Source organism: Oreochromis niloticus, linkage group LG8, assembly GCF_001858045.2.
Source record: "Oreochromis niloticus isolate F11D_XX linkage group LG8, O_niloticus_UMD_NMBU, whole genome shotgun sequence".
NCBI classification, from domain to species: Eukaryota; Metazoa; Chordata; class Actinopteri; order Cichliformes; family Cichlidae; genus Oreochromis; species Oreochromis niloticus.
The window spans coordinates 9,596,437-9,660,424 of record NC_031973.2 but is presented as its reverse complement, the minus strand read 5'-3'; the positions used below and the strand labels follow the sequence as shown (position 1 = coordinate 9,660,424).

The 63,988-nt window shown below is 39.4% G+C and overlaps 3 protein-coding genes across 3 annotated transcripts; all 3 read right to left on the bottom strand.

Annotated features, from left to right (window-relative positions):
- Positions 1–4,925: 4,925 nt before the first annotated feature.
- LOC100691443 (alpha-N-acetylgalactosaminide alpha-2,6-sialyltransferase 1-like) lies at positions 4,926–12,639 on the bottom strand. Its single transcript, XM_025909958.1, has 6 exons — positions 12,455–12,639; positions 8,499–8,637; positions 8,306–8,409; positions 7,795–7,878; positions 7,305–7,404; positions 4,926–5,144 (listed from the first exon to the last, which is right to left on the bottom strand). Exons 1-6 carry the CDS (start codon positions 12,637–12,639, stop codon positions 4,941–4,943), a joined length of 816 nt encoding a protein of 271 aa, XP_025765743.1. The 3' UTR covers positions 4,926–4,940.
- A 6,408-nt stretch (positions 12,640–19,047) lies between these two features.
- On the bottom strand, positions 19,048–29,862 carry LOC106097985 (alpha-N-acetylgalactosaminide alpha-2,6-sialyltransferase 1-like). Its single transcript, XM_019362205.1, has 9 exons — positions 29,858–29,862; positions 28,883–29,108; positions 28,432–28,594; positions 27,278–27,440; positions 22,622–22,760; positions 22,429–22,532; positions 21,917–22,000; positions 21,427–21,526; positions 19,048–19,266 (listed from the first exon to the last, which is right to left on the bottom strand). The coding sequence occupies exons 1-9, from the start codon at positions 29,860–29,862 to the stop codon at positions 19,063–19,065; spliced, it is 1,188 nt and encodes a 395-aa protein (XP_019217750.1). The 3' UTR covers positions 19,048–19,062.
- Positions 29,863–31,690: 1,828 nt separating this feature from the next.
- Positions 31,691–54,830, bottom strand: LOC100708495 (alpha-N-acetylgalactosaminide alpha-2,6-sialyltransferase 1-like). Its single transcript, XM_019362173.2, has 9 exons — positions 54,723–54,830; positions 54,405–54,624; positions 53,933–54,095; positions 51,618–51,780; positions 35,882–36,020; positions 35,689–35,792; positions 35,303–35,386; positions 33,722–33,821; positions 31,691–32,940 (listed from the first exon to the last, which is right to left on the bottom strand). Exons 1-9 carry the CDS (start codon positions 54,815–54,817, stop codon positions 32,737–32,739), a joined length of 1,272 nt encoding a protein of 423 aa, XP_019217718.1. The 5' UTR covers positions 54,818–54,830; the 3' UTR covers positions 31,691–32,736.
- Between the last annotated feature and the right edge of the window lie 9,158 nt (positions 54,831–63,988).

Here is a 63,988-nt window from a genome sequence, read left to right as displayed (position 1 = left end):
GACCTGAAGTGAAGCCAATACAGCAGAAACTTCGACGCTTACCCCTGTCAGTCTGCGATGCTGTTTCTGCAGAACTCAAGAACCTTGAGGAACATGGAATCATAGAGAAAATTGATGCATCTGAATGGGTCTCCCTGATTGTAGTCACTAGAAGGAAGACTGGTGGCATATGCATGTGCGTTGATTGAGGACATGCTGTCTGAGCTGCGTGGGGCTGTCATGTTCTCCACCCTAGATCCTATATCCGCCTACCATCAGCTGAAACTACATGAAGAGAGTAGAGGGCTCACTGCTTTCATTACACATGAAGGACTGTACCAGTACTGCAGAGTCCCCTACGGGTTGAGTTCGGTGCCTGCAGTGTTCCAAAATATGATGACACAAATCCTACATGGCCAAAAAGGGGTTCAATGCTATGTTGATGACTCATCATATATGGAACTTCAGAAGCAGAACATGAGGCCAACCTGCGTGCTGTGTTACACAGAATCAACAACGTAGGACTGAAACTGAAAGTTGACAAATGTCAACTCCGTCAAACTACTCTGAGCTTTCTGGGTCAAAAGATCGGTCCAGGGCTGTTGCCAGATGATTCTCATGTCTGCTATCCTGCATGGTCCCCCCTACTGATCCTGCAACCCTGTGCTCATTTCTTGGCTTGAGTGCATCGTACAGCAATTTTGTGCCAAATTACGCGACTGTTGTTGAACCTATGAGAGCTCTTCTGCGTAAAGACTGTCCATTCCACTAGAACAAAGCAGCTCAAGCAGCGTTTGATCAAGTCAAGTGGTTAATTGTGTACAGCCCTGCTCTGGTGATGTTCGACCCCAGTAAGCCAACCATAGTCTCGACAGATGCCTCAGACTACAGCGTAGGTGCTGTTTTGACCCAACTTGACAGTAATGATGCAGAACAGACTGTTACATTTGCATCTCGCAGCCTGTCTAATGCAGAGAAGAAATACTCAAGGAAGGAAGCCGTAGCTTGCGTCTGGGCTGCTAAAAAAATGGCGCACATGGCTCTGGGGCAGAAAATTCCTCCTACGAACAGATCACCAAGCGCTTAGAACACTGCTGACTACTAAGGGCAATAACAGAGCTGGTCTACGCATAGCCAGATGGTCAGCTCGCCTGTTGGAGTTTGACTATGAAGTGGAATATAGAACTGGGTCATTGAACCATGTTGCTGACGTCTATCTAGGCTCCCACTTCCCGAGACAGACATGGCATTTGCAGAGGATGTGGAGTCATCCTCACTGATCTGAGTGCTGTGTCTGAGGATAACTTCCGGTCAGAGTGCAAAGCCTGTCCAGTGTTTACAAAGCTTCGTGTACAGATACAGAAAGGCTGGCCTGCAAGGAAGATGTCACTGGAACCTGACTTACAGCCGTACTTCCCAATCCACCATGAACTTGCGCTCATGAATGAGTGCATCGTCAGAGGTACACATCGATTGCTAGTGCCTGAGTCGTTGCAGAAAAAACTCAATGATATAGCTCATGAAACTCATCAAGGCATTGTACGTACCAAACAATGCCTGAGGGAATTGTACTGGTGGCCCAAAATGGATTGTCAGATAGAGACAATGATAAAGAACTGTGCAACATGCAGACAGAATGACAAGTCCACTGTCACCCATGATGCTCCACTTTAACCCATTCCTCTATCAGCTGCTGCTTGGGAAAAGGTGTCTGTGAATATCATAAGCCCTTTTGAAATAGCCCCTTCTGACTGTAGATTTGCCATCACATTGGTAGACTACTTTAGTAAGTGGCCTGAAGTTCCTTTCTGTAGTTTTCTCTCGTGAAGGGAATCCAAAGACATTGATAAGTGACAATGGCTCTCAATTTCTCTCTGCTAAGTTTGCTGACTTTCTCAAAAGCAGGGGGATCCAACATCTGAGATCCTCAGTGTATTACCCAAGAGCTAATGTGGAAGTTGAGAGATTCAATAGATGCATTAAAGACTGCCTACAGACTGCATCGATTCAAGGACAACCCTGGAAATTGTTCCTGAGAACTGATGGACTACAGAGCAACCCCTCATTCAACAACTGGAGTTTGCCCTTCAGAACTGCTCCATGGAGGACAAATGAGAACAAAGTTACAGGTTACAAGTTACAGGATATGCCTGTTCCCCAGACAGAGAGGCATACCATAACCATGAAAGAGTTAAGAATAAGCAACTGAAAATGAAAGAATACACTGATGCTTGCAGACACGCCAAACCGTCCAACTTTCAGCCTGGTGACAAGGTACGGGTTAGGAAGCCATGGAAGATAAAGAAACGCGAGTTGAAGTTTTCTAAACCAAGGACTGTCATGACAAGGAAAGGACCAAACACTTATTTGCTGGACGATGGAAGGACCTGGAACGCCTCACATTTATCGGCTCTGTCAGAGCTGAACACAGGTACTGATTCTCACACAACAATGGACTGTCATAAACAAGAGATCTAGCATCTAGCATGTGATCGAGCATCTAACTCTGAGTCTGATAATAGGCTTAGGCCCACCAGGATGAGGAATCCACCTTGCTGGACCCAGGACTTTGTCATGGGAAAGTGAATTTTACTGAGTTATGTAAAATATGTTAAAACATGTATTAGGTGACATACATCAGAATGATGAAGTCAGGTTCACATAAAAAATCCTTGTTCAAAGGGGGAAGATGTTGTCCGCATACTATTGCATTTGTTCTGTAGATGCATTTACCAGAAGCGCTAGAGGGCGCTAGTGAGTATGTTGTTGTGGTGGTATTTGGGGAGAAGAAAAAATAATAAAAACGGAGTTATCTTCGGTGATCCTCTGTTCCTACCTTTGTGTGTGTGTGTAATGCCTGCTGAAACCACACCACACAACATAGCTGTAAAAGTGTAGCTTTTAATTATTGTCATATGATTCACTGCAACTAAGAAATAACATCAACTGTACCAATTTGATTAAAACTTGTTTCAATATCTATAATCAAACAATATTAAATATATACATAACGTGTATGTATGAGATATATAGCAAGATCATGGCGGGTCGCCTGGAGCAAAAATGCCAGGGGTGATTTTTTTTGTCTCAGTCTAACCCTCTTCTTGGTTTTAAACAGGCTCCTTTTCAAAGAGAGGAAACCTGTAACAGAAATTCATTTTTTCTTGAGTCACTATAATGTCATTAGCTGAAATCTCTTCTTCAATGTGCTTAGTCATTTTGAAATCAGTTCCATAAATAAAATGAATATTTAGGAAGAACGCTACACATTAGCATGAGTAAAAGAGTAGAAGAAGTTGAAAGCAAAGAAAATTGTCGCAACATCTCTCTCTGAGAGGAATCTGTGAGCTCCTGTACTAACAGATCATTGAAATGTTGATAAAGACCAACACAATCATACAGTCATGCCATGATAAAAAAAAAATAATCAGTGGGTGGACAACAAGCTGAAATCACACTAAGAGTGATAGCACAGTTCATAAGAATGAAAATGGTGAGCATAAACTAGGTTTAAGTGATTCCATGGTTAAGCTCATACACTCGAGGGATGGAGCGTCAATCTAAAGATATTTCCTCATTTGGTGTTTTCATTATGTTTTCCAAATCTCCATTCAAATGGTGTTTAGATGAGTTGAGATCAGATGACTCTGAAGGCAGTAGCATTTCATTAGGATCATATTATAATAAGCATCAACTCATTCAGTGACCACTCTTTCGTTTTGGATAGAGGCACTGATATCTGGAAAAGACCATTCCAATCAGGATGAAATTTCTCTTCTCTTCCAAGGGGATAATCAAAGGTTGTTAAGGGATAAATATGATTAAGAAGTTACAAATATATTTTCATTACATGATATTTAAATTTGCGATGGGTGTTGCCTAAATGTGGGTGTGGTAAGTGCACTGACATTAAGGCAATATCCTGGTTCATGTATTTAAGTGTTTAAGACTATGTTATCATTTTCACAGGTTAAGTATGAACTTTTAACCTGTAAGAATCCTCTTTGTTAGTTATGTGTCCAATGACTTGTATGATCTGCAAACTTAACAGTGAGGTTCATGTAATGGAAAAATTGATAGTTGTGTGTACAGAGCATACAAAAGGGGGTATTGACTCGACAATGGAGAATGTTTACTTGCCCAGTCTGATAGGTTGAGGGCAGTCGGTAAGAAACTTAAGTACCCAGTAACATATCTCAGTCAGTGCATGAAGTTTGTCCACCAGTTTATTTCAAATGATGGTGTTACGTGGAGCTGAAGTCCACGTAGAGCATCCGGACCTGTTGCGTTTGTCTAGGGGACTAAGGGCTGTATCAAGAACCACAAAGCTAATCTGTCAGAATCAGAATCAGATTTTTTTAACAAAGTTATATGGTGTCCCATTCAAAGAAAACAATCTAACCATTCATGAGAAAAAAAAACCCTAAAAAAATAAATAATATATGAATTATTCCCAAGTAATGAAGACTTAATTCTAAAGGCCTGACTGTCCAAACTAATTCTAGTAACAGGGTTTACTGTTGTACTACTGGTGATAAATGTCTTCCATCTATCCATCCTCTTCCACTTATCAAAGTCAGGGTCGCCTATCCCAGCTGTGTTAGGGCAAGAGGTAGGGTACACCCTGGACACGTTGCCAGTCTGTCACAGGGCTAACAGAGAGTCCTACGACAGAGCTCACACAGAACAGCAGTCAACCATTTATACCCACACCTATTGGTCATTTAAAATACCAAATTAATCTAACCCTACTAATTGCATGTTTTTGGATTTAGTACCCGGAGAGAACCCACGCAGACACAGGGAGAACATGCAAACTCCACAAAGAAAGGCTCCAGTTATACAGTGGATGTGAACACAGGACCTTCTTGCAGTGCCAACCACTGCATTACCGTGCTGCCTGACATGGCTCTTGAATATCATCAGTGGTGTAGGTTTTATCCTTACGGGTGGACTCAGTGTTACTTTGGCTTGTCAGTCCCTGATTCTGGCTCCGTTCTTTGATACAGCTTTATTATTTTTCTGTTGTGAAGGTCTTTCCATGTATTCTTCTCCAAATTGTAGTCATGGTTGGAATAGAAAATTACTTTAGTTTTAATGTACTTCTGAACATAGTAGTTGGAGTATTTCATATAGTCATCAGTCATGAACCCATATGCATCCACCTGAGGATACAGAAAGAGAGAAAAAACTTTCTTTTAGTATAGCACTTTTTAAGAGATAGTTTGCAGAATACATTAAGTCAAGTCAAGTCAAGCCAAAGTGCTGAACAGAGGGATGAAAAAGATGAAAAACATTATAAAAACACTGTAAGACATCCATATATATGTTTGTAAAAATATATATAATTACATGCAAAATGCACATACATATACAAAAGTATACACATTCACACACAAGCACACATACGTGAACATAAAATGTGTGTATACGTATGCACATGCATACAACAACCAATGAGATAAAAGACCAGATTAGCTAAAACAGAATAAAAGTGGTGTAAAAGAGATCTGAAGGCCTTGGAAAATAGGTAGATCTTCAAATTTGATTTGAAGATTTCCAAGGAGGAAGAGGATTTTATAAAAGAGAGAAGATTGTTCCAGAGTCTCGGGGTGGCAATGGAGAAAGCACCGTCACCTCTGGATTTTAACTGGGAGCGTGGAACCAGTAAAAGCATCTGACTGGAGGAGCACAGAGTTTGACTGGGTAGGTGCAGGATAAGGAGATATGAAATGTAACCGGGGGCCAGACCATGGAGAGCTTTAAAAACAAATAATAAAACCTTGAAATCAATTCTATATTTAACTGGCAGCCAATGTAAAGATACGAGTATCGGCATAATACTTTCTCTCTTTCTGGTACCCGTCATTTTGAACAAGTTGCAGGCGGGACAGGCTTGAGTGACAGATGCCTAAATAGAAACAGAGTTACAGTACTCAAGACCTGATGATATGAAGGCATGGATAACTGTTTCCAGATCTTTAGATGACAGGATATTTTTGAGTTTAGAAATGATCCAGAGCTGGAAAAAAATGCCACAAACAGCTGAATGTATTTGTTTGTCCAGCTTGAGGGTAGAATCGAAAATGAAACCAAGATTTTTTATATGGGGGTGTACATTAGCTGATAGTGGGCCCAAGTCATTTCTTATGAGACTAACAGAGTCTTGCTTACCAAAAATTATAATGTCGGTTTTAATACAGTTCCAACAACAACAACAACAACAATAGGTCATAATAATAATTAATAAAATAATAATTAATAAAAGTTATTGATAGCACTGATGGTTGCTTCTTCTCTCTAAAAAGAACATAGCAGCACAGTTTAATTTACAATTGCAAATGAACAACCCACAAGACTTCAGAAACACTGTACTTTTGGGCAGAAAAGCCAAGAGTGGAGATTTTTAATCATTTAGTTGAACACGAATTCCACTGTATAGCAAAGTAATTAACGGTCAAATGTGATGTCATCTGTCCAACACTTAAAGCTTGGCTGTATTTTGATCAGCAACAGGATAATAGCAGCAAATGTACAACAGAATGGCTTAAAATTCAAGGTGTTGCAATGGGCCGGTCAACGTCCAGACCTGAACCTGATTGAAGTACTGTGATGAGATCTCAAGAGAGCTGTGCATAAAGAAATGCTCGCAAAAGATGAGTGGGACAAAATTTCTCAACAACAATTTGAGAAACTTTAAGTTACTGCTGCTAAAGATGATTCTACAATGTAATTGTAAGATCTTACACAGTCCAAATAATTTTCTGTTGTATCTTCATATGTTAAAACTTCATATCATGATAGTGTCATTAATTTTATGGACACAATTTCTAGAGTCCCCTATGGGGCGAAGAATGTTGAATTCAGGATGCAATTTTCAATTTGATCCTACATATCATTGATGATTTACTGATGTTGTGCCATATGTGCAATTCTCTTGCTCTGTGAATGCCTGTATAGTAAGAAATATTTGATAAAAACATGGACATTAATTATATTAATAATTTTAAAATGATCTGTTAAAGAGCTTTTGTTAAGATTTACTTTACAGACATTGGTGTATTAGACTGTAAAGCAAAGTGAACAATGCAAAGCTTTCTACAACGCAAACAGAGTAGCATTTGTACAGAAATATTTCCAGACTGTAACATTCATATTTTATCCAGTTTGCAGAAAAGGTGTGTTGAATAGTTTCTTTTCATGAGAGAGCTGCTTTGAGGTTTTCTTCTGTTTACACAGTCAGTCTCTGTATTATGTGTTTTTTAATGTGTATGTTTGGAAACCAAGACCTCTCACACAGAAATGTAAAGGTAATATTAACTCACTGTGTCACAAGTATGCAAAGCCAGGAAGAGAGTGAATGCTCCATTGGTTGGTCTGACCATTGCCCAGAATTTATTATTCAGATTAGGTGACTTTAGGAACCTGTGGATGAAAAAACAAAGCTTTAAAAGAAAACAAACCAAACCAAAACAGATTAAAATAATGTATCTAAAACCTGAACATTGACCATTTAGCTAAAACAGCTTCATGAAAGGCTGGGGGGGCATATGGGAGCCACTAAAAATTTTGGGGTGGCACACCGAATACAGAATTTTATGCTGTCATCAGATATTGGATACTTGAAAAAGATGGCAAAAAAGAGAGAAGAATTGTGAATTATACCTAGTTAATTTCCTGCTATTAAAGTTGATATCACTGAAAATAGGCAGACATAAAAACAAATTAAGACTATTTAATTCTGTTTTGTAATGCACTGTGTTAAATGATTTTAAACCACAAATAGTCTGAACAGGATGGTCACAGGAGTCTGACCTGTTCCTCACATATCGGAGGAAGTCCTGGTGTAGAACGTAGAATCGGCTCTCATTGTACTGCCCTGAATAGTAGTCCCTTGGCCTGGTGAGGTTAAAACACAAAAGACAGGAGGGATAATTTATAGTTTTTAAATTAAAGCCAATACAATTGGCCATTAAATTGTAAAAGGAAAAGTGGATAGCAAATCAAATGGTTTTAGGTGTTTTCAGAGTGTATTTGTAGTTTGCATCTGCTAACAACGAGGCACCTGTGTGTTCTCACTTGTGGGTGCACTCAGAAGTGACATGTAGGAGCCATGAGGAAGGCTATGGATTTTAGACAGTTAGACAAAACCACAGCTGGAAATTTTTTTCTAGTTCTTCTCCACTCTCACCTCTGAGCTGAGAAGGCTGCTCTTAAAAAGTTGTCTAATGACACTACAGACTAATTACAAAAGTTGAGATTTGTCAAAGCAGGAGAAAAATATAGCTATTACATAACTACTCATTTAAATGCAGTTGATAATCACCATTTCTTGTTGTATTGACCACCAGAGACCTGCTGTCCTTTAAGGAGACCCTCGAGCCATTGGAAATCTCTCATGCCCTCAGGAATCATCACATATTTTATTCCCTGCCAAGAGAAAAATTATGGAGCAAAATAATCTTTAGTTTGTGGACAACATAAACAACATCACAGTGTAGTCTTCTAAGTTTTACTACCTCATCATGAGGGGCAGATTTGTATCCATACTTCCCCCAAAAATAAGGTGATGCGGTGATGGAGTGCGCTGTGTGAACATACACCGATGTTCTATTTCCTACATCTTCCTCAAAACCTTTGGTAACGGCACCGTTCATCCTGCCAAACAAACACAATTCAGACAGTTGATCTCTTCAAAAATTAGTCACTAGTTCAAGCAACAGCATTCAAATTGAAGGCAGTGTGATATACCTTTCTTCTTATCGTGCTTTTCCTTAGTTTCTGTCATATAGCAGCCTTTGTGCAAGTATTTCCTTTATTGTGCAATAAAAAAAACCTAATGTCCAGCTGCAGATTGCACCACTATTTTGCTGTTCTGACACACAAACTAAAATGAGCTGATTTTAGTTCTTAACAATTCCAAGGAATTACACTACTGGAAACCCGCTCTCTACATGAACTTGAGTAGGCTTGAGTTATTTTCTCAGCATCTCGAGTTAGTAAGTCTCAGACCAACACTAACATTAACACTGACCCCTAAATATAACATTCATTTTATGTTAGTGAATCAAAATGTACCTACTTAGCTGAAAAATTTAAGATAGTAATACATTTGCCATAGATGGCACTTTTTTCCCTTTTCTCAGTGGCTGAAACAAACTTCCATCATTATTAAACTCTTGGCTCAGTATTTTAAATTGTGGTTCTAGACTTGTTATTTGTTGCTTTGAAAGTATAAGATGATTTACATTCTAGTTATTGAATATGTTAATCTGTAGTGCCCTGGAGTTTGTTATTTATAGTACTTGATTTGTTTATCCATGTCTCCCCTCATGTCCAGTCTGTCTCTGTCTCATCAGTTTATCCCAATCCTTCTTTATTACTGTTTTTATTTTTATTTTTATTCACTGTTTTGCAAGCATTAATGAAGCCGTATCTTGTGGTTAGTCAATTTAATGACAATCACAATCACAAGTAGCATTTCATAATATATGGAGAGGATCATTCCTATCAGCATGAAATTTCTCTTCTCTTCTCTTCTCTTCTCTTCTCTTCTCTTCTCTTCTCTTCTCTTCTCTTCTCTTCCAAGGTGATAATTAAAGGTAAACATGACTACGACATTACTTTTATATTTTTAATACATGATATTAAAATTTACGAGTTGGGTGTCGCCTAAATGTGGGTGCGGTGCACTGACATTTAGGCAATATCCTGGTTCATCCTGGTTCACGTATTTAAGTGTTTCCTCTTCCTCTTTTCCTCTTTGTCAGTCATGCATCCAGTGACTTGTATGAACTGCAACCTTACAGTGGTGTTCATCTTATGGAAAGATGGACAGCTGTGTGTACCGAGCATACAGAAGGGGATATTGACTCTACAATGGATGATGTTTTTCTTGCCCAGTAATGTATGTTAGTCAGTGCATGAAGTATGCATATATATATATATATATGTATATATATATATATAGATATATATATATATATATATACACACACACACACACACACACACACACACACATATATACACACATATGGTGTGTGTATATATATGTGTGTGTGTATAGATATATATATATATATATATACACACACACACACACACACACACACACACACACACACACACACATATATAACACATATATATATACACACATATGGTGTGTGTATATATATATATATATGTGTATATATACACACACATATATATACACACATATGCTGTGTGTGTGTGATTGAGTCATTATTCATTGCACAGATTGGATATCGCCAAAGTTATTGAATAGGGGACATACAAGTGTTAATTTAGTATTGCAACAGCCCTGAGGTATACATTGCTTTTCAGAGTGGAAAACTCAAAACTCAGAAAAAACTCAGAGTTTCTGATTTTCTAACTTTTTATCTGCTTTAGTGCTCAGCTCAGATAAAATATAAAAGACCCACCCACCACTTTAATCACACTTGTGTGAGTGTCATATGTCGTCTGACATATGGCATAAAAACTGAACATCCCTTGTTGCCGGGTTTCAAAAATAGCGGATTTAATTTTTATGAACGAGGCGCTCTTTTGACTCATCGAGGGATGCTACTGACCAGCCAAACGATTGCATGCAGTCTGACGACTTAGTGCATGCTTGGATCACTTGGAACCCCAGGCAAACAGGTACAAAACAAGTACCTGGTACCAGGAACTATGTACTAATGGAAAATTTTGGAAACTGTAGCAAATCGATGTGAGTAGGTACTAATGGAAAAGGGTGTAAAAATTCATTTTTTTTGACCCCATCCTACAAGACTGCTCAAAGAAGTCCTACCATTAATAATGCTTCAATCTTAAATATGATCAACCTCTCTCTATTAATGGACTATGAACCACATGCCTTCAAGCTGGTGGTAATTAATAATTAAACCATGACTTAAAAAGTCACTTGACCGAGCTGTCTTAGCTAATTATTGGCCAATCCCTAAACTCCATTTTTTTGTTGTCAAACAGCTAAGAGATCATCTGCAGAGGAATGGCTTATTTGAAGAGTTTCAGTCAGGTTTCAGAGCTCATCACAACACAGAAACAGCTTTAGTGAAGGTTACTAATGTTATCTTTATGGCCTCTGACAGTGGACTGTGCTTGACCTGCTAGACCGCAGTGCAGCATTTGACACTCTATTTTAATACAGAGATTAGAGCATGCTGTAGATATTAAAGGTACTGTGCTGCAGCGGTTTGAATCATATCTACATAATAGTTCCACAGCGTTCTGTGCTATAACCAGGAGACTAGAATTGGTCTTACATTATACATGCTTCCCTTAGGGAGTATTATGAGAGTGCATAGTATACATTTTCACTGCCTAACAGATAATACCAAATTTTATCTATCCATGAAGCCAGATAACAGACAAAGGTTAGTTAAACTGCAGGAATATTTTAAACATATAAAGATCTGGATGACCTCTAATTTTCTGCTTCTAATTTCAGATGAAACTGAGGTTATTGTACTCAGCCATAAAAATCTTAGAAATATGGTATCTAACCAGATGCTTACTCTGGATGGGATTACCTTGGCTTCCAGTAACACTGTGAGGAATTGAGGACTTGTTTTCACCAGAATATCTCCTTCGTATTAAACAAATATGTAGGACTAGTACATGCATTTTTTATTTCTGGACTAGACTGGAATTCATTATGATCAAAATGGCATCCAGAAACTCTTAAAGGAGCATGACCAGCCAAAAGTTTGTGCCCTGAAACTCAAGCACTTGGGTTATGCAGCAAGTCCACCCATGAATAACTAAAAAAACAGGTTTGTTGAGTTGCCTAGACAGAATCTGGACTGCTTTGACATGACCTTAAACAACCTTGAAGGGTGAAAACTCTCCAGTGTGACTGAATTAAAACAATTCTGCAAAGGAGAGTGGGGCAAAATTCCTGTTGCCACAAACATGTGATTGCAATTCTTGCTGTCAAGAGTTACTTGAGGGGGCAGTTACTTTTTCAGATTGAGTCAGGTTTAGATATTGTATATTTTTCCAGTGTGAATTTCAAATAAGAAATCCTAAATGTTTTTTCAGATCACTATAGATCTGTTAAAACTGGATGAGCTCAACCCTGCCACCAATTATCCCAGCATACACACGCCTTGACATCTCGACAGATGTGTTTTTAGGTTTAATTAGTTATAACCACACAGGAAACAAAGTCCCTGGAGAGTGTATGTTATGCTGATCCAAAGTAGAAAAACACACTCTGTGTGATACTTTCAACAACTTTATTTAACTTGATCCTAAAGGTGTATTATTTATTTATGTGGTATTTTTAAATGTTAGATATCCCTAGAGATTACATCAAACAAGTGATTGCTGTGCTCTGCATCAAACAGCAATGAGATAAGAATATTTGATCATTGAAACACCCTTCAGTTCAGAGAACATTAACAATCATTAACAACAGGTAAGTTTTGTAGCTCTTACGTACCGAAAAACGTAATCATGAGCATCGATCTCTGCACCCACTTTTGAGCCATTCAGAATTCCTGCAGTACCCATCACAGCACAGTGAACACAGCCATCACCACCTGGTTTCGGGAGGAGCAGTGGCTCTTTTGGCTTTGGAATCAGCTTCACTGAAGCCATCACATCTGCAAATGAATAGAAACACATGAGTACATATACTTGAGCTGGTGAATCTGCATTTATTTACAATTAGGAGTCTAACTGAGCTGATGAAACTGATAAATCCTGAACAACTGTTAGTTTGAGAAGGCAAATGGGACTTTTCACCATTTGGCAATGTTTTTACAATGTTGTCCAGTTTTGTTAAGTCTGTGTGATTTATAGCCTCAGTTTCCCTTTCTTAGCAGACTGGAGCGGCACAGTATCGTCTCCCAGTGCTTCAACTTCAAGTTTCAATGTCTGATGCCTTCAAAGATGCACTTATAGATACTTTTTTACATTTTTGTATTTTTTATTTTTATTTTGCAATTTATTTATTTTTCCATCTGTAACACAAAGTATTGGGTAATTTTCTTAAAATTTTGATTTTGATGGGTTGATCTGAGGCTTACTAAATTATACACACGCACGCACGCACACACACATTTAAGTTAATAACACAATCTTTCACTTATTGATGGCAAAATTTCATTTACAGAAGAAAATGATTATTTTAACATGTGCACAAGTCTTAATGCATTGAGTTGTAACCTGTGAGTGAATTACTAGATATTTGCATTAAAGAGCAGTTGAAGAGGTGTGCCTAATGAAGTGACAAGTGAGTAATTTAGTGCTGTATGAATAATGTCATGTCTCTCATTACAAGTTCAAACTTTCACTTTCTTTAACTCAATATTTAATTACTAATTTGTGAGCTTTGACCTACTTCAACTTTTGCCTCTGTGGTACTTCGATTAGTGTATTTTTACGACGGAAAACTGCGTATGATGCAGAAAACACTGCTTAAAGGTGCCATAAAACATTTTCACCACTAAAAAAATTTGGTTGTGTGTCTTTCTCTTTTTTTCGTGATACTGGGAGTGAGAAATTGGAAGAAATTTTTTTATTATTTTTTGCTGATCAGCCTCACACTTATACTGATATTTAATCTGGATTCAGTTTCACAAACACCTACCATCATATTTGAACTCCATAAACCCAAAAGGATTGTTAAAATGTGAAAGGCGATTCCACTCGCTCATGTTAATGTTGTCCTTGTGCAGAAACAAACGTATGTTGGGAAGAAAAGCCTTCTTGAAGTTCTCATCCTGAGAGTTTCGCAGTGATTGGGCACATGTCTGATAATCACAGAAATATTAAATCATGAAATCGGTTAAAATGATTTCGTGAAAGCTTTATACACCGAGGAAAAAACAAACACAACACTCACAGAAATTTGAAGAATAATTTAATTAAAGGAATGAAACCATTAAGAAAGCCAGTGAAAGTGAAAATACAGGACAGTTACAGCAGAGGCAACAGACTGACTGCATGGCTGAGCACACTTCAGTGTTACCAGCCCACAGCCATCAGCTTAATTACTACATTTGTACTGTCTCTGTCATATTGTGTCTTAGCATGCTTACTGTTGGTCTAGGTGGGGCATCCTGGTTATAGACATCATCAAAATCCCACTGAGGAAGCTTTGTGAAATTTCCTCTGTAGAGGAGAGGTATTGGAGTCTCAGCCACAGCTGTGGTAGACACAGACGGTGGCACAGCTGTTTTTTCTTTCTGTCCCCAGAGGTTAATATGAAACGAAAAGTTTTCCAATCTGAGTTCATGTTTTCCAGAGAAAATTGTCCAACTGAATCTGAAATTAGTCAGAAAAGCATCAATGGCAACGGGACATAAGGGAGGAAAAAGAAAAGTTCAGAATTAGCAAATTAATACATAATTCCTTTTTTAATGTCTGTTGTTATGAATAAATAAAAAATTACCATTTTGATAAAGATTCCTGGGATAGAATGAAAACCACCAAACTAACTGTCATTACAAGGAGCAATAAAAATATCCTGGAGATTTGGGATGCCATTGCTGTCGAGTGAAGGCTTGTTGTTCAATTAAACACACATGTATGTATGCACTTCCTTCTAAATCTGACACGTTCTCACTGATGTGAATGGGCTGGGCTACACCACAGTTTGCAGACAGATAAGCAATCAAATGTATTCCGACACACAAAGCCACACACACAGATATTAACAGCAATGTGTTTTATTACACAACCAACTTCAGAAACAAACATAACTCAGGGTTTATATCACTTATATCGGCAATATATTTTAAAACTAAAATAAAAAGCATTTCTTTAATTTGTTTTAGGATTCATTCATATTGTGGCGACCGCAGATTAGTAGAGGTGAACTTGCTAAACTGCTCACTAGCTAAAAAGGCTAGCGGGCCGCTAGCAGCTATCGCTGATCTTCCGCCACAAACGGAGAGCGCTCGTGTCCCATACACCGCACAACCCCAAGTGTCTCAACAGCAGGCTTATAATCTCCAAATGATCCAGCGGGAGGCAGTACTGGTTCACACCAGTCATTTATTTATCATTTTTTCTTTTTTTAACAACCACTGTAATGCGGCTGACACTGAACCCCTATCTCGCTCCCACCACATAGAGTCGCGGTGTCAGACAACCATGCCAATTCAACCCGCTCCACAGAATACACATCAACTCCACTGTGGCTTACATTACATAACACTAACACAACATGCGAATCAACACATAGGAACTAGCAGGACGATAGAAAACTCAGACAACACAATACCCAGAATGCACCTGGCTAACAACCCCAGCCAGGTCATTACAATATATTAACCTGCTCAGTGTGAGAATTGATCCAGTCTAGTTTGGTTTTCCCTTCATGTGGATGACAGGTGGTCAGAACAACAAAAACAAAGCAGTAAAACACAATAAATCAGAAAATTGGGAGAGCACTGTCCAGCCACGTTGAATACTGCAAAAAAGTTCCTTTGGTGTACTGGAGAAGTTTTTTAGTCGTTTTTAAAAATAAACGGTCATAGTGAGCATCTATGACACAACAGGGGTCTCAGATGGAGTAGAGTTGGAGCTGCTCCTCTATGTCTCCCTCTGACACCTCCCCAAAAGTCTCCTTGTTCTCTTTCTGTAGCTGGAAGATTGCAGCCAGTTGCTCATGTTGCACCCTGGGAAGAAAAGAACAAAAGAAATACTGAGAGGTGAAAGATACAAACAATCCTGGACACGTTGGATTACTTTCAAAGACTTTATTTACACAATTTAGTTCAATAATATACTCAAATAACTAAAACACACAACACTCAAAACAGGAATGGTTTTACAGGTGGAGGCCACTGACGATTGACTCTTTGAGAGCTGGACAGGGCCGTAGAAAGTTATTAACCCATCAGTAGGACCTGTATCTGCTCCAGTCTGTAAGCGGAAACAGTATAAGCACACTCAGAGCCCTACAAAATGAATGCCAGTAGGCCACTGGTGTGACTGTCTTTGACCAAACAATCAGAAACATGCTTTATGAGGGTGGCTTGAGGGACCGACATCCTCTCGTGGGCCCAATCCCCACTTCCGGCACTGTGGAGTCCAACTGGCATTTGCCATAGAATACCCGAATCCACCACTGCTGCCCTTTGCTTTTCACAAATGAAGGGAGGTTCACGCTGTGACAGATGTGATAGGGTCTGGAGAAGCTTAAGAGAACAACATACTGCCTGTAACATCATTCACCACGAGTGGTTTGGGGATGGGTCATACCCTGACTGGGATGAACTCCTTGGACACATTATCAGATCCCTACACTGATGCAGTGGATCTGGGGTTCCTGCTCGACCACAACAATGCTAGGCCTCATGTGGCAATGGTATGCAGGTAGTTCATGGAAATGAATTAGCCCCTTTTTCATTATTACCCACTCAGTCCGACTTGCCACAATTTTAAGGGTTTTTCATTACATCATAGCACCTGGCACAAGCTACTAAAATAGTACCTGCTCGGCCGGGGTTGCAAGTGATCTGACCAGGTACCAAAATGTGAAGTCATCAGACTGCATGCCACCGATTGGCTGGTCAGTGGTGTCACTTCATGAGCCATGAGAGTGAAAATCAAAACCAGCATTTTTGAAACCCAGGAACAAAGGAAATGGCTAATAAAAAATGACGTATGTGCAGAATACACAAATAGTCAGTGCAGGCTAGCAATAGTTGTCAAATGAATGTAAATTCTCCATTTTATCCACTAGGCCAGAACATGGCACTTTCTTCCTGTTTTCTTTTGTTGTTGCTCCCATCCTAGACATATGTAGGTAGAATGAACATCCTCACATGGTTTGCAGTCATGAATTTTGGCTTTGCAGAAATTTGTTTAGAGAGAAAAGAAACCACAATAGAAACCTATAAGGCTACAAACTCATCAACTGATTTGGACCAGCATATGTGAGCTATAGGCATCAACATTTTTACTGCAAATCTTATACTGCTGCTACAACTAAGAGAAAGGAGGGAACAGCAGGAATAATTGTGAACTTCTAAAAGGCAAAAGTTATAAACACAAAGACATTGAATGTCATATCTTTTAGAAAATTGTTTCAATAAAAACTACATTACCAGCATCAATGTGACTTTGTTTCAGTTCAGACTGTCTAATATTTAATGACTTATAATAGATTCCTGAATAGTTTATGAGATGACTGGGGTTGCCAGGGGTGATTTTTTTTGTCTCAGTCTAACCCTCTTCTTGGTTTTAAACAGGCTCCTTTTCAAAGAGAGGAAACCTGTAACAGAAATTCATTTTTTCTTGAGTCACTATAATGTCATTAGCTGAAATCTCTTCTTCAATGTGCTTAGTCATTTTGAAATCAGTTCCATAAATAAAATGAATATTTAGGAAGAACGCTACACATTAGCATGAGTAAAAGAGTAGAAGAAGTTGAAAGCAAAGAAAATTGTCGCAACATCTCTCTCTGAGAGGAATCTGTGAGCTCCTGTACTAACAGATCATTGAAATGTTGATAAAGACCAACACAATCATACAGTCATGCCATGATAAAAAAAAAATAATCAGTGGGTGGACAACAAGCTGAAATCACACTAAGAGTGATAGCACAGTTCATAAGAATGAAAATGGTGAGCATAAACTAGGTTTAAGTGATTCCATGGTTAAGCTCATACACTCGAGGGATGGAGCGTCAATCTAAAGATATTTCCTCATTTGGTGTTTTCATTATGTTTTCCAAATCTCCATTCAAATGGTGTTTAGATGAGTTGAGATCAGATGACTCTGAAGGCAGTAGCATTTCATTAGGATCATATTATAATAAGCATCAACTCATTCAGTGACCACTCTTTCGTTTTGGATAGAGGCACTGATATCTGGAAAAGACCATTCCAATCAGGATGAAATTTCTCTTCTCTTCCAAGGGGATAATCAAAGGTTGTTAAGGGATAAATATGATTAAGAAGTTACAAATATATTTTCATTACATGATATTTAAATTTGCGATGGGTGTTGCCTAAATGTGGGTGTGGTAAGTGCACTGACATTAAGGCAATATCCTGGTTCATGTATTTAAGTGTTTAAGACTATGTTATCATTTTCACAGGTTAAGTATGAACTTTTAACCTGTAAGAATCCTCTTTGTTAGTTATGTGTCCAATGACTTGTATGATCTGCAAACTTAACAGTGAGGTTCATGTAATGGAAAAATTGATAGTTGTGTGTACAGAGCATACAAAAGGGGGTATTGACTCGACAATGGAGAATGTTTACTTGCCCAGTCTGATAGGTTGAGGGCAGTCGGTAAGAAACTTAAGTACCCAGTAACATATCTCAGTCAGTGCATGAAGTTTGTCCACCAGTTTATTTCAAATGATGGTGTTACGTGGAGCTGAAGTCCACGTAGAGCATCCGGACCTGTTGCGTTTGTCTAGGGGACTAAGGGCTGTATCAAGAACCACAAAGCTAATCTGTCAGAATCAGAATCAGATTTTTTTAACAAAGTTATATGGTGTCCCATTCAAAGAAAACAATCTAACCATTCATGAGAAAAAAAAACCCTAAAAAAATAAATAATATATGAATTATTCCCAAGTAATGAAGACTTAATTCTAAAGGCCTGACTGTCCAAACTAATTCTAGTAACAGGGTTTACTGTTGTACTACTGGTGATAAATGTCTTCCATCTATCCATCCTCTTCCACTTATCAAAGTCAGGGTCGCCTATCCCAGCTGTGTTAGGGCAAGAGGTAGGGTACACCCTGGACACGTTGCCAGTCTGTCACAGGGCTAACAGAGAGTCCTACGACAGAGCTCACACAGAACAGCAGTCAACCATTTATACCCACACCTATTGGTCATTTAAAATACCAAATTAATCTAACCCTACTAATTGCATGTTTTTGGATTTAGTACCCGGAGAGAACCCACGCAGACACAGGGAGAACATGCAAACTCCACAAAGAAAGGCTCCAGTTATACAGTGGATGTGAACACAGGACCTTCTTGCAGTGCCAACCACTGCATTACCGTGCTGCCTGACATGGCTCTTGAATATCATCAGTGGTGTAGGTTTTATCCTTACGGGTGGACTCAGTGTTACTTTGGCTTGTCAGTCCCTGATTCTGGCTCCGTTCTTTGATACAGCTTTATTATTTTTCTGTTGTGAAGGTCTTTCCATGTATTCTTCTCCAAATTGTAGTCATGGTTGGAATAGAAAATTACTTTAGTTTTAATGTACTTCTGAACATAGTAGTTGGAGTATTTCATATAGTCATCAGTCATGAACCCATATGCATCCACCTGAGGATACAGAAAGAGAGAAAAAACTTTCTTTTAGTATAGCACTTTTTAAGAGATAGTTTGCAGAATACATTAAGTCAAGTCAAGTCAAGCCAAAGTGCTGAACAGAGGGATGAAAAAGATGAAAAACATTATAAAAACACTGTAAGACATCCATATATATGTTTGTAAAAATATATATAATTACATGCAAAATGCACATACATATACAAAAGTATACACATTCACACACAAGCACACATACGTGAACATAAAATGTGTGTATACGTATGCACATGCATACAACAACCAATGAGATAAAAGACCAGATTAGCTAAAACAGAATAAAAGTGGTGTAAAAGAGATCTGAAGGCCTTGGAAAATAGGTAGATCTTCAAATTTGATTTGAAGATTTCCAAGGAGGAAGAGGATTTTATAAAAGAGAGAAGATTGTTCCAGAGTCTCGGGGTGGCAATGGAGAAAGCACCGTCACCTCTGGATTTTAACTGGGAGCGTGGAACCAGTAAAAGCATCTGACTGGAGGAGCACAGAGTTTGACTGGGTAGGTGCAGGATAAGGAGATATGAAATGTAACCGGGGGCCAGACCATGGAGAGCTTTAAAAACAAATAATAAAACCTTGAAATCAATTCTATATTTAACTGGCAGCCAATGTAAAGATACGAGTATCGGCATAATACTTTCTCTCTTTCTGGTACCCATCATTTTGAACAAGTTGCAGGCGGGACAGGCTTGAGTGACAGATGCCTAAATAGAAACAGAGTTACAGTACTCAAGACCTGATGATATGAAGGCATGGATAACTGTTTCCAGATCTTTAGATGACAGGATATTTTTGAGTTTAGAAATGATCCAGAGCTGGAAAAAAATGCCACAAACAGCTGAATGTATTTGTTTGTCCAGCTTGAGGGTAGAATCGAAAATGAAACCAAGATTTTTTATATGGGGGTGTACATTAGCTGATAGTGGGCCCAAGTCATTTCTTATGAGACTAACAGAGTCTTGCTTACCAAAAATTATAATGTCGGTTTTAATACAGTTCCAACAACAACAACAACAACAATAGGTCATAATAATAATTAATAAAATAATAATTAATAAAAGTTATTGATAGCACTGATGGTTGCTTCTTCTCTCTAAAAAGAACATAGCAGCACAGTTTAATTTACAATTGCAAATGAACAACCCACAAGACTTCAGAAACACTGTACTTTTGGGCAGAAAAGCCAAGAGTGGAGATTTTTAATCATTTAGTTGAACACGAATTCCACTGTATAGCAAAGTAATTAACGGTCAAATGTGATGTCATCTGTCCAACACTTAAAGCTTGGCTGTATTTTGATCAGCAACAGGATAATAGCAGCAAATGTACAACAGAATGGCTTAAAATTCAAGGTGTTGCAATGGGCCGGTCAACGTCCAGACCTGAACCTGATTGAAGTACTGTGATGAGATCTCAAGAGAGCTGTGCATAAAGAAATGCTCGCAAAAGATGAGTGGGACAAAATTTCTCAACAACAATTTGAGAAACTTTAAGTTACTGCTGCTAAAGATGATTCTACAATGTAATTGTAAGATCTTACACAGTCCAAATAATTTTCTGTTGTATCTTCATATGTTAAAACTTCATATCATGATAGTGTCATTAATTTTATGGACACAATTTCTAGAGTCCCCTATGGGGCGAAGAATGTTGAATTCAGGATGCAATTTTCAATTTGATCCTACATATCATTGATGATTTACTGATGTTGTGCCATATATGCAATTCTCTTGCTCTGTGAATGCCTGTATAGTAAGAAATATTTGATAAAAACATGGACATTAATTATATTAATAATTTTAAAATGATCTGTTAAAGAGCTTTTGTTAAGATTTACTTTACAGACATTGGTGTATTAGATTGTAAAGCAAAGTGAACAATGCAAAGCTTTCTACAACGCAAACAGAGTAGCATTTGTACAGAAATATTTCCAGACTGTAACATTCATATTTTATCCAGTTTGCAGAAAAGGTGTGTTGAATAGTTTCTTTTCATGAGAGAGCTGCTTTGAGGTTTTCTTCTGTTTACACAGTCAGTCTCTGTATTATGTGTTTTTTAATGTGTATGTTTGGAAACCAAGACCTCTCACACAGAAATGTAAAGGTAATATTAACTCACTGTGTCACAAGTATGCAAAGCCAGGAAGAGAGTGAATGCTCCATTGGTTGGTCTGACCATTGCCCAGAATTTATTATTCAGATTAGGTGACTTTAGGAACCTGTGGATGAAAAAACAAAGCTTTAAAAGAAAACAAACCAAACCAAAACAGATTAAAATAATGTATCTAAAACCTGAACATTGACCATTTAGCTAAAACAGCTTCATGAAAGGCTGGGGGGGCATATGGGAGCCACTAAAAATTTTGGGGTGGCACACCGAATACAGAATTTTATGCTGTCATCAGATATTGGATACTTGAAAAAGATGGCAAAAAAGAGAGAAGAATTGTGAATTATACCTAGTTAATTTCCTGCTATTAAAGTTGATATCACTGAAAATAGGCAGACATAAAAACAAATTAAGACTATTTAATTCTGTTTTGTAATGCACTGTGTTAAATGATTTTAAACCACAAATAGTCTGGACAGGATGGTCACAGGAGTCTGACCTGTTCCTCACATATCGGAGGAAGTCCTGGTGTAGAACGTAGAATCGGCTCTCATTGTACTGCCCTGAATAGTAGTCCCTTGGCCTGGTGAGGTTAAAACACAAAAGACAGGAGGGATAATTTATAGTTTTTTAAATTAAAGCCAATACAATTGGCCATTAAATTGTAAAAGGAAAAGTGGATAGCAAATCAAATGGTTTTAGGTGTTTTCAGAGTGTATTTGTAGTTTGCATCTGCTAACAACGAGGCACCTGTGTGTTCTCACTTGTGGGTGCACTCAGAAGTGACATGTAGGAGCCATGAGGAAGGCTATGGATTTTAGACAGTTAGACAAAACCACAGCTGGAAATTTTTTTCTAGTTCTTCTCCACTCTCACCTCTGAGCTGAGAAGGCTGCTCTTAAAAAGTTGTCTAATGACACTACAGACTAATTACAAAAGTTGAGATTTGTCAAAGCAGGAGAAAAATATAGCTATTACATAACTACTCATTTAAATGCAGTTGATAATCACCATTTCTTGTTGTATTGACCACCAGAGACCTGCTGTCCTTTAAGGAGACCCTCGAGCCATTGGAAATCTCTCATGCCCTCAGGAATCATCACATATTTTATTCCCTGCCAAGAGAAAAATTATGGAGCAAAATAATCTTTAGTTTGTGGACAACATAAACAACATCACAGTGTAGTCTTCTAAGTTTTACTACCTCATCATGAGGGGCAGATTTGTATCCATACTTCCCCCAAAAATAAGGTGATGCGGTGATGGAGTGCGCTGTGTGAACATACACTGATGTTCTATTTCCTACATCTTCCTCAAAACCTTTGGTAACGGCACCGTTCATCCTGCCAAACAAACACAATTCAGACAGTTGATCTCTTCAAAAATTAGTCACTAGTTCAAGCAACAGCATTCAAATTGAAGGCAGTGTGATATACCTTTCTTCTTATCGTGCTTTTCCTTAGTTTCTGTCATATAGCAGCCTTTGTGCAAGTATTTCCTTTATTGTGCAATAAAAAAAAACCTAATGTCCAGCTGCAGATTGCACCACTATTTTGCTGTTCTGACACACAAACTAAAATGAGCTGATTTTAGTTCTTAACAATTCCAAGGAATTGCACTACTGGAAACCCGCTCTCTACATGAACTTGAGTAGGCTTGAGTTATTTTCTCAGCATCTCGAGTTAGTAAGTCTCAGACCAACACTAACATTAACACTGACCCCTAAATATAACATTCATTTTATGTTAGTGAATCAAAATGTACCTACTTAGCTGAAAAATTTAAGATAGTAATACATTTGCCATAGATGGCACTTTTTTCCCTTTTCTCAGTGGCTGAAACAAACTTCCATCATTATTAAACTCTTGGCTCAGTATTTTAAATTGTGGTTCTAGACTTGTTATTTGTTGCTTTGAAAGTATAAGATGATTTACATTCTAGTTATTGAATATGTTAATCTGTAGTGCCCTGGAGTTTGTTATTTATAGTACTTGATTTGTTTATCCATGTCTCCCCTCATGTCCAGTCTGTCTCTGTCTCATCAGTTTATCCCAATCCTTCTTTATTACTGTTTTTATTTTTATTTTTATTCACTGTTTTGCAAGCATTAATGAAGCCGTATCTTGTGGTTAGTCAATTTAATGACAATCACAATCACAAGTAGCATTTCATAATATATGGAGAGGATCATTCCTATCAGCATGAAATTTCTCTTCTCTTCTCTTCTCTTCTCTTCTCTTCTCTTCTCTTCTCTTCTCTTCCAAGGTGATAATTAAAGGTAAACATGACTACGACATTACTTTTATATTTTTAATACATGATATTAAAATTTACGAGTTGGGTGTCGCCTAAATGTGGGTGCGGTGCACTGACATTTAGGCAATATCCTGGTTCATCCTGGTTCACGTATTTAAGTGTTTCCTCTTCCTCTTTTCCTCTTTGTCAGTCATGCATCCAGTGACTTGTATGAACTGCAACCTTACAGTGGTGTTCATCTTATGGAAAGATGGACAGCTGTGTGTACCGAGCATACAGAAGGGGATATTGACTCTACAATGGATGATGTTTTTCTTGCCCAGTAATGTATGTTAGTCAGTGCATGAAGTATGCATATATATATATATATATATACATATATATATATATGTATACATATATATATATATATATATATAAAACACCCAGCACGCCCCTACGGGCGGTTTATCCTTCAAGCTCGGGTCCTCTACCAGAGGCCTGGGAGCTTGAGGGTCCTGCGCAGTATCTTAGCTGTTCCCAGGACTGCGCTCTTCTGGACAGAGATCTCCGATGTTGTTCCCGGGATCTGCTGGAGCCACTCGCCTAGCTTGGGAGTCACCGCACCTAGTGCTCCGATTACCACGGGGACCACCGTTACCTTCACCCTCCACATCCTCTCGAGCTCTTCTCTGAGCCCTTGGTATTTCTCCAGCTTCTCGTGTTCCTTCTTCCTGATATTGCTGTCATTCGGAACCGCTACATCGATCACTACAGCCGTCTTCTTCTGTTTGTCTACCACCACTATGTCCGGTTGGTTAGCCACCACCATTTTGTCCGTCTGCATCTGGAAGTCCCACAGGATCTTAGCTCGGTCATTCTCCATCACCCTTGGGGGCATCTCCCATTTTGACCTTGGGACTTCCAGGTTATACTCGGCACAGATGTTCCTGTACACTATGCCGGCCACTTGGTTATGGCGTTCCATGTATGCCATGTATGCCTTGCCTGCTAGCATCTTGCAGCACTACGGATGATATATATATATATATATATATATATATATATATATATATATATATATATGTATACATATATACACACACACACACACACACACATATATATACACACATATGGTGTGTGTATATATATGTGTGTGTGTATAGATATATATATATATACACACACACACACACACACACACACACACATATATAACACATATATATATATACACACATATGGTGTGTATATATATATATGTGTATATATACACACACATATATATACACACATATGCTGTGTGTGTGTGATTGAGTCATTATTCATTGCACAGATTGGATATCGCCAAAGTTATTGAATAGGGGACATGCAAGTGTTAATTTAGTATTGCAACAGCCCTGAGGTATACATTGCTTTTCAGAGTGGAAAACTCAAAACTCAGAAAAAACTCAGAGTTTCTGATTTTCTAACTTTTTATCTGCTTTAGTGCTCAGCTCAGATAAAATATAAAAGACCCACCCACCACTTTAATCACACTTGTGTGAGTGTCATATGTCGTCTGACATATGGCATAAAAACTGAACATCCCTTGTTGCCGGGTTTCAAAAATAGCGGATTTAATTTTTATGAACGAGGCGCTCTTTTGACTCATCGAGGGATGCTACTGACCAGCCAAACGATTGCATGCAGTCTGACGACTTAGTGCATGCTTGGATCACTTGGAACCCCAGGCAAACAGGTACAAAACAAGTACCTGGTACCAGGAACTATGTACTAATGGAAAATCTTGGAAACTGTAGCAAGTCGATGTGAGTAGGTACTAATGGAAAAGGGTGTAAAAATTCATTTTTTTTGACCCCATCCTACAAGACTGCTCAAAGAAGTCCTACCATTAATAATGCTTCAATCTTAAATATGATCAACCTCTCTCTATTAATGGACTATGAACCACATGCCTTCAAGCTGGTGGTAATTAATAATTAAACCATGACTTAAAAAGTCACTTGACCGAGCTGTCTTAGCTAATTATTGGCCAATCCCTAAACTCCATTTTTTTGTTGTCAAACAGCTAAGAGATCATCTGCAGAGGAATGGCTTATTTGAAGAGTTTCAGTCAGGTTTCAGAGCTCATCACAACACAGAAACAGCTTTAGTGAAGGTTACTAATGTTATCTTTATGGCCTCTGACAGTGGACTGTGCTTGACCTGCTAGACCGCAGTGCAGCATTTGACACTCTATTTTAATACGGAGATTAGAGCATGCTGTAGATATTAAAGGTACTGTGCTGCAGCGGTTTGAATCATATCTACATAATAGTTCCACAGCGTTCTGTGCTATAACCAGGAGACTAGAATTGGTCTTACATTATACATGCTTCCCTTAGGGAGTATTATGAGAGTGCATAGTATACATTTTCACTGCCTAACAGATAATACCAAATTTTATCTATCCATGAAGCCAGATAACACACACAGGTTAGTTAAACTGCAGGAATATTTTAAACATATAAAGATCTGGATGACCTCTAATTTTCTGCTTCTAATTTCAGATGAAACTAAGGTTATTGTACTCAGCCATAAAAATCTTAGAAATATGGTATCTAACCAGATGCTTACTCTGGATGGGATTACCTTGGCTTCCAGTAACACTGTGAGGAATTGAGGACTTGTTTTCACCAGAATATCTCCTTCGTATTAAACAAATATGTAGGATTGATTTCTTCCATTTGCACAGTATCTCTAAAATCAGAGACATCCTGTCTTAGAGTGATCCTGAAAAACTAGTACATGCATTTTTTATTTCTGGACTAGACTGGAATTCATTATGATCAAAATGGCATCCAGAAACTCTTAAAGGAGCATGACCAGCCAAAAGTTTGTGCCCTGAAACTCAAGCACTTGGGTTATGCAGCAAGTCCACTCACGAATAACTAAAAAAACAGGTTTGTTGAGTTGCCTAGACAGAATCTGGACTGCTTTGACATGACCTTAAACAACCTTGAAGGGCGAAAACTCTCCAGTGTGATTGAATTAAAACAATTCTGCAAAGGAGAGTGGGGCAAAATTCCTGTTGCCACAAACATGTGATTGCAATTCTTGCTGTCAAGAGTTACTTGAGGGGGCAGTTACTTTTTCAGATTGAGTCAGGTTTAGATATTGTATATTTTTCCAGTGTGAATTTCAAATAAGAAATCCTAAAAGTGTTTGTCAGATCACTATAGATCTGTTAAAACTGGATGAGCTCAACCCTGCCACCAATTATTCCAGCATACACACGCCTTGACATCTCGACAGATGTTGTGTTTTTAGGTTTAATTAGTTATAACCACACAGGAAACAAAGTCCCTGGACAGTGTATGTTATGCTGATCCAAAGTAGAAAAACACACTCTGTGTGATACTTTCAACAACTTTATTTAACTTGATCCTAAAGGTGTATTATTTATTTATGTGGTATTTTTAAAAGTTAGATATCCCTAGAGATTACATCAAACCTAAGTGATTGCTGTGCTCTGCATCAAACGGTAATGAGATAAGAATATTTGATCATTAAAACACCCTTCAGTTCAGAGAACATTAACAACCATTAACAACAGGTAAGTTTTGTAGCTCTTACGTACCGAAAAACGTAATCATGAGCATCGATCTCTGCACCCACTTTTGAGCCATTCAGAATTCCTGCAGTACCCACCACAGCACAGTGAACACAGCCATCACCACCTGGTTTCGGGAGGAGCAGTGGCTCTTTTGGCTTTGGAATCAGCTTCACTGAAGCCATCACATCTGCAAATGAACAGAAACACATGAGTACATATACTTGAGCTGGTAAATCTGCATTTATTTACAATTAGGAGTCTAACTGAGCTGATGAAACTGATAAATCCTGAACAACTGTTAGTTTGAGAAGGCAAATGGGACTTTTCACCATTTGGCAGTGTTTTTACAATGTTGTCTAGTTTTGTTAAGTCTGTGTGATTTATAGCCTCAGTTTCCCTTTCTTAGCAGACTGGAGCGGCACAGTATCGTCTCCCAGTGCTTCAACTTCAAGTTTCAATGTCTTATACCTTCAAAGATGCACTTATAGATACTTTTTTACATTTTTGTATTTTCTATTTTTATTTTGCAATTTATTTATTTTTCCATCTGTAACACAAAGTATTGGGTAATTTTCTTAAAATTTTGATTTTGATGGGTTGATCTGAGGCTTACTAAATTATACACACGCACGCACGCACACACACATTTAAGTTAATAACACAATCTTTCACTTATTGATAGCAAAATTTCATTTACAGAAGAAAATGATTATTTTAACATGTGCACAAGTCTTAATGCATTGAGTTGTAACCTGTGAGTGAATTACTAGATATTTGCATTAAAGAGCAGTTGAAGAGGTGTACCTAATGAAGTGACAAGTGAGTAATTTAGTGCTGTATGAATAATGTCATGTCTCTCATTACAAGTTCAAACTTTCACTTTCTTTAACTCAATATTTAATTACTAATTTGTGAGCTTTAACCTACTTCAACCTCTGCCTCTGTGGTACTTCGATTAGTGTATTTTTACGACGGAAAACTGCGTATGATGCAGAAAACACTGCTTAAAGGTGCCATAAAACATTTTCACCACTAAAAAAATTTGGTTGTGTGTCTTTGTCTTTTTTTCATGATACTGGGAGTGAGAAATTGGAAGAAATATTTTTTTATTATTTTTTGCTGATCAGCCTCACACTTATACTGATATTTAATCTGGATTCAGTTTCACAAACACCTACCATCATATTTGAACTCCATAAACCCAAAAGGATTGTTAAAATGTGAAAGGCGATTCCACTCGCTCATGTTAATGTTGTCCTTGTGCAGAAACAAACGTATGTTGGGAAGAAAAGCCTTCTTGAAGTTCTCATCCTGAGAGTTTCGCAGTGATGGGGCACATGTCTGATAATCACAGAAATATTAAATCATGAAATCGGTTAAAATGATTTCGTGAAAGCTTTATACACCGAGGAAAAAACAAACACAACACTCACAGAAATTTGAAGAATAATTTAATTAAAGGAATGAAACCATTAAGAAAGCCGGTGAAAGTGAAAATACAGGACAGTTACAGCAGAGGCAACAGACTGACTGCATGGCTGAGCACACTTCAGTGTTACCAGCCCACAGCCATCAGCTTAATTACTACATTTGTATTGTTTCTGTCATATTGTGTCTTAGCAAGCTTACTGTTGGTCTAGGTGGGGCATCCTGGTTATAGACATCATCAAAATCCCACTGAGGAAGCTTTGTGAAATTTCCTCTGTAGAGGAGAGGTATTGGAGTCTCAGCCACAGCTGTGGTAGACACAGAAGGTGGCACATCTGTTTTTTCTTTCTGTCCCCAGAGGTTAATATGAAACGAAAAGTTTTCCAATCTGAGTTCATGTTTTCCAGAGAAAATTGTCCAACTGAATCTGAAATTAGTCAGAAAAGCATCAATGGCAACGGGACATAAGGGAGGAAAAAGAAAAGTTCAGAATGAGCAAATTAATACATAATTCCTTTTTTAATGTCTGTTTTTATGAATAAAAAAAAATTACCGTTTTGATAAAGATTCCTGGGATAGAATGAAAACCACCAAATTAACTGTTATTACAAGGAGCAATAAAAATATCCTGGAGATTTGGGATGCCATTGCTGTCGAGTGAAGGCTTGTTGTTCAATTAAACACACATGTATGTATGCACTTCCTTCTAAATCTGACACGTTCTAACTGATGTGAATGGGCTGGGCTACACCACAGTTTGCAGATAGATAAGCAATCAAATGTATTCAGACACACAAAGCCACACACACAGATATTAACAGCAATGTGTTTTATTACACAACCAACTTCAGAAACAAACATAACTCAGGGTTTATATCACTTATATCTGCAATATATTTTAAAACTAAAATAAAAAGCATTTCTTTAATTTGTTTTAGGATTCATTCATATATTAACCTGCTCAGTGCGAGAATTGATCCAGTCTAGTCCAGTCTTTGCTAAAAATATAATAATAAATTATTAGTAGTACATGAGAATACAAATGTTATTCAAAACTAAATTCTAATTCTAATGAATGTGCTCAGCTTGAATCTGTTAAGTAGGCTCCATAAATAAAAAACAATATATAAAAGAAAGTAGTGCTGACAGCATTAATCTTGTTAAAATGACGTCAACGCCATAAGCGCATTAACGTGGCAAATTTCCGTTAGTGAGTTAACGCGGATCAGCACTAAAGAAAAGCAATTTTCTCTTGCATCCACAAAGAGAAAAATGAGTACATTGAATTAGAATACTTTATTAATCACTGCGGAAATTATGTAAGAAATGATCGAGTTCCCAGATTGGAACCAGGAATCTTTTGATCTGCAGTCAAATTGCTCTACAAGTGAGCTATATCCCAAGATGAAAGTCAGATGTGACATTTAACATGTGAGGAAACCCTAAGAACAGTTTTAGTGGCTGAGCCTGGGAGAAAGAGTTCCAACTTACAACAGTTTCTATTGTGAGCTCTGGTAGATTTACAGGCTTTGTGTCCAGAGTTACTTCAGTAGCTGCTTTGTATTAAGAATTTTTATCTAAGGTTTTAAGTAAACAATGATCTGGGTTGAATGTCAGGCAATGTATTGTTGCATCTGTCTTTCCATAATGTGGATGTGTTTTTTCATTAAAGAGGCATATTTAATTAAAAATAAACATATTACACTGAGTTAGTAAAGCTAAAAACAATTGATCAATTTTGTTAGTCATTTAATTTTAAATGCATCTATTAGGTATTGTATTGAAGTCATTTATGTTCTTTATGGGGCTGCAGTTAATATTTCATGTCTTCTTAAACATGTTAAGAAGACATGACTCACAAACCTTGTAGGACTTCTTACTCCCAATCAGTGTTGGTCAAGTTACTTGAAAAAAGTAATCAGTAACTAATTACTGATTACTTCCCCCCAAAAGTAATCCCGTTACTTTACTGATTACTTATTTTCAAAAGTAATTAATTACTTAGTTACTTTTTAAAAACACGATTTACAACCTGAATAGGTGATAAAGCGATAGATCTTTCAGCCCAATTCTACTTTTTCTGCATAATCTATCATACAAAATGTAATCAAATGGAAAAGTCTCTTTTTAAAACTTGTTTTATTTGTTTTAATCTTTTAACTTTTGCATCAAGCAAAAATTACATTATATGCAACATTCTCTGACTGGAAGAAATTTGTTTAACATTTAAACCTATTTTCTGCACATTCCAGCACATAAAATAAAATATTTTTTTGTGTTTACACTCACTCTTTCAAATAGATGCAAGTAAAACACAGCAGAAAATAAATAAAGTCAAAGGCTAGTTGCTCTATTTTCACCTGTAAAGCAGGACTGGGGTAGGCGGAGGTTTACCCTGGTGCAGGTGTGCCGCAGCGGTCAGTGGAAGAATCCGCGAGTTTCTTTATGAATTTCCCATTACAGTCGTAGCGCACTCGGCGCTTGCTTGGAAGTTAAGGGGGGTTTTTTCGCTGTAAAAAGAAGTTTTCTTCCCACGCACAACGGACGCTAATGTTTTTGTCACTTTTTATGGAATCAAACTCAAAATAAGGTCAGTACTTCCACGCTTTAAACGCTGCACGCTCATACTCTCTCCCGTACTTGATATATTATCCATTGTTGATCTGCAGACAGCTGTTGTCACGAACGTCGCACTCGCTTATGTCACTGTCATGAGACATTCTCGCAAAAAACTCACGGTTTTAGTAACGCAGTAACGCAGCGTTCCTACGGGAAAGTAACGGTAATCTAATTACCGTTTTTGCAATGGTAATCCCTTACATTACTCGTTACTTGAAAAAAGTAATCAGATTACAGTAACGCGTTACTGCCCATCTCTGCTCCCAATACTGTAAAATTCCCTGTATACTTTATAATGACTCTAAATGGAGTAACTTTAGTTCTTTAAGCAGCTTTATATTTCCTCCAGCTAAAAGAAATCAGTTTGTCAAGGTGTGTGTGTGTGTCAGGCAGAGCAGGGTCCAAAAGCAGGTCTCAGAAAACAGGACTTAAAACTCAAAAACAGCTTTATTGTTGAAAACTCATAAAATAAGAAAATATGAGCCAAGTGCAAATTATCTAAGAAGTATCATACAGCAAACCCACAAGGTGAAACACCCAGGTTAAAGGTAAACACAATAAAGAAGAAAGGACAAAGCATACAGACCAGGAAACTAGGGAGATCAGAAACACCAGGGAACACAGCTGAATAGAATTTGAATAACTAGACAAGAAGAAGCAAAACCGAACATAACACACTTCACTAGCTGGGCCCACGTCCTCATTTTAAGTTTGACAGCAAAGGTGAATGACTTGGACATGAATTGAGCTGTGGTTTGGGGAAAGCCTTGAACGGGACTGGAGGCAGCTCCTGGCCCTGCCAGATCCCCATGTACTAAAGAAGTTAAAGAATTGAAAGAGGGAGGGAGGGTGGAGCACATAAACGAGAATGAAGCTTGTAGAACTGGGGGAACCTATATAGATGAGAACTAGAAGGAGCTTGTAAAACTAGACAATATCAAAACAAAACAGGAGGTGACTAAGACTGAGACCAGGACTAAAAAAGAGTAACTTGACAGAATTGGGACACAGACAAGACAATGAAAGACACGACAGATGTGGGGGCAAAAATGAGGACACAGAAAGGTTAAAAAAAACACAGAGACAAGACACACAAGTAAGCAGTCACAGGGCAAGAGGCGTAGCAGACCTTGGATAGCTCACTAGTTTATTGCAGAGAGAGACACGAAACCATTGACACTCACATTCACACCTATGGCCAATATACCATCACCAATTAACCTAACCCCACTAAGTGCATGTCTTAATGGACAATCAATGGAAGCTGAATTACCCGGAGAGAACCCACACAGACACAGAGAGAACATACAAACTCCACAAAGGAAGCCTCCAGTTATGTGGTGGATGTGAACAAAGGACCTTCTTGCTGTGCTTGCTGACATGGCTCTTGAATATCATCAGTGGTGTAGGTTTTATCCTTACGGGTGGACTCAGTGTTACTTTGGCTTTTCAGTCCCTGATTCTGGCTCCATTCTTTGATACAGCTTTATTATTTTTCTGTTGTGAAGGTCTTTCCATGTATTCTTCTCCAACTTGTAGTCATGGTTGGCATAGAAAATTACTCTAGTTTTAATGTACTTCTGAACATAGTAGTTGGAGTATTTCATGTAGTCATCAGTCATGAATCCATATGCATCCACCTGAGGATACAGAAAGAGAGAAAGAAAAAAATCCTTACTTCCAAGATATAGTTTGCAGAATACCTTAATACAGTTCCCATCAAGAAAAACAACAGCAACAATGACAATAATAATATGTCATAATATTAATTATTTAAATAATAATTAATAAAAGTGCTTAACAGCACAATTCCAGAAGACCGATGGTTGCTTCTTGCACATTATTTTTCATATTATACCAACAAGCAGGACATCAGCTTGGAGCATTGATGACTTAAGCTTGATTTTTTTAGTCACAGTGCCTGGGCACAATCATTTAGTTGAGCACAAAAAAACTGTTAAAAAACCCTCCTGCACCAGCATTCTCTGTGCAACAAATGTACAAGAGAATGGCTGAAAAATCAAGGTGTTGCAATGGCCCAGTCAACGTAAAGAAATGCTTGCAAACTTTAATGAACTGAAGCAACATTGCAAAGATGAGTGGGACAAAATTCCTGAACAACAATGTGAGAAACTTTGGTTATTGCTGCTAAAGACGATTCTACAAGGTCCCGAATCATGTTGAATAAATGATTACTTGGTCTAATATGTCATGTGATGTTGTTGTTCATCTGGGTTTATATTTACATAATTTCAAGATTGCTTTTTTTTTCCAAGATTAGCTTCTTTTGTGGTTTGACTGTGTGTTAAATAGCTTCTTTTCATGAAAGAGCTTTCATCAGGCTTTCAGTCTGTGTATTGTGTATATAGGTGTGGAAACCAATACCTCTCGCACTGAAATGTAAAGGTAATATTAACTCACTGTGTCACAAGTATGCAAAGCCAGGAAGAGAGCGAATGCTCCATTGGTTGGTCTGACTATTGCCCAGAATCTTTTATTCAGATTAGGTGACTTTAGGAACCTGTGGATGAAAAAACAAACAAACAAACAAACAAACAAAAAACCGCTTCAATGGAACATTAAAAGAAAAACAAAACAAAACAGATTAAAAGAATATATATAAAACCACAACATTGACTATTTAGCTAGAACAGCTTCATAAAAGGCTGTAAATTATCCAAATATCTAGGGGGCCACTAAAAATATTGGGGTTGCACCAAAAACAGAATTTCCAGTTTTAGTATGCGGCCGTTAAATGTAGGCAAAAATGAGAGCGATGTGTCACAGTCTGGGTTGGCAGACTGTGTGGATTTTGATTTGTGGGGACCCAAATGCAGACAAACGAGAAGCGAGACTGAACTTAACAGAAAGCGTGCCTCTATTGCAGCTCGTGACAAACCAATCAAACAAGGAAAGCAACAAGACGAAAGCTAACATGAAACCTAAACTGTGCAGAACTGAATACATGAGACCTGGAAAAGTACTATAAAAATACTGGAAGGGTTAAGAGCCGATCTGAAAATGAAAGAAGGAAAACTTTCACAATAAATACACATGATGGTGACGAGGGAAGTGGAAACACACGGGGAACACAGTTGGGAGGAGTTAATCGAGACAGGAGGAAGCAAAACAGAACACACTAAATACAGGACGCAACACTGTCAAAGTAAAACACTAAGATGCAGACAAGAACACACGGCCTGAGGCCGGGAGGAAGGAACCCAAAGGGGAACAAGAAAGACTGGGGAGACAAAGGGAGGAGACACAAAGAGGGAAATACGGAACAATTAAGAAAGACGAGACATGGAGGGGGAGAGAGAGAGAAAGACAAGATGGGCTGGGGAAAACGTATACGAAAGCACATGACAGAGAGAGAAGAGATGGAATAAAACACAAGGAGGGAAACGTAAACAGAAAAAGGAGACGAGGCACATCGACAAGAAAACATGGAAACAGAAATAAAACTAAACATGGAAGCAAAACCAGGACTAAACTCAATACTAAATAATAGAAACCTAAAACATTACAGCACAAAGAACAACCATAAACTCAAAATGCTGGGTCAAAAGACCCAGAACCATTAAAAAAACATTTAAAAAAAGAGTTATGCCTAGCTAATTTCCTGCTATTAAAGTTGATATCAGTGAAAATAGGTACATATGAAAACCAAACAAGATTTTGAAATCCATAATGTATTTCAATTGAATGACTGGAAGTCCCAACCATCACTTTAATGATTCTCAACAGAGCCGAGCAGAAGCTCAGAAGATTCACTCTCCCAGAATGGAGTTAATTTTAAGAGCAAACTTGTTCAGGAAAGACAAACAATTATTAGATGATGGAAGAGTGTGAACTGTTGCCTGTTTCTATGTTGGCCCTGGGATGCACCAGTAACCTGTCCAGGTATGGAACCAGCTTTTCTGCAACCTTATTAAATTATTACCAACATAGGTCCATTTTAAACCACAAATAGTCGGTATAGGATGCTCATAGGAGTCTGACCTGTTCCTCACGTATCGGAGGAAGTCCTGGTGGAGAACGTAGAATCGGTTCTCATTGTACTGCCCTGAATAGTAGGCCCCTGGCCTGGTGAGGTGAAAACACAAGAGAGAGGAGGGATAATTGATATTATTAATTTTAGTTTTTAAAAAAATAAAAGGCAATACAATTGTCCATTAAAGCCTAGAAGAAAAAGTAGATAGCAACTCAAGTTGTTTTAGCTGTTCCCAGAGTGCATTTGTAGAGTACTAGTTCTCCACTCACACCTCTGAGCTGAGAAGGCTACTCTTAAAAGATTGTCTTATGACACTGTAAACTAATTATAAAAACTGAGATTTGTCAGAGCAGGAGAAAAAATAACTATTACATAATTACTTATTGATAATCACCATTTCTTGTGGTGTGGGCCACTAAAGCTCTCGTTTCCTTTGAAAAGACCCTCGAGCCATTGGAAATCTCTCATTGCCTCAGGAATCAGCACATATTTTATTCCCTGCCAAGAGAAAAATTATGGAGAGAAATAATCTTTAGTTTGTGGACAGCATAAAAAATATCACAGTGTTGTCTTCTAAGTTTTACTACCTCATCATGAGGTGCAGATTTGTATCCATACTTCCCAAAAATATAACGTGATGCAGTGATGGAGTGCTGTGTATGAACGTACACTGATGTTCTATTTCCTACATCTTCCTCATAACCTTTGGTAACGGCACCGTTCATCCTGCCAAACAGACAAAATACAGAAAGTTGATCTTTGCTTCAGTTTACATTGATTTAATTGTAATGTTCAAAATCAGTCTCTAGTCAAAGCAACAGCATTCAAGTTGAAGGCAGTGTGATATACCTTTCATCTTATTATGCTTTTCCTTAGTGTCTGTCATATAGCAGCCTTTGTGCAAGGATTTGCTAAATGCATTCCTATAAGGTCCAATAGAATTTTTCTGGAAGTTTATTTGTATCACTGAAAAACCGGTACATTTTCAAAACAAAAAAAACAAAACAAATTTGTGTAACTCAACAGCATAGGTAAGCATATGTCTAAAACATTTATTGTTATTTCAAGATTTAAACTGATAAATATTTAGTGATTCAGATTCCATAATTGATATCACTTATTGATTTGATTCCTTATCAATTCTCTTATCGATTGTCATTGGGTTCTCATTGGCTCCTCTTTGAGATCGGCCACCATCACTAAGCATAAACATATTGCTGTTGTTTGTGCATGTTGGAGGTATTTCCTGTTTTTGTTGCGTGTTGGTGTCATTATTCAAAAAAGTTAGAATTACATATATTACACAGAGCACTTTTTTTTGGTATGTCCTGTCCGGCACTGTTGCAATAAGAATTATTTTCTAAAGGCCTAGAAAAATTCCCAACAGTTAATTGTCATATTTTATTCAATCTTTATTATTATTATGTATTTTATTTTAATAGTTATTTATTACTATATTTTTTTTTCATTTTGAGTTATTTCAATCAAAATGGACAGGAAAGAGAATAAAAGAGAGGTTGGGAAGAGAGTTAAGAGTTGGAGAAAGGAGGACAGGGATAGACAGAGAAAAGACACTGAAAATCTGCTTATCTAACCTTAATGTCATGTTAGTAAATCAAAATTTACCTACTTAACTGAAAACTTTAAGATAATAATACATTTGGCATAGATGGAATTTTTTTTTCCACTTCTCAGTTGTGGAAACAAGCTTCCATCATTGTTAAACTCTTGGCTCAGTTTTTTGAGTTGTGGTTCTAGACTTGTTTTTTGTTGCTTTGAAAGTAATTGATAACATATGCTGTAGCTCATGTGTATGTTGTTTTCTAGTGTCCTCGAGTCTGAAATCTATAGTCCTTTTTATGCTTGTTCCCCTTCGTGTCCAGTTTGTCTCTCACTCGTGGTTAGTCAGTTTATGAAAGTCCTTCTTTATTACTGTTTTTGCTTTTATTTTTTCCCCACTGTTTTACAAGCATTAAAGAAGCTGTGGTTTTAAGTTTACGTCTACCTGTCAAGTCCTGCATTCTGAGTTCACTTGCTGTCTGCCACAGGCCCTCCTTTTGGTGACAGATGTTACTAGGAGCTCATATCTCCAGAGTATAAAAACAAACGCTTTACCGAGCTGCTGTTCAAACCCTTATTATAGCGACCAGAAAAAAAGTTGCTGTAAAGATAGGAGGGCTACAGGCCTCAGAGTCACAGTAGGCTGCTTCTCCCATCACCAGCTGTGCACTGTAAAATCTAATATTGTGTTTAATTAAAAATATTAAGTAGGCTGAACTCAATTTTTATCAATTTGTTATTAGAACTCGATTTAAATAAGTTACCAATACTTTTTATGCAAAAACGCTCATCAACTCAATTTATTTGAGTTGTCTTAACTTAGAAAAACTAAGTAAGCTGGAAGTTTTGCTTCTCAGTGCAGAAGGATGAAAGATGTGTTTTGAAAATGCCACGTCACTACCGCCCTCCTCCCTAACACGGATCAGTCCGGATGTTCATGGTGCCAGCATTTTTTTATGGAATATGTTGAGCAAACCTGGAGAAGCGTCAGCTCAAGATATTATTGTTGTCATTGCTGTGGATCTTTACCTGATACACTGACTTGGTGAGTAAATGTTTACTCTTATTGAAACTGATTTTGTGGCTTCTCTTAGTTTAGCACCAGGTTTAAAATCTTGCTAGCTAGTTAGTGTTAGCCTAGCGTTGCTGCTGCCGCTGGGCTCATGTTACTTAAAAATTAACACCACAGCCTTAAAAACCTTATATAAAAATATGTCTGTGAAATTTTCTGTTGATTGTTTGAAATAAAAAAGTGAGATAAGAGCCCAGACAAAATTGTTCGGGAGGTGCAGCCATTAGGGGTGGGGTGGGGTATTTTCAATGCATAGCCATAACTAACTAACTATATATATATCATGCAAAAGACCGCAGGGGGTTGAAAACGATATGCCGGGAGTTAGCTGTGCTCGTCGGCTCTATCGAGCCTCGACCTCCCGGTCAGCTATCGCGCTGGTAGATAACAGAGCTCTCCGAAAACGTGGAAGCACTTTTGTAAAGATGTGATATTTTGATAAATTAAGTAGATATTTGAGCATTACACAGCTACATTCTCGCCTGAAAATATCTTAAAAGGTTATTTAGTGACCCAGAAAGGGCAGTCTGGGGAAAAGGAGGATCGCAGTTGTCGGCCGCGGTTGTCGGAGCCTGTGCATACTTGTAAGCTCGGCAATGGCGGTGGAGCGCGGCTAAAAAACTTTTAAATCTTACTTTTTCTGGGTCACAAAACAAACTTTTAAGATATTTTCAGGCGAGAATGTAGCTGTGTAAAGTTCAAATATCTGCTCGATTTATCAAGACATCACATATTTGCAAAAATGCTCCGACGTTTCCGGAGACGTCCATTTTTTTTCATGCTTTGTGGCAGCTTTTGAACATCTGTGGCATCTATTAATGTCAAATCTAGGCTTTCTTTAACAACATAAGCAAAGTGCTTTTATATTTAACCGACTTTTCTGTTTTATTACATTTTAAATAATAATAATAATTATAACAATAGTATTTATTTTGTTAAAAAATGTGTTTAAAAACAAGTTTTGTTGTGAAAGCTATAATCCAGATTAGCGGCCTGTTAAATGGTTAAAGTCTAGGTTGGCTTTTATACTTGAGAATAAAGTAATATAGCTTGTCCTTCTAAAGAATTAAGTTAAATTCCACAGTTGAATCATAAGAAACATTATGTTACATATAAACCCTGCCATATGTTAGATCTGGTCATTTTGCTTATTAGATACTTTATATATTGGAAGTTAACTTTTAACAAGCATGTAATGATTATATTTAAATTAGGTGGTCTGTTTTTTTAAACACATCTCTTCAGGCCTAAACTGACAGTGCCAATACCACACATTCAGACACAGTAGTAGATGGTGTTTTTAATACTATATGCGTTAGTCTAATTTGGTTGTATGGGGTCTACATTGACCTTCTGTGTTGTAAGTTACAATGATTTCACAGCCATTAAGGATCAAATCAGCTTCTAAAAAAATTTCTGTTTTTTCTCCCTCTGCTTGCTTCTTACTGTCTTTGAGGCTCGGGACCAGCACTCCTGCTGTTGGACAGAAAGACATCAACTCAGTGGTAAGTAGGGATGGGTATCGTTTAGGTTTTATCCGATACCGGTGCTAAACCGGTACTTTTGAAACGGTGTCGGTGCTTAAACGGTGCTCAAACCGGTGCTTAAAGAATGGAGAACACAAAATCGGTCCAAAAACCTCTCATGTTCAGCTGGTTTCTTTTGTAAAAAGATAACAATGTTAGCCTTTTCTGCAGCTATAGGGCATATATGGTATCACTCTTGGCTGGAAGCAGTGCTTAATCAATGGAAAAAACACAAACTTTGTCCAAAAACCTCTCATGTTTAACTGTTTTCCACTTTTTCTTTGGTCATTTTAGCCTTTTTGGCCAGGGTGAAGGGAGTATCTGCCATCAAACAAGAAGACAGCCGCATGTAACTACGACGGTGTTTGCTAGTTCACCTTACATGCATTAATGTAATAATGTGGTTAGCGTACTCAACGTTACACACGAACAACATGAAGCTACTCACGCAGAGAAGAACGGCTGCTGCTGCCATCATCATCCGTTATCATTTCTGCTACACTGACAGGGCTAGAGGCCAGGACTCTACTCTTCGGGTTTTTGGGGGATGTTGCTAACTCCGGGTCCGATAACAGGCGCCACACCCGCAGTAGATGTGCACGGTGTGAGGTCTCGCAGCAAGCTATCAAACACGGCGCATTTCTCGGCTTTAAAAAAAAACGCTATGCGTCGCCAGGTGTTTCATCAGATTTGAGGTGTTACCTCCTTTGACAGTATCACAGTATCAGCTTAAAGCACTTGTTGCAGGCTGCTGAGTTTGCATCTTTTGCTGTGAAGTACAGCCAGACTTTTGATCGCTTCGCCTTGGGCATTTTTCATCTGTAGCTCTGCTCTAAAAGAACGTACGTACCTGGCCCCGCCTACTATCCTCGGAAACGTAAAATGATTGGCTAGAATTGGCTCAGGAAAAAAAAAGCACCGAAATAAAGCACCGAAATGTGCGCTGCTTTTCGGTCTGGTTGCACCGGACACCGGTACCCATCCCTAGTGGTAAGTATTTTGGTTTTCCAATATATTAGCAACTGTCAGTAACATTTATATTAATCAAGCTGAACTTTAATCATACTTTAGATCAGCGTGTTTTACTTATTGTTTTATTTGTGCTTTGGTTTGGGGAAGTTGTTTCTTTACTGATCTTTTCCTGTCTTCTGTTATTAGACTTGAGATATGACTGCACTATGCTGTTGCTGTTGACTCCAGTTAATTCTACAAGACATGCTGTGTAAGTAAACAAACAACAACAGTTTGGTCTGCATTTCTTGAAAGATCACATCCCCCAAACTTAGTTTAGAGGATCTACACTGTATATAGTGAAGTCTACAAGTTTTCTAACAGCAAAATTTGTTTTGTGCCCAAATCATTTTGCACATCATTAGAATGAAAGTTATTGGCCATGTTTGCATAGCCCTTTTTAAAATGATGCTTTCATGACATTATTGTATGTTGGGTGGTGGTCAGGGCTATCCAGACTGGACAAGTGGGACATTGAATGTCACCTGTCCGGTGGGGTGGGAGCCTGAGATTGTCTAAATTGGAGTCTGTTCTATACCAAATGCTGAAAAAAATGTTTTAAGAAAGCAATTCAGTTCATGTTCCAAAAAATATGATTGTTTGCTTGCAGGACACCAGGAGAGATGAGTCCTCCGTCACAGATGGTGTGGTCAGTGAAGATAGTCGCCTGCAGGTTCAAGCTCATTGCATCTCCAGCCCACATCCACGGCCACTGTACTTAAGGGAAGTTAAAGACTTTCTTCTGCACCTACATTTGGATTGGACTGGAAACAAGCCATCCTTAAAATAATACAACATTCCAGCTCCTGTGTTGGAATGAAAAACAAATGTGTTGTTTAAATTAGAGACTGCACTTGTGACAGAACAATAAATATATTTTATTTTGATTATATAAGTAATGTAAGTACAAAACAAACTTGTGGTAGGCCTAAACTTATTTTCAGAATAATTAAATCTGAGACTTTGTTTCACTGTAAGATTATAACAGTGAGGGCAATATAATTGTTTGTTGTTCAAGAGAACAGTGTCCAGTATGTTGGCTGTTATACTTTTTTTGCATTTGAAAATAAAAGTTGGGCTGATTTTAACATCATTACAAAAAGTGTTGTTAATTATTTTTAATCATATTCAGGTTACCACAAATTGTTTTTTCATTTAGCTGAACTTGAAATGTTTGTCAGTAGGTAAACAATTAGTATTGTACAGTCAGAAATATCATGTTATTCTTAATACTGCATACTTGCAATGAATAAGTTGTCCTAACAGTCGTCTTAAGTAAGCTTTACTTAGTTTTTTTGAGGCATATTTGCATATTTTTTTTGAGTTCTGGAAACTACATAGGTTTTTACTCTGTACTCAAAGTGAATAAGTTGCCTTAACTTAGTCATCTTAAGTAAACGTTACTCAATTTTTTTGAGGCAACGAGTTTGCATAGTTTTTTTGAGTTCTGGGAACTAATGAGGCTGTACAGTGTACTCAAAATGAGTAAGTTGCCCTAAATTAATTATCTTAGGTAAACTTTACTGAATTTTTTGAGTTCTGGGAACTAATTAGATTTTACAGTGTGGAGATGTGAGGATGAGGTGGAGGAAGATGAAATTAACATGGTAAGAAAATAGATGTGTAGCTTTCAATTACTGAATATCCTTCACTGCAACTAAGAAATAACAACAACTGTACCAATCTGATTAAAACCTGTTTCAATATCTATAATCAAACAATATTAAATATATACATAATGAGATATATAGCAAGATCACGCCGGGTTGCCTGGAGCAAAAATGCCAGGGGTGAATTTTTCTTTTACCGTTCTAACAATTTTTCTTGGTCTTCAACAGGTTCCTATTTAAAGAGAGGAAACTTGTGCCAGAAACTAATTTTTTGATGTCATTATAATATCATTAGTTAAAATCTCTTCTTCAATGCGCTTAGTCATTTTGAAATCAGTTCCATAAATAAAGTGAATATTTAGGAAGATACCTAAACACTAGCATGAATATAAGAGCAGAAGAAGTTGAAACAGTAAACAAAGAAAACTGTTGCAACATTTCTCTTCTAAGATGAATCTGTGAACTTCTGTACTAATGGATCATTGAAATGTTGGTAAAGACCAACACAGTCATACACTTGTGCCATGTTGAAAAAACAAAAAATCAGTTGGTGGACAACAAGCTAAAACTCACACTGAGACCACTGTTCATAAGAATGACAATGGTAAGCATAAACTAGGTTTAAGTGATTCCATGGTTAAGCTGATTCAGGAACACCACACTGTGTCTGAGGGATGGAGCATCAGTCTTCCTAAAGATATTTAATTATTTGGTGTTTTCATTATGTGTTCCAAATCTTAATTCAGATGCTGTTCAGATGAGTTGAGATTAGGCAGTAGCATTTGATTAGGAGCACAATATAATATGCATCAACTCATTCAGTGACTACTCATTCTTTATGGATAGAGGCTTTGGCATCTGGAGAGGACCATTCCTATCAGGATGAAATTTCTCTTCTCTTCTCTTCTCTTCTCTTCTCTTCTCTTCTCTTCTCTCCTTCCTGCACTGCATGCTGGGAGTGTGAGTGAATGGGTGTGGTGAGTGCGTCGAGCTGCTGAGTGAGTTTGGGACGTTTGGACGGTTTTTTCCAGAAAACTTTGGGCTTATGGGTGGTTAAAAGGTAAAGCAAGTTTTTTTTCATTGTGTTGCGTGAAGTGAAGAATTTTAGTTAATTGGCCAGTTTTACCTTGAGTCATGGCGTCCCTCCCCAGTGAGGGTTCGCCTCCCCTGTCCATTAGACATGGGGCCAGGGTGTTGGCACCCCAACAGTACACCGTGGAGCAGGTTCTGCTAGCTGTTGGTGAACAGGTGGGCCATGAGAATATAACTTATGGCTCTCGGATGAAAAAGGCTGTGGTTGCCTTTCTCTGTGAGGAGCACTTGGTTCACCTGTTAGTTGAAAGGGGGATCATTCTGAATGATTTGTTTGTGGCTGTTTCGCCACTGTTTGTGCCATCTACGCGCGTCACCATCTCCGGTGTCCCGCCGTTCATCCCGAATGAACTGCTTGAAAAGGAACTGACCTGCTTTGGAAAGTTTGCTAGCGGGTTCAGGGTTATTCGTCTTTGCTGCACAGACGCCAGACTGCAGCACGTTCAGTTGCTACGAAGGCAGGCCTTCATGTATCTGAACGATCCTTCACAGACACTGGAAGTGTCCTTTAAAGTGAGATATGAAAACGGTTTATATACTGTTTACGCAAGTGCAGGTAGCATGAAGTGCTTTGAGTGTGGTGATGTTGGCCATGAACGCTCTTCCTGCCTTCATAAAGAGCAGGAAGTGCGCGGTGACACAGGTGACCAAGAGGCTCATGCTAGTGGGGCAAGTGAGCTGGAGCGCACTGTAGATGCCGGCATGAGAGAACAGCCGGCTAGTAGCAGTGCGGACGAGCAGCCGTCTACGAGCAGCGCTGTCAACAGCGAGCTGCTAGCGTCGCAGGGTGACAGAATGGAGGTCGCAGCCAGTGCTGCACAGGCTGCGCTAGAAGAACGGGATAGTGCAGGGGACCAATGAGGTGGAGGATGGACGTGATGACAGACAGGATAAGGAAAGTGTGGAGGAAAAGCAGGACAGTGGACAGACCGAAGCACCGGTAAGTGAGGTAGTACATGAAAATGTAATTTCAGGTTCTTTGAGCGTGGAAAATGAGGAAGACGACTTGTTGGAAGATGATTCCCTGTCACAATGCTCTAATATTGTTTCACAAGAAGAGCATCAGCAGTCGTATTCCTTAGAAGATATAAACCGATTTTTGGATGAGACATTTGGCATGCAGTCTGTGGAAGTCACAGAGTTTTTTCCAGATGTTGATCTTTTTATAAAATCTGTTCTGAAAATAAGGAGAGTTGTTGGTTATGAGCAATTGAGCAAACAGAAAAGATTCTGCATAAAAAAGATCCTGACTAAGTTGAGGAGGGAAAAACGAGGAAAAACTCCTTTAAAAGCATAGTAAAATGTTTGGAGCACTAAGGGTTTCTTTCTGGAAGCGTCTCACTGTCTTTTCTCTTTTTCTCTTCCTCTTCTCTCTGTCTTATATGGCAAGCTTGAGAGTAGGTACACTTAACATTAATGGGGGTAGGGATAGGGAAAGGTGTGCAGTCTTAGTGGGGCTTAGCGAGAACAAAAACATTGATGTGTTCTTTTTACAGGAAACACATAGCACTGTAGATAATGAGACAGAATGGGGAATGAGTTGGAGTGGGCAGGTTTTTTTGAGTCATGGTACTAACCTCAGTGCTGGTGTAGCAATTTTATTTTCTAGGCACCTTCAACTTTCACATGTTTCTGTCTGTGAGATAGAGCAGGGAAGGGCACAGGTGGCACAAGCAACCATCAAGGAAATATCTTTTGCTTTTATGAATGTTTACGCCCATAACTCAGCTGCAGGTCGTGTGCGATTATTTCGTAAAATTAATGATGAATTATCAAAATTAAATAGTGGTTCCATAATAGTGGTGGGAGGGGACTGGAATTGCACAACCCACCCTTAAGTTGACAGAAACACAGGTGAGCCTCACCCACCTTCGGGCTCATTTTTATCTACAATCATTCTTCAGAATGATCTGACTGATGTGTGGAGAAAGCTCCATCCCACAACCAGACAGTATACATATGTAAAAGTTTTTGAGAGCAATGTGAAGGCAGCTAGGCTTGATAGATTATATATCAACCAGACGTATATTAATAGACTGGTTAAAGCAGAGATTTCACGTGTTGGTTTTTCTGATCATCATTTAGTGACTGCAGATATTTCTTTATTATTGATGCATTCTAACATCTGTTCGCACTGGCGCTTTAACGTGCAGCTGATTCATGACAAAAAATTCTGTCGAGCTTTTTCTGACTTCTGGTGCCACTGGAAACAAAGGAAAACGGACTTTTGCAATTTGGCTCAATGGTGGGAGGTGGGGAAAACACAGATTAAGCTTTTTTATCAACAATACACATCACATGCAACGGCTACTGTTAAAGATTGCTTTGAGGACTTAGAACGAGAGCTCAAGAGGCTAGAGACTGGGATTATAAGTGGGACAGATAATGCAAATAGTACCTGGAACAGTAGGAGGAAGGCTTTGGGCAAGTTTCTTCACGAAAGAGCAAAAGGTGCTCTTATAAGGACTCGGATTTCTACTATTAAGGAAATAGATGCCCCAACAAGGTTCTTTTTTAAGCTGGAGAAAAGGGTTTGAGAGTCACACCAAATGTTGCACCTCAGGCTTCCAGATGGGAAGGTGACATCTAACCCAGTAGAAATGAGGAAGCTTGCCATTGACTTTTATGCCAGCCTCTTTAGTGCTGACACGTGTGACCCTGAATGTGTGACGAAGATGCTGGTGGGGCTGCCATGGCTGGATGAAGCTGAATCGGCTGTGTTGGAGTCTGCTATCTCTTTTGCGGAGATGTCTTCAGCAGTTCAACAACTCAACAGTGGTCGGTCATCAGGAGTTGATGGTCTTCCTGTGGAATTTTACCAAAAATTCTGGTCGCTGATAGGAGAGGACATTTATGAGGTTTTAACGTACTGTATGACCACTGGGATCTTGCCAACAAGTTGCACAAGGGCAGTTTTGACTTTACTGCCAAAGAAAGAGGACCTGGGCTTGCTCAAAAATTGGAGACCTGTCTCTTTGCTTTGTACGGACTACAAGATTCTTGCAAAGTGTCTTTCTAACAGGTTGAAGACCTGTCTTGACATGATTGTTGATGTAGATCAAGCATACTGTGTCCCTGAAAGAACTATTATGGACAACTTGTTTTTAATTTGAGACATTATTGATCTGGCCAAGCTCAAGGACTTGGATGTGGGGTTTTTATCTCTGGATCAAGAAAAAGCTTTTGATAGAGTTGATCACCATTATTTGTTTAAAACTTTAGAAGCTTTTGGGTTTGGGAACATTTTCATTTCTTGGATCAAATTGTTGTATTCAAACGCTGCTGTCATGTTAAAGGTAGGGGGAGGGTTAAGTCGGCCTGTTCCAGCTCAGAGGGGCATCAGGCAGGGATGCCCTCTTTCTGGTATGTTGTATACACTGGCCATTGAACCCCTTTTACACCATCTTAGGCAGGGACTCTTAGGTTTTACCTTTGACGAAGTAGGAAGTCCAGTAAAATTGTCAGCTTATGCTGACGATGTTACGGTTTTTATAACCAGTCAATGTGATATTAAAACACTCAGAAAGACACTGGACTTGTATGAGCGAGCATCCTCTGCAAAAGTTAACTGGTCAAAGTGTGAAGGTTTCATTTTGGGAGGGTGGGTTGACAAAGAGGAGCCAGTGTTACCGGCAGAATTACAGTGGAACAGGGAGGGACTGAAGTGTTTGGGAGTTTTTTTGGGAACTGATGCTTTTCAGGGGAAGAACTGGGAGGGTGTTGTTGAAAAGATTGCTGTCCGGTTGTCTCGATGGACTTGGGTCCTGCCACAGTTGTCTTACAGGGGAAGGACTTTGGTTGTTAACAACCTGGCCGCTTCTGTACTCTGGCACCGTGCCACTGTTGTTGAACCTCCAGCCTCTCTTCTCAAGGAGATACAAAAAAGCCTGGTTAATTTCTTTTGGGGAGGGTTTCACTGGATCAGGTCTGCTGTGCTGTCTCTACCTGTGTCAGAGGGGGGTCAGAGTTTGATTGACCTTCGCAGCCGTGTCACAGCGTTCCGTCTTCAGACAGCACAGCGTTATCTTTATCAAAGACAACAACCACCCTGGTTCAAGACTGCATCTATGCTGCTTCACAGAATAAAGGACCTTACATATGACAAGCACCTGTTTCTTCTAGACTTAACTGGCAGGGACCTTTCGCAGACCTCTGTTTTTTACCAGTCTGTTTTGACTGCTTGGAGGACTGTTTTTAAAGTACAGAGAGACTGTTCTCAATTTTATGGTGATGTTGGTGAGGAGTCTCTTTTTTACAATCCCTTGGTGCCAAGTAGGATGCTCAGCACTGCTAGTGTGCAGAGGTTCCTCGTAAATGCTGGTCTTACCAAGCTGGTGGGCCTGAGGACGGCAGGGCAGTGGAAAACGGCTGCCAAGTTGGCTCAGGAGACTGGGATCAGGTCTCTGCGCTTTCTGGAGAAGCTGGTGGAAGAAGTCATGGGTGGTCTTCCTGGACTCGTAAGGGCTGCGCTGGGGACTCGCTCTGCAGGTGGTCAACCAAGTTCAGCTGACTTCCCTTCGTGGTCTGTTTGTGCTGCAGTTGGGGAGCAGGATGAGGAGGGAGGCTCTCTTCTTTCCTTTCGAACACCTGTTCTGGGTGACCTGTCAAGGATTTCAAAGAAGGCTATATACAGTATGAGGTGGCTGTAAAGGTGCTGAACAGGGGATTGTTGGCTGGTGTTCTGGAGTCGAGGTGGTCAGGTGTGTTGGCTCCGGGGTCATCTCCGAGGGGCAGCTGGAGGTCCCTGTACAAACCTCCCATAGAGAAACGCAGTGCGGATCTCCAGTGGAGAATAGTGCATGGGGCCGTGGCTACGAACAGACACGTGGCACATATGGATCCATGAACAGGGAACCACTGTCTTTTCTGTCTGACTGAGGAAACACTGCAGCACCTGTGGCTTGGCTGTTCCAGGCTAGCTGGCCTTTTTTCATTGCTGCGGCAGTGGCTTGCTGGCCTTGGGAGTGTTTTGGAGGAGGGTCTCTTTATCCTGGGTCCGAGGTACTCTGCAGCGCGGCGTAGGAAGGTTTGCTTGATTAATTTTTTAATAGGTCAGGCGAAGATGAGTATATGGCTCACAAGGAGGAACAAAATGAAGGGAACAGGATCTGTTAATTTAGAAATTATGTTTAAAGGGTTAGTGGGTGCACATTTGAAAGTAGAGTTTGTTTATTACAAGATGGTGTCCAACATTGAAGAGTTTGTCTCTATTTGGGGATTAATGGAGTTTTGTGCAAAATAATTGATGATAATTTAGTTTTGAATTTTTGAAAAGAGCCGAATGGAGTGTTTTCTGGTTTTGTTTTGTTTTCTGTGTTTATTGTATTTGGGTGGGGTTGATGATGGGAGGGGAGGGTTGTTCATATGTTGATTTGGCATTCATTTTCAGTTATGGTTGTGAGTTGAAGTATTGATGTAATAAAGGTGTGTTAAAGGTCTCTTCCCTTCTCTTCTCTTCTCTTGACTTCAAACAACGAGTCAGAAGTCAGAACAACCAGGATGTGTGAACCTCTTCCTTATGCAAATCATCTTTGTCAGTCATGCATCCAATGACTTGTATGATCTGCAAACTTAACAGTGGTGCTCATGTAACGGAAGAATTGATAATTGTGTGTACAGAGCATACAGAAGAGGATGTTGACTCTATGATGGAGGATGTTTGCTTGCCCAGTCTGACAGCATGAGAGCGGTCGGTGAGAAACGTATGTCAGTCAGTGCATGAAGTTTGTCGACTGGTTTATTTGAAATGATGGTGTTACGTGGAGCTGAAGGCCATGTAGAGCATCTGGACCTGTTGTGTTTGTCTATGGGAGTAAGGGCTGTATCAACAAAATTATATGATTCAAAGAAAACAATTTAACAATTCATAAAAATACAATTAAGAAAACGTATATATTTATATTTATTTATATATCAATAAGGCCTATGACTCAGTGCCCCACAGCTGGATACTGGAATGCCTAAACCCATACAAGATCAACAGGACCCTAAGAGCGTTCTTCAGGAACTCAATTGGAATGTGGCAGACAACTTCAAGCCCATAGCACAAGTCACCATCAAGTGAGGGATCTACCAAGAAGATGCTCTGTCCCCACTGCTGTTCTGCATAAGCCTGAACCCCCCTCAGTGAGATCATTGACAAGACTGGCTACGGATACCGACTACGGAACAGTTGTCAGCCACCTCCTGTACATGGATGACATCAAGCTGTATGCCAAGAGTAAACGAGACATTGATTCACTGATCCACACCACCAGGATATACTGCAATGACATCAGAACGTCGTTCAGACTGGAGAAGTATAGTCGGATGATAACGAAGAAAGGGAAGGTAGTCAGAACTGAGGGGATCGAACTACCAGAAGGCAACATTGCAGACATAGAGGACAGTTACAAGTACCTGGGGATCCCGCAGGCAAAGGGAAACCATGAAGAGGTTGCTAGGAAAGCTGCAAACACCAAATACTTGCAGAGGATCAGGCAAGTCCTGAGGAGTCAGCTGAACGGTAAGAACAAGATCTGGGCCATCAACACCTACACCCTGATTGTGATCAGGTACTCTCCTGGGATAATAAGCTGGCCAAAGGAGGAGACAGAAGCCACTGACATCAAGATGAGGAAGTTCCTGAACATGCATGGAGGATTTTACCCCATGTCTGTCACCCTGAGGCTGGATGAGAAGCGGAAGGAAGGAGGTTGGGCACTAGTGAGTGTCAGCACCACAGTCCAGGATGAGACAATGATCATTCACGAATACATCAGGAAGATTACTACAACCGACCGCGTACTCAGTGAATTCCGCAAGCAGCAGAAACCCAAGAAAGAGGAGGAAGAAAAGGCACCATCATGGAAGGACAGGCCCCTGCACGAGGCGGCTGACATCCAGAAATCCTACCACTGGCTGGACAAAGCTGGACTGAAAGACAGCACAGAGACACTAATCATGGCAGTACAGGAACAAGCTCTAAGCACAAGATCCATAGAGGCTGGGGTCTACCACACCAGGCAAGACCTCACGTGCAGGATGTGTAAAGATGCCCCTGAGACAATCCAGCACATAACAGCAGGGTGTAAGATGCTAGCAGGCAGGGCATACATGGAAAGCCATAACCAAGTGGCCGGCGTAGTGTACAGGAACATCTGTGCCGAGTACAACCTGGAAATACAGAGGTCAAAATGGGAAACACCCCCAAGGGTGGTGGAGAATGACCAAGCTAAGATCCTGTGGGACTTCCAGATACAGACGGACAAAATGGTGGTGGCTAACCAACTGGAAATCGTGGTGGTAGACAAACAGAAGAAGATGGAGTGATAGATGTAGTGGTTCCAAATGACAGCAACATGAGGAAGACGGAACACCAGAAGCTTGAGAAATACCAAGGGCTCAGAGAAGAGCTCGAGAAGATGTGGAGGGTGAAGGTAACAGAGGTTCCAGTGGTAATCGAGCACTAGGTGCGGTGACTCCCAAGCTAGGCGAGTGGCTCCAGCAGATCCCAGGAACAACATCGGAGATCACTATCCAGAAGAGCGCAGTCCCTGGAACAGCTAAGATACTGCGCAGGACCCTCAAGCTCCCAGGCCTCTGGTAGAGGATCCGAGCTTGAAGGATAGACCGCCCGCAGGGGCAAGAGGGAAGTTATTTTATATATATTAGTGTGTATGTGTGAGTGTGATTGAGTCATTCTTGACTGCACAGATTGGGTATTGCAATCTGTTGTTTTTCAAAGCAGAAAATTAAAAAAACTAAACAAAAACGGTTTTATTTATTGTTGTACTGTATTTCAGCCATCTGGGCCTTACTCAGAGTTTCTGATTTTCTCAGACTTTTATCTGCTTTAGTGCTTGGCTTAGATGAAATATAAAAGAACCCACCCACCACTTTAATCACACTCTAGATCTTGTACTGACATATGGGAAAAAACTGGATATTTAGCAGTATTCCCTGACAACCCTCTTTTGTCTGATAATTTCCTAATAACGTTTAAATTTACAATAATACATTAGACAGCAGGGGCTAATGCATCTGTCACAGTAGATGTCTCTTTAAAAGTGTGGTAACTAAGTTTAGGGATATAATTCCTCCACTGTTGTCTTCCTCAATTCGTTGTGCCACCACAGAGCAGAGCAGCCAGCTGAACTCTGAACTCTTGCTGCTTTATAAAAAACAGAAAGCCCCCTATAAAGCTAGAACCTTACTATTCATCACTGATTGAAGAATGATAGAAGAATGTTATAGAACACACATATTGTACAAATACACACTCTGTGTGATACTTTCAGCAACTTTAACTTTATATAATATATTTCTGCGGAATTCTTAAATTTAGAGATTACATCAGATCTGATTGCTGTGCTCTCCATCAAACTGCAGTGACATAGAAACATTTGACCATTACAGTTACCTTCAGTTTAGATAACATTAACAACAGGTAAGTTTTGTAGCTCTTACGTACCGAAAAACGTAATCATGAGCATCGATCTCTGCACCCACTTTTGAGCCGTTCAGAATTCCTGCCGTACCCACCACAGCACAGTGAACACAGCCATCACCACCTGGTTTTGGGAGGAGCAGTGGCTCTTTTGGCTTTGGAATCAGCTTCACTGAAGCCATCACATCTGCAAATGAAAAGAAACACATGAGTGCAGACACTTACATGTGTATTTGTGAGCTAGTGAATCTCCATTTATTTACAATTAGGAATCTAACTGAGCTGATGAAACTGATAAATCCTGAACAACTGTAAGTTTTAGCAAAGAAAGTCCAAGGAGCTTGGAAAGAAGGCAACTGGGACTGTCCACCATTTGACAGAGTTTTTCTAATGTTGTCCAGTTTTATTAAGTCTGTGTGATTTATAGCCTCAGTTTCCATTTCTTAGCTGACAGGAGAGGCACAGTATGGTGTCCTGGTGCTTAAAGTTTAAAAGTATTATTCATTTGAAGATGCACTTCCACCTAGGCCTACTTTGAATATAACAAGGTATGCAGATTATTTGAGCTACCTTTGTCTTCCTATCAACTCAAAGCAGTCTGATGGCAGGCAACAGAACAGCCACTTTTTTTGGACCATTCTTTTTAAACTATTTAAGCTTTTTTCTTTTTTTTCTTTTTTTTACTATTTATTTAATTTTCCATCTATAACACAAAATGTTGGGTAATTGTCTTAAAAGTTTGATTTAGAGGGTTGAAATTAGTGATAGAGTCGGGGTAAGGCTTATGTTGGTCTGAGACTTACACACAAACACAAATTTGAATGTATTCAGTTTCAGTTTTCACATAATAACACAATTTTTGACCAAGTTTTACAGAAAAACTTGATTGTTTCTATCATGTGCACAAGTGTAAATGCATTGAGTTGCTACCTGTGACTGAATGACTAGATATTTGCATTAAAGAGCACTTGAAGAGGTGTACCTAATGAAGTGACCAGTGAGTGTATCTTAATTTAGTGCTGTATGAATAATTTCATGTCTCTCAAAAGTAAGTTAAAACTTCACTTTCTTTAACTCATCATTTAATTAATCCTTGATAAGTTTTGACCTTCTGCCCACTTTTAAAATTCTAAATAACCTGGTGTCATGGTCCTGAGTCCTTGACTCAGTGATTTTGTGTTTGGTGTATTTATTGTTGTTATTATTATTATTATTTGTGGGCTGTTTTGGGATGTTGTCTGTTGGTCCCTGGTGTTAGTGTTCCCCTGTCTCGTCAGGTTAATCAGGTCCAGCTGTGTCTCCCACCTGTGTGTGATTTCCCAGTGTCCCTCTGTGTATTTATAGTGTGTGTCTGCCTCTGTTCCTCGTTGCGTCATCTGTATTCATCCTCTGTATTCATTCCCTGTGTGCTCTACATTACTCCGTGAATCCTCTGCGTGCTCTCCCTGCTGTCCTCCCTTCGTGTTCAGGTTTGCTATTCTATGGTTTAGTTTCTCCCAGTTTAGTTTATCCTTAGTTCTGTTTTGCCATCCCCACTTTGTGTTCTGTATTCTTAATAAACCACCCTCACATCTTAGTAAGTGCTGCATTTGAGTCCTCCTTTCCACACATCACACGGCTGCTGCCCCAGTTGTGACACCTGGCCCCTAGCTACCTAACTGATCTCTTTGATCTGTACACCCAAAGAGAGCACTGAGATCCTTCAGCCAACTGCTCCTAATGCAGCCGAGGTCTTGTTTAAAAACCAGAGGTGACAGTGCTTTTGCCATTGCTGCCCCTATACTGGGATAATCTCCCAGTTGATATCCGTACATCAGAATCAATTCAATCGTTCAAATCATGCTTAAAAACACACTTGTTCAACTTAGCTTTTGAAGCAAATTAGTTTGACTTTCATTCAGTCTGCACTACAGCATGTAAGGTCATTTTAATGGTAACTGTACAATTTGTTCCTTTTCTTTGCCCCCATTGCGGTTTTATTGTGAAGCACTTTGATGTAAACTAGTCTTTTAAATGTGCTATAGAAATAAATTTTGACTTCACCAGGTCTCTGGTGCTTGAATTAATGTATTTTTACGGGGGAAAACTATAGATGACGCAAACAAACAAACAAACAAAAAAACCCGCACTGCTTAAAGGTGCCATCATTTTTTTTTTTTTTATACCAAGAGTATCTGTCTTTTGTTGTTTTGTATCTTTGTCTTTTTATTACAATATCGGAAATCAGAAACTGAAAGAAGAATTGAATTTAAAAAAAAAAAATCTATTACTTAGTTGCTGATCAACCTCACACACAACCTACTAATATTTAATCTGGATTCAGTTTCACAAACACTTACCATCATATTTGAACTGCATGAACCCAAAAGGATTGTTAAAATGTGAAAGGCGATTCCACTCGCTCATGTTAATGTTGTCCTTGTGCAGAAACAAACGTATGTTGGGAAGAAAAGCCTTCTTGAAGTTCTCATCCTGAGAGTTTCGCAGTGATTGGGCACATGTCTGATAATCACAGAAATATTAAATCATGAAATCGGTTAAAATGATTTTGTGAAAGCTTTATACCCTGAGGAAACAACAAACACAACAGTTATTGAGAATTAAAATTTGAGGAATGATTAAGAAATATCTATTATAATTAAGGAGTGAAACCATTAAGAAAGCCGGTCAAAAAGAAAATACAGGACAGTTACACCAGAGGCAACAGACTGACTGCATGGCTGAGCACACTTCAGTGTTACCAGCCCACAGCCATCAGCTTAATTACTACATTTGCACTGTTTCTGTCATATTGTGTCTTAGCAAGCTTACTGTTGGTCTAGGTGGGGCATCCTGGTTATAGACATCATCAAAATCCCACTGAGGAAGCTTTGTGAAATTTCCTCTGTAGAGGAGAGGCATTGGAGTCTCAACCACAGCTGTGGTAGACACAGAAGGTGGCACAGCTGTTTTTTCTTCCTGTCCCCAGAGGTTAATATTTAACGGAAAGGTTTCCCATCCGAGTTCATGTTTTCCAGAGAAAATTGTCCAACTGCAACAATGGCAATGGGACAAAAGGGAGCAAAAAGAAAGTTTAGAATTAGCAAATTCCCTTTTTTAATGTCTGTTGTCAATCAATAAAAAAATTACCTTTTTGATAAATATTCCTGGGATAGAATCAAAACCACAAAACTAACTGTCATTACAAGGAGGAATAAAAATATCCTGGAGGTTTTGGATGCCATTGCTGTCGAGTGAAGGCTTGCTTTTCAATTTAGCACACATACATCTATGCACTTCCTTTTAAATTTGACACGTTCTCACTGATGTGAGTGGGCTGGGCTACAGCACAGTTTGCAGACAGATAAAGCCACACAGGTATTAGCAGCAATGTGTTTTATTACACAACCAACTTCAGAAACAAACATAACTCAGGGTTTATATCACTTATATCTGCAATATATTTTAAAACTAAAATAAACAGCATTCCTTTAATTTCTTTTACTCGTGTTACTGTCTTTGACCAACCAATCAGAAACATACTTCATAAGGGTGGGTTGAGGGCCTGACGTCCTCTAGTGGGCCCAGTCCCCAGTGCTTGGTACTGTGGATTCAGGTATTCTATGGCATTTGCCATAGAATACCTGAATCCACCACTGCTACCCTTTGCTTTTCACAAATGAAAAGAGGTTCACGTTGTGACAGACGTGATAGGGTCTGGAGAAGCTTAAGACAACAACATGCTGCCTGTAACATCATTCACCATGAGTGATTTGGGGATGGGTCAGTGATGGTCTGGGGAGGCACATCCGTGGAGGAAGGCATGGACCTTTGTAGACTATATAAGGGTACCCTGACTGCCATTAGGTATTGGATGAACTCTTTGGACACACTTGGCAATAGTATGCAGGTAGTTCATGGAAATGAATTATCACCTTTTCCATTGTTACCTACCTACTTAGTTCGACTCGCCACAGTTTTCAGGGATTTTCATTACATCATAGGACCTGGGACCAGGTACTAAAAAAGTACCTGCTCAGCCGGGGTTCCAAGTGATCTGAGCAGGTACCAAAATGTGAAGTCATCAGACTGCATGCCACCGTTTGGCTAGTCCAGGGGTCTGCAACCTTTAACACCCAAAGAGCCACTTGGACCCGGTTTCCACGCAAAAGAAAACACTGGGAGCCGCAAATACCTTTTGAAATCTAAAATGAAGATAACACTGTATATATTGGGGGGTTTTTACCTTTATGCTTTGTGTGAACAACTAAAGTAAGTAAGTAAAGTTTATTTATTAAGCGCTTTTCACAGACAGGCAGTCACAAAGCGCTGTACACAAATATTAAAATAAACAATACAATCAATAGACATTATACACAATGTAAAAGATCAAATGTAAATAGTGTAAAGAATATAAAATACGTAGATCAACAAAAGGCTTGTTTGAACAGAAAAGTCTTTAACTGCTTTTTAAAAGAATCCACAGAGCAACTAAGGTGTGTTCCTTATGTAATCCATGAAGTGCTACAGAAAAAATTACATTTTATTTACGTAATTAACACATTTTGAACTCTTAAAGAAATATAACAAAAGGAAAGACACCCAGCTGAACTAAAATGATCCATAGCAAACAAAAACCGCCACCCTTATATCGCCTTTGGGCTTTTGGGGCCTTGACCTGACTTTTAAAAAATAATTGGAAAAAAGCACTATGCTGCTGAAAAATGAAAAATAGATATTTGCAAAATTCTGCCTAAATATGTATTTTACCACGTTAATGTGTGTGGCGGGGTGTGGTCTGCAGTGCCGCTGTAGGGGAGGCGGACGCACCTGAGCGGCACCTGCAATCACGCCTCGCTGCCTTAAAGCCTGTTCTCTCTCTGCTGTTGTGTTGTCGGGCTGTGAGCTGAAAAGTTACAGCCGGCTGTATGCGTACAGCAACCGTGTGTGAAAAGCGGTCAATAAAGAGATGCTGAAAAGCGTGTTCATGCAAACATCGTCGGGTCTGCCGTGATACGTTTACAATAAGACTTATGGTCCCGAACTTTTGCGCACAGCGTCTGCAAATCGGGGCATTCATCTTCATGCAGGACTGTAAGCTGTCATCTGTGAGGCGTGAGCGGTGTTTGTTTTTAACATAGTTCACGGTTGAGAACAGCTGCTGACATAATGTGGATCCGAAGATCCATAATTGGCCTATCTGGGGTTGAAAGTCTCGATAAATGCACGGCGTTTCAGCGGGTATACCGGCTTAAACGAGTGTGACGCTTATTTTGAGCGATGAAAAAAATAATAGAATATAATTTTATTTTTATATTTCAAAATCACAATAATCTTCCAATTTAGAACTACAAGTTAAAAAAAGAACTAAACACAAATAAAATACACTTCAGCTAAATACTTCTAATTTATTTTCCCAAACCACGCGGAGCCGCAAAATAAAGACTAAAGAGCCGCATGCGGCTCTGGAGCCGCGGGTTGCTGACCCCTGGGCTAGTCAGTGGCATCACTTGATGAGCCATGAGAGTGAAAATCAAAACCGGCATTTCTGAAACCCGGGAACGAGGGATATGGATATTAACAAATGATGCCATGTTCCCCAAGTCTGACAAAAAGCCACAGACCAAGCAGCTTTGCCTCAACGTCCACCTTTGTTGTAGTGTTTGTGTCGCTAATGTGCATGGGGGTCATCATAGCGAGGACAATGCGTATTATGTGGTACTGGACTGTAATGGGAAAAAAATCGATCCGAGTCAAGTCGTGGCAAGTTGTGGTGAGCTGTGTCGAACTGAGTAGAAGTGAGTAGTATATGAGTAGATGCTAATGAAAAAAAGGGGCTATGGATACCACTCACTGCCCCTCTGCTTTGCTGACCTAAATCCAATAGAACACCTTTTTGTGTTTCTATCCATTCAACATCGCCAGGTTGTACCTCAGACTGTCCAGGAGCTTGGTGATGCCCAGATCTGACAGGCAATACCCCAGGAAACCATTTGTTGTCTCATTACAAGCATAAAAACATATGGACTACTGAGTATCATTTTAAAACTGATTGAAATGTCTGCACTGTCTAAAGCTGTCCTTACTAAGTTTACTTTACTTAAACAATGGGGTAACTGCTCTCAGCTAAAATTTCCCTGTAAAACGACATGTTTTTACACTCAATAAGATTGTTTTCCCTCTTCTTCCAGTGTGTATCCCAGTCTAATTTAGACTTCACGGTTCATGATAAAAGGACAGATTTAAGAATGGTTTTGACCTTTTTATGCAGCGCTGGATAAGTAAGCATATAAACAAGTTTTTAAAATATATATACTTTTAAATGAGGATGGAAAAGGTTTAGGCCTCAGTCATGGTCCAGCACTTTTCCATCCTTATGTGTAATGACCCCTTAACACCCTCTGGTTAGAGAGGAAAATTGTGTGTGGTTGCTGGGACTCGCTAGGTGATTCGTTGGAGAGTGTGCCTTATGAAAAGCCTCCTTCTGATCAGTTTGACTGATCGCAAAAGATCACTGCAGTTGGCTGTAGTTCAGATGGAAGACGCCAACTTATCTACAAACACTCATTAATGACCTGAGCACTAGTGCGGAAATGGAGAATGTTCGACTTCAAAGTAAAAGTTACATCTACAATAAACATGTTTTAAAAAGTGCTTTTACTTTGTTGCCAAATGGTCTTCATTTCAGGTGTTGTGATATTTGAGTGTGAGTAGTCAGCAAGTGTTTGCAGACAAATTGTCATCTTTCATGCAAACTAAGAGTGCCCAAAGCAATCTGCTTGCCGAACCATACACCTTTTCTATGACCAATTTCACAAACCAAGAGCAAGCAACCTCCAGTCACCACTTCCCAATCAGTCAGGGCACCGTTCAGCTCCAAACAATTTTCAGAGCAGTTTGTTTATGGTGAGAACATGATCCAACCTCAATCCAAGCTACCATATAATTTGCAAATCTGAGATATTTACCTTCCTCTAGTCATCCCATATGCTTTGCATTCTGGGATGCAGCAGTGGTACCATGTGCAGAATACACAAATAGTCAGTGCAGGTTAGCAATAGTTGTAAAATGAATGTAAATTCTTCCTTTTATCCACTAGGCCAGAACATGGCACCTTCTTCCTGTTTTCTTTTGTTGTTGCTCCCACCCTAGACATATGTAGGCAGAATGAACATCCTCACATGGTTTGCAGTCATGAATTTTGGCTCTGCAGAAATTTGCTTAGAGAGAAAAGAAACCACAATAAAAAACTACAAGGCTACAAACTCATCAACTGATTTGGACCAGCATATGTGAGCTATAGGCATCAACATTTTTACTGCAAATCTTATACTGCTGCTACAACTAAGAGAAAGGAGGGAACAGCAGGACAAATTGTGAATTTTTAATGAGTAAAAGTTATAAACACAAAGACATTGAATGTCATATCTTTTAGAAAATTGTTTCAATAAAAACTATATTACCAGCATCAATCTGACTTTGTATCAGTTCAGACTGTCTAATATTTAATGACTTATAATAGATTCCTGAATAATTTATGAGATGACTGGGGTTGCTTGTCTGCACAGGTCCTTGTGTTACATTACACTGACTCCACCATGTGGCAGAGTAGAGGAAATTCCTGAAAGGATCAAACACTGGAGATACAATCAACACCTGTTGTGACACCTGAGGATCACACGTCTAATGTGGAATACAGGGGCGGCAGGAGGAATGAGAGTGTGATCAGGTAAGCAACGCTCCACAGTTACATCAGTCGCTTAATGGCCACTGAAGCTTAAAGAGCTGATTAGTCAGAAAACACTGCTGAGGTCAAGACTGAGCAGCTAAATATGGAAGGCTCAGAGTGTCAGTCTAAAGATGCGCAACCACACGTGAGGCAGCACAGGTAAGGTTAGAGGGAGGAGGAGGAGTAGTTACAAAAATATTAAAATAATAACTAAGATATTCTTTACTTGGGTAGTATTAAAACTTCTCAAAGTAAAACTTGAAATCTTGAAACAACCTTTTTACTCAATTAAAAAGGTAAAAGGAAAGGCTCTGAAATGTACAGAAAATAAAAAGTAGCTCCAGAAAATAAAAAGGTCAACAACTATCGACTTTCATGCAAAGGTAATGAAACCTTTTGCTAAAAATATAATAATATATTATTAGTAGTTCATGAGAATGCAAATTTTATTCAAAACTAATTTCTAGTTCTAATGAATGTGCTCAGCTTGAATCGACACAAGGAAAAAAAAACATTATTTCATGTCTTCTTAAACATGTTAAAACATGACTCACAAACCTTGTAGGACTACTTCCAAGTGAAAGTATCATACAGCAAACCCACAAGGTGGAACACACAGTTTAAAGGTGAACACAACAAAGTAGAAAGGACAATGGCCGAGAAGTGCGGAAGTGAGAGGCTTGTGAAATGGGACGGTCTAGCCTTCGTCGCGGTGTTCAGGTTGCCTAGCAACCATGATACTAACGGCAAGAAACGTTACATACAGCTTTGTTTGACAGAAATGAAGGAGAAAAATGTTTTGTTGGTCATTCATTTTTTAATGACATCACTTTGATTAGTTGAGTATCTGAGGCTGAGACCACGGGACTGTAAAACATGATAGTTGGGCTTCATTCCTGTACTGAAGTCATTTCTTTTTTCTTTTTTTTTCTTTTTCTTTTTTTTTCTTCTCTTTTTTCTATGGTCCATTTGATTCACCTTTTATTGTTTATTTTATTTTCACTTGCTGAATACGGGACAGACTTGACTGGGGGAAAGAAAGGGGAGAAAGAAAGAGGGAAAGAAAAACAGCGGGGAAGAGGGATGGGGGAAAAGGGCAAAAAACCAAAAACCAACAGAATAAGCAGACAAAAAATACATATATCGATCACCTGGATCACCTGTTGAGAAAGAAAGAAGAAAGCAAGCAGAAGAAAACGAGAGTAATAAACAACATCACAATGATCTATGGGATGATCTGTGGGTACTGAAGTCATTTCAAAATTAGTTAGTAAATAACAATTAGCTAATGTTGTTCATGAGACTAAAATCATCTCACTGTGGTAATGTAAATATAATATGGCCAATATTATATGTATTGTCAGATTATTATGATATATATACAGGGCTCGCAAAATCGCTAGCCCGACGTCCCGGGGCTAGCGATTTTTCCAGTCGGGCTACCAAAATCTATCTCAGCCCTGCCCGTCGGGCTATCATAGGAAGGAAAAATATGTGTCAATGCTTTTGCATTTTCTTTCGCAAATGTAGCTGAGTAATTATGTTATTGGCATCGATGAGCCACTGTCAATATGTGACATATCGAAATCGCGTTTGAATTTGCGCTTGTTTTTTGCTTTCACTTTGCGATCGCGCGAATGGTGTGTAGAGAGCGGCAGCACTGATTGGTGAGTGACGATTAATTGCGCACCAATTCCTCTGACATCGTCTTATCACTCATTAGCTTACTATTCAAACGTGACAAGTGAAATCTCCCACAGCAAGTTTAAACATGTGAGAGGTTGATTGTGCAGAGAATCGCTGACCGTTATGTGAGTGCGTGTGTAAAAGCAGCAGGATTTACGCCGGTATTTTAGTTCTGCTGAGCCAAATAAGACAGGTCAGGGTGAAGAAGGGACAACCAAATAAAAGCCTACCACAAAACGGAAAAGTTATGACAAATCAGACTATGAGGCAAAAAGAAAGCTCAGCTTTTTTGGTTTCATGGACAAAAGAATTTATGTGGCTGGAATATGACGAGCTAAATAACATGATGTTCTGCCGGGTGTGTTGTGAGTTTCATTTAATTTGAGTCGACAAGCGCCTTTGTAACTGGGACCAGTAATTTTAAGAAAGACCCCATCAGAACCCATGAGAAACGCAAGAAATGCATTATACTGCAAATGAGGCTAATCAAAAGCAGCTGTGTCCTAGGGAGAGAGGAGAGTGAGAGAAACAGAGGGGGTAGGAGTGGCAAGAGAGGAGGAGGGGAAAAACACCACGCCCACACAAGGGCAGTTTCAGGAGGCCCAGCTAGGGCCGTAACACCCAGTCTGCAATATCTTTCCCAGAACAAACAGCAATTGCAAAAAACATACTAAAAATAAACCAAGCACAAGCAGAAGTCCTGAAAAATCTTTCAAAAGCGTACTATGTTGCAAAGAGTGAACTACCATTGGCCAAATTTAGCAGTTTTGCAAACTTCAAAAAGCAAATGGCCTTGATGGCCCTTACCCTTGACTTCAGTGGAATTTTCAGATTCAGGATCTGACACAGACTGATTCATGTTCTACACAGTTCTTACAAGTTCATAGAAATTTCTGTTCAATTAGAACCAAGTATTTGAGTTGATGATTGTAATTTTTATACAGTTGTTGTGATTTGTATTTAACAATTTTCTGATTAATTTTTGTTTCTGTTACAATATTATACTTTAATGTATAATATTGTAAAGGAAACAAAACATTAAAAAATTGCTCTCTTTTTTATTCGGGCTACTTAAATTTATTTTGGGCTACCAAAAACTGAAGAGTGCCTGCCCGAAGGGCTACCAGAGATATTGAAATTTTGCGAGCCCTGATATATATATATATAAAACAACACCCAGCACGCCCCTGCGGGCGGTTTATCCTTCAAGCTCGGGTCCTCTACCAGAGGCCTGGGAGCTTGAGGGTCCTGCGCAGTATCTTAGCTGTTCCCAGGACTGCGCTCTTCTGGACAGAGATCTCCGATGTTGTTCCTGGGATCTGCTGGAGCCACTTGCCTAGCTTGGGAGTCACCGCACCTAGTGCTCCGATTACCACGGGGACCACCGTTACCTTCACCCTCCACATCCTCTCGAGCTCTTCTCTGAGCCCTTGGTATTTCTCCAGCTTCTCGTGTTCCTTCTTCCTGATATTGCTGTCATTCGGAACCGCTACATCGATCACTACAGCCGTCTTCTTCTGTTTGTCTACCACCACTATGTCCGGTTGGTTAGCCACCACCATTTTGTCCGTCTGCATCTGGAAGTCCCACAGGATCTTAGCTCGGTCATTCTCCATCACCCTTGGGGGCGTCTCCCATTTTGACCTCGGGACTTCCAGATTATACTCGGCACAGATGTTCCTGTACACTATGCCGGCCACTTGGTTATGGCGTTCCATGTATGCCTTGCCTGCTAGCATCTTGCACCCTGCTGTTATGTGCTGGATTGTCTCTGGGGCATCTTTACACAGCCTGCACCTGGGGTCTTGCCTGGTGTGATAGACCCCAGCCTCTATGGATCTTGTACTCAGAGCTTGTTCTTGTGCTGCCATGATTAGTGCCTCTGTGCTGTCTTTCAGTCCAGCTTTGTCCAGCCACTGGTAGGATTTCTGGATATCAGCCACCTCCTCTATCTGCCGGTGGTACATACCGTGCAGGGGCCTGTCCTTCCATGATGGTTCCTCGCCTTCCTCCTCTTTCTTGGGTTTCTGCTGCCTGAGGTATTCACTGAGCACGCTGTCAGTTGGGGCCATCTTCGTGATGTATTCGTGGATGTTTCTTGTCTCATCCTGGACTGTGGTGCTGACACTCACCAGTCCCCGGCCCCCTTCCTTCCGCTTAGCGTACAGCCTCAGGGTGCTGGACTTGGGGTGAAACCCTCCATGCATGGTAAGGAGCTTTCTTGTCTTTATGTCAGTGGCTTCTATCTCCTCCTTTGGCCACCCTATTACCCCAGCAGGGTACCTGATCATGGGCAGGGCGTAGGTGTTGATGGCCCGGATCTTGTTCTTACCGTTCAGCTGACTCCTCAGGACTTGCCTGACCCTCTGCAGGTACTTGGTGGTTGCAGCTTTCCTAGCGGTCTCTTCATGGTTCCCATTCGCTTGCGGGATCCCCAGGTACTTGTAACTGTCCTCTATGTCTGCAATGTTGCCTTCTGGTAGTTCAATCCCCTCAGTTCTGACTACCTTCCCTCTCTTTGTTACCATCCGACTACACTTCTCCAGTCCGAATGACATTCCAATGTCATTGCTGTATAGCCTGGTAGTGTGGATCAGTGAATCGATGTCTCGTTCACTCTTGGCATACAGCTTGATGTCATCCATGTACAGGAGGTGGCTGACAACTGCTCCGTTCCGTAGTCGGTATCCGTAGCCAGTCTTGTTAATGATCTCACTGAGGGGGTTCAGGCCTATGCAGAACAGCAGTGGGGACAGAGCATCTCCTTGGTAGATCCCGCACTTGATGGTGACTTGTGCTATGGGCTTGGAGTTGGCCTGTAGTGTTGTGTGCCACATCCCCATTGAGTTCCTGATGAAGGCTCTTAGGGTCCTGTTGATCTTGTACAATTCTAGGCATTCCAGTATCCAGCTGTGGGGCATTGAGTCATAGGCCTTCTTGTAATCAATCCAGGCTGTGCACAGGTTGGTCAGTCTGGTCTTGCAGTCTCGGCTGACTGTTC

Coding starts and splice junctions, on each gene's coding strand:
- LOC100691443 (XM_025909958.1), bottom strand. CDS start 12,639: ATGTGTTTCTATTCATTTGCAGATGTGATGGCTTCAGTGAAGCTGATT. Junction 7,879..8,305: donor GGTCAATACAACAAGAAATG/GTGATTATCAAC, acceptor TAACCTCACCAG/GCCAAGGGACTACTATTCAG. Junction 5,145..7,304: donor CTTTGCATACTTGTGACACA/GTGAGTTAATAT, acceptor CTGTATCCTCAG/GTGGATGCATATGGGTTCAT.
- LOC106097985 (XM_019362205.1), bottom strand. Junction 22,533..22,621: donor AATCTGCCCCTCATGATGAG/GTAGTAAAACTT, acceptor TTCTCTTGGCAG/GGAATAAAATATGTGATGAT. Junction 22,001..22,428: donor GGTCAATACAACAAGAAATG/GTGATTATCAAC, acceptor TAACCTCACCAG/GCCAAGGGACTACTATTCAG.
- LOC100708495 (XM_019362173.2), bottom strand. CDS start 54,817: ATGGCATCCAAAACCTCCAGGATATTTTTATTCCTCCTTGTAATGACA. Junction 33,822..35,302: donor CTCCGATACGTGAGGAACAG/GTCAGACTCCTA, acceptor TTTCATCCACAG/GTTCCTAAAGTCACCTAATC. Junction 32,941..33,721: donor CTTTGCATACTTGTGACACA/GTGAGTTAATAT, acceptor CTGTATCCTCAG/GTGGATGCATATGGATTCAT.